Source organism: Oryza sativa, chromosome 1 (assembly GCF_034140825.1).
Source record: "Oryza sativa Japonica Group chromosome 1, ASM3414082v1".
Taxonomy (NCBI): Eukaryota; Viridiplantae; Streptophyta; class Magnoliopsida; order Poales; family Poaceae; genus Oryza; species Oryza sativa.
The window spans coordinates 4965328-5035252 of NC_089035.1; the positions used below are offsets into that span (position 1 = coordinate 4965328).

General features: G+C 42.8%; 8 protein-coding genes and 1 non-coding gene across 10 annotated transcripts in view; 3 read left to right on the forward strand and 6 right to left on the reverse strand.

The window, feature by feature from the left end:
• Positions 1–16976: 16976 nt before the first annotated feature.
• On the reverse strand, positions 16977–19067 carry LOC4327305 (transcription factor MYBS3-like). Its single transcript, XM_015770351.3, has 3 exons — positions 18379–19067; positions 17697–17893; positions 16977–17565 (listed from the first exon to the last, which is right to left on the reverse strand). Exons 1-3 carry the CDS (start codon positions 18743–18745, stop codon positions 17197–17199), a joined length of 933 nt encoding a protein of 310 aa, XP_015625837.1. The 5' UTR covers positions 18746–19067; the 3' UTR covers positions 16977–17196.
• Positions 19068–24370: 5303 nt separating this feature from the next.
• On the reverse strand, positions 24371–25756 carry LOC107276840 (heavy metal-associated isoprenylated plant protein 35). The gene is made up of 2 exons (XM_015779262.3): positions 25351–25756; positions 24371–25193 (listed from the first exon to the last, which is right to left on the reverse strand). Exons 1-2 carry the CDS (start codon positions 25538–25540, stop codon positions 24610–24612), a joined length of 774 nt encoding a protein of 257 aa, XP_015634748.1. The 5' UTR covers positions 25541–25756; the 3' UTR covers positions 24371–24609.
• An 874-nt stretch (positions 25757–26630) lies between these two features.
• On the forward strand, positions 26631–26753 carry LOC112937718 (small nucleolar RNA snoR83). Its single transcript, XR_003240378.1, has one exon. It is a non-coding gene; the product is annotated as a small nucleolar RNA snoR83 (small nucleolar RNA).
• Positions 26754–27660: 907 nt separating this feature from the next.
• LOC4327306 (protein NDL2) lies at positions 27661–30633 on the reverse strand. Its single transcript, XM_015767514.3, has 11 exons — positions 30495–30633; positions 29754–29853; positions 29560–29657; positions 29374–29462; positions 29219–29279; positions 29045–29131; positions 28885–28962; positions 28740–28796; positions 28578–28633; positions 28353–28488; positions 27661–28250 (listed from the first exon to the last, which is right to left on the reverse strand). Exons 1-11 carry the CDS (start codon positions 30552–30554, stop codon positions 28029–28031), a joined length of 1044 nt encoding a protein of 347 aa, XP_015623000.1. The 5' UTR covers positions 30555–30633; the 3' UTR covers positions 27661–28028.
• A 16996-nt stretch (positions 30634–47629) lies between these two features.
• On the reverse strand, positions 47630–49752 carry LOC4327307 (1-aminocyclopropane-1-carboxylate synthase 7). Its single transcript, NM_001409069.1, has 3 exons — positions 49291–49752; positions 49005–49165; positions 47630–48904 (listed from the first exon to the last, which is right to left on the reverse strand). Exons 1-3 carry the CDS (start codon positions 49615–49617, stop codon positions 48007–48009), a joined length of 1386 nt encoding a protein of 461 aa, NP_001395998.1. The 5' UTR covers positions 49618–49752; the 3' UTR covers positions 47630–48006.
• A 9967-nt stretch (positions 49753–59719) lies between these two features.
• LOC107281590 (dof zinc finger protein DOF3.1) lies at positions 59720–61083 on the forward strand. The gene is made up of 2 exons (XM_066312752.1): positions 59720–59962; positions 60127–61083. The coding sequence occupies exons 1-2, from the start codon at positions 59954–59956 to the stop codon at positions 60766–60768; spliced, it is 651 nt and encodes a 216-aa protein (XP_066168849.1). The 5' UTR covers positions 59720–59953; the 3' UTR covers positions 60769–61083.
• A 673-nt stretch (positions 61084–61756) lies between these two features.
• On the forward strand, positions 61757–63352 carry LOC4327309 (uncharacterized). The gene is made up of 3 exons (XM_015770095.3): positions 61757–61837; positions 61938–62779; positions 62864–63352. The coding sequence occupies exons 2-3, from the start codon at positions 61947–61949 to the stop codon at positions 63150–63152; spliced, it is 1122 nt and encodes a 373-aa protein (XP_015625581.3). The 5' UTR covers positions 61757–61837; positions 61938–61946; the 3' UTR covers positions 63153–63352.
• Positions 63353–63407: 55 nt separating this feature from the next.
• LOC4327310 (F-box/LRR-repeat protein At4g29420) lies at positions 63408–65640 on the reverse strand. Its single transcript, XM_015770078.3, has 2 exons — positions 65084–65640; positions 63408–64578 (listed from the first exon to the last, which is right to left on the reverse strand). The coding sequence occupies exons 1-2, from the start codon at positions 65595–65597 to the stop codon at positions 63731–63733; spliced, it is 1362 nt and encodes a 453-aa protein (XP_015625564.1). The 5' UTR covers positions 65598–65640; the 3' UTR covers positions 63408–63730.
• Positions 65641–66528: 888 nt separating this feature from the next.
• The window catches only part of LOC4327311 (uncharacterized), a 4722-nt gene continuing 1325 nt past the window's right edge, over positions 66529–69925 (reverse strand). Inside the window, exons 3-10 of one of the 2 annotated variants that reach the window (XM_015770128.3) lie at positions 69665–69774; positions 69082–69190; positions 68738–68893; positions 68462–68577; positions 68131–68297; positions 67876–68006; positions 67595–67778; positions 66529–67126 (exon numbers count right to left, since the gene is read on the reverse strand). In XM_015770128.3, the coding sequence (XP_015625614.1) occupies positions 67671–67778; positions 67876–68006; positions 68131–68297; positions 68462–68577; positions 68738–68893; positions 69082–69190; positions 69665–69774 (897 nt within the window). In that variant the 3' untranslated portion in view covers positions 66529–67126; positions 67595–67670. Of the gene's footprint in view, positions 67135–67594; positions 67779–67875; positions 68007–68130; positions 68298–68461; positions 68578–68737; positions 68894–69081; positions 69191–69664; positions 69775–69925 lie in introns of both variants that reach the window. The other variant, XM_015770120.3, reaches the window with a different exon arrangement.

Below are 69925 nucleotides of genomic sequence, written 5' to 3' on the forward strand. Positions count from 1 at the left end.
TGTTTCAATTCGGCGCGATCCAGGCGTGACGGTTTCTTTAATTAAAAATTTCTGCTCTTGGACGAAACGGACGCTGCAGAAATAACGCAGCGGGTCGCAATTAATCGGGGCGTGAGGTCAGCCAAAGTGGACGTGCAACCGCGCGGGGGCCAAAATGGCACGTATCTGGCCCGGAAATGGGAGACACCGCTCGCACACGCCTCCAAATTTTGGTAACGGCCAAGCGGATGCCCATAGCGCAGCGCGCAGTACTACTGATTGCGTGCACCGATGGCGACGTTGCACAGCGAGAGCGGCCAAATTAACACAGCTGCAAGATAAAGATTTTTTTTTTCGCGGGGAAATAAACGATCACGGTGAGATTATTATGCTGAAAATCTTTACTCCTACTTTATTGTGCTATATTTGTTGCTGTAAATGGAACGGGGGTGGGAGGCTGAGATTATGGAGGGGCACTGTTACACGTGTACGCTATCTTATCCTGATTCACAGTGATAACGTACGGCGTGCGATTGAGATCTGGGAGGAGAGACGAGGGAAAAGGAGGGTGGAATAATAGCAGCAGCGGATGGGAAGGAATCGTGGTTTGGGTGGAGAGGGTGGGAGGTGGTACGACGGAGCTCCACGCGGCGTCCGGGGGCTTTGGCTAATCACGAGATGGGGCGCGCGCGCGTACGGCTCGCGTACCGCCGGCCGGGGCGGGGGCCCCCGACGCCCACGCCGACGCCGCGCGCTGCGCATCATCACTGCGTCTACAGCGCCGCCCGGTCCACATCGATCGATCCGATGGCTAAAAAAGTCCAACTCACTCCGTGTCTCCGTCGAATAAAATTTAAATATAATTTCATTCTATTTTTTTCTCATAAATATTCAGGATGCAAACTTTTTTTTTTACAATAATATACCGTCGGTTTGTGCGGAAATGGCGTAGAATGACATCGCGGTCGGCATCGCGCGGTGAAAATGCTAGACTGCGCGGACTCGCACAGCAACATCGCGAGACCGCACGGTCCCACGGGATGTAAAAGCGAAGCCGAACGGTCTCGGTCAAGCAATTAGCGATACCGGTGCCATGCCGATTTAATTAGTTATTAATTAAATGCTAATTAGGATAATTAATCACTAATTATTATTATTATTTAATTGTTAATGAAGTAATTAACCACAAATCAAATGGAAACCGTTGGATAATGTCGTTGTTTGATTTGGTGAGACCGATGGTCTCGCTCTTCCATTCAGCGAGACCGCGCGGTCTCGCACTTTTACTGCGCGATACCGCCCACGACATCACGTGTATGTTATTTTCGCGCAACGGTTGTGCAAGATCGATGGTATATTTTCGTAAAAATTTTGCATCCCGAATATTCATTTTAAAAAATTGAGTGAACAATATATTTTCAAATTTAATTCTATCTCCACCTCATTTAAAATTGATTTTTTTCAACATTTGACCGCCGTTATATTAAAAAAAATTATAAAGAAGTAAAACAAATAAATCATCGTATAAAGTACTAACTATAAAAAATTAAAATAAAATGGACGATCAAACATTAGACATAACAAGATAGAATAAAGAGCTCCTACTCACTTCCTTCCCAAATATATATAAAGTTTTGGTTAAATAAAACACATTATAATACTACGAATTTAGATAAAAGGTTTATTCAGATTCATACTATTAAGATATATTTCATCAATCTAAAACTTCTTATATTTTAAAGACGGGGAAATAGTATATTTGTGGCAGCTACACTAGTCGACATGGTCGTACGTGCTGCCATCTTTGTCACTGCACAGTAGCACAGCGGCTGTAGTAGCGCCGCGCCATCTTTGCCCATTCCATGCGTGCTTGACCCGATCGATCGAGCGCGAGGCCATTCAACAGGCTAGGCGAGATATCAGACGAATCAATGCTTTCAATGGGCACATCGTGCTAGCTGCTGCCATAAGCCGGGCCGTTCAAGATAAGTGTGGGTCGCTGGGGAGCAGCACGCATGCATGGCCATCACGCACGCTAAGACACCACACCATGCTTGATGAACGAGCTTGCTTGCTTGTTCGATGGGTCTCTCCACCGTCTCCCGGTGTGGCGCGCCATCTCGCACGCGCGAGTCACGTGACAATGTGACATGAAGAACCCTGGCGTTCCTGTAGGCCGCTAGAGGATTTGTCCAAAGCTGCTGCCTTTGGCTTTTCCAAGCGGTCTCGAGAATGGCCAACAGCACAAGCAAGAGCAAGGGATGATGCACATAGCCTTTGCTTTTTGCTTGGTTTGGGTTGGGTTGGGTTGGATGGCTTTGCTCCCTGCCTAGGTTGTTCCCTCATTCCCTACCTAGTGTGCACCCATCATTGCAGCACATCTGTGGCTCTGATCTCTCCTCCATCTCCTTTGCATCTATCCCCCTCCCCCTGCTCTATCTTTAACTGCACAAATGCAGATCCTCTTGCATGCCTGCTGTCCCTGTAGCTTCAGACCCAAGGTTGGCCAGGCTAGCGAGCTGCGTGGTGACTGACATGCATGTTCCCGTGCAGGAGAACGCCTAGTTTCGGGCATCTCAGCTGTAGCGGGTGGTGTGTGCGTAGTTTGGATAGTTGCTTGCTCAGTTGCTCCGATCTGGAATTCCAGAATCTTCTTTGTTTTCCCGGACGTTTCTGGAAGCACAAAACTTTGTTTAGCCTTCATATCAATCTTGCGTACAGTATGAATTTTCGAGAATGAACGTACTACCAGTATGCTTTATTTCTAAGAAAAACAGTGTTTTAAGGTGGTGTTTAGAAACGAGGGACTAAACTTTAGCCTCTCTCTCCCAAACACCCCCTAAATTTTTTTGTTTAGCATATGCAATTCAAAGCAAGTACTCATTGTTGTTGACTGCTGAGTTATGGCGAGACATGCCGCATCAGTCAAAACAAGCGTCGATCGACGCCGACCCACGGCTGGCTCGGTGGCCTGCCTGCCGGGTTGATGGTGATCGACCACATCCACACAGAAAAAATTGCATATATACCATCGCAAAAGATTGGATTCGCTGGAATGACATCACTTAAACGGGCTTCGCTAGAATACCACTCCTAACCAAATCGTGTACGCTGAAATGCCATCATGGACCAATCTGCCCTTGGGCTTCATCTTCCTCACTCCAACTCCTCAACTTTCTCGTCACTGCTGGCTATGGTTGCGGCGAGGAGAGCCGAGGGAGCGAGCTCGCCGGCCGGCGGCGGTCGTCGCGTGCGGCCAACAGGAGCAGTGGTGGCAGAGGCATCCTTGGGTAGCCGTGCGAAGTGCTTGGGGCAGAGCAGGCGGAGCGCGGTGGGGTTGGTGAGGACAGCGGAGGTGGACGTGCTCTAATCGACCGCGCGCGACGACCGCCGTCGAGAGCCACCGCGTGCATCGATCTCCACTGCCCACGCACTCCTGCCATAGCGTGTGACGACCTCCGCCACCGATGGCGCTCCCGTCACCTGCACTCCCGCCGTCGCCCATGTGCTCCCGCAATCGCGTGCAACGACCGCCGCCACCCACACGCTCCCACCGCCAGTCGCCGAGCTCGCTCCCTAAGTTCTCCTCGCCGCAGCCGACCACTGAGCTCCCTTGGTTTTCCTCGCCGCCGTCGGCCGGCGAGCTCGTTCCGTCAGTTCTCCTCGCCGCCACCATGGCCATCGGTGACGACGAAGACGAGGAGTTGGATGGAGGAAGAAGAAACCCGAGGGTAAATCTGTCCAGGATGGTATTTCAGCGTACACGATTTGGTTAGGAGTGGTATTATAGCGAAGCCCGTTTAAGCAATGGTATTTCAGCGAATCCAATCTTTTGCGATGGTACCTATGCAATTTTCTCATCCACATGATGAGGGACGCGTGAACCGTGCGATCGAGCCACACCGCGTGACCCCACCCAGGCACCCACCCATCCCGTCCGTCCGTCCACCATCAAACCGGTAGGCGCCCACGCGACCACGCGGCGCCCCGCCTGCCCTGCCTCCTCCACCCGGGGCGCGCGCGACACCGGCACAGCTCGTCCGGATAAGCGCGACACCGCGTTTTCGCGTAGAGTACCTGGGAATCGAAGGGATCGGACGGTGTGCGCGGCTGGACCACGCACCGGATCCATCCATCATCCGTCCACCGCTCATCGCTGCAGCCTATCGATCCGTGCTCGTGCACGTACAGTGTTCCTCTGTGCCTCTGCACAGTACCAATTACTGCTTTACTTAAAAGCGACGGAGTTGGCTATAATTGGGACGAAAGCCAATGTGCACGACTCCTCCCTGGTCTGGTCTCCCGGTTTGGGTTGGGAGATGCTTTATTTTGCCAGGTTTGTTCGTGGTTATCTGCTGCATTGGCTTGGCTGCGTGCGCTCTGTACGACCCGGCCTAGAGTACGTACGTACGGCGTACTGTTTTTGTTTTTAATGCAGCGAGTAAACTCTCAAATCCGTAGATGGCGTACACCACGTTTGACAGGATGGGGACTTGGCTGCTGCCCATGCTGTCCATCGATCCCTCTCTAAGCTAGCGCACGGCGTGTTGCCTGCCGGGGGGTGCATGGCAAGCTCGATCGGTTTGACGCCGTGTAAGCATCATGTAGCCAAGATGGGAGGCCATGGGGGCTAGCATGGTACGCTACTATACCTATACGTAGGAACTGCCTGTGGTGTCAAAGGCTCTAGGAGTATATGATTGGTGGACCTAAGGCCCGTCGTCGACTTTGAACGGCTGGTGTTTGAATCCTCTAGATATGTAGATAAAAATTACTACCTCTGTCCCAATATATATAAGTATAGTCATGGATATCCGTGTCCAGCGTTTGACCGTTCGTCTTATTTAAAAAATTTGTGAAAAATTTGAAAATATTTAGTCACATATATAGTACTATTCATGTTTTATCATCTAATAGCAATAAAAATACTAATCATAAAGAAATTTCAAATAAGACGAACGGTCAAACGTTGAACGTTAACAGTTTAAAAGTGCACTTATTTTGGGACGAAGGGAATAAGTGTTTCACGTAAAATAAAGTGGTAATAACGTGTGATTAATTGAGTTTTAATTATTACAAACTTAAAAAATAGATTAATATGATATTTTAGAACAACTTTCATATAGAAAGTTTTTGCACGAAACACACCGTTTAGCAGTTTGGAAAGCGTGTCACGAGTATCCAAAATTTATCCTCTCCCTACAGAAGAAACAGATGGGGGTCTAAACACTACTCCCTTCGTTTCAAAACAAACTAACTTAGAAGGGAATGTGACCATTCCTACCAATCTGGATGTCACTTTTCTAGATTTGTGGTATAAGGAGGGGTCACATCCGTTTTTAGGTTAGGTTTTTTTTATAGAGAGGGTAGTAAATAGTGGAGCATTTGATATTTAATTATGGTCTTGTTACTAGTTATTTAAAAATTCTATAATTAAACCTTTTATATCTGTTGCTAACACATAAATAATAGGCAAATATCGTGATAACTGACTTGTCAAGATAGGTGATGAACAATATGTTTACAAATTACTATAGTAAATAGTAGGATGCTAGAGAAAACGGTTGTCACGCATAGGCTAAAGAAAACCTTGAACCTGTGGACCAAAGTAAACTCCTTATATGGTGTTTTTACGTAAAACGAAGTGTTATTAACATATAATTGATTGAGTTTTAATTATTATAAATTTGAAAAATATATTAATTTGATATTTTAGAAAAACTTTAATATAGATAGTTTTCACAATAAACACACCGTTTAGCAGTTTGAAAAGTGTGCCACGAAAATCTTAATCTTCATCCAACTCTGGTTGGAGAAAAGAATGGGTAGTCTTACAACCGCGCACAAGACGACTAATCTTCTGGAGATTGAAAACTGTGCTAATAGTAACTCAGTAGGGATCAATCCAATATGGCTTGCATCAAGTCGAATCTATTGCTCTACTGTACTCTAAATTAAGTTGTTTTATATAAACCCACGTTCTCACCAAGCCCTTCTTCTCAAATTGAAATGCGTTATGCCTATGTAACCATATACCTTTTACTCTATCCGTTTTATATTGTAAGACTTTTTGTCTTATCTAGATTAATCTATTGATCAATTTATATGTTTTCCATACGTCTAAATCCATTAGCATTTATGTGAATTTGGGTAATACTAGAAATTCTTACATTTGGAGAATGGAGGAAGTATTATATATTAAGATATACGTAGCAACCTAATACTCAAAATGAAGTGGTACTAGTCTAATTAATCAATTTTGAGTATTACGTAGGTGGCTACATTTTTGCACATGGAGAGCAGAGAAAAATGACTTCTCCTTTTACTGTTTGAAAGTTATTTTTAGCCTCAGCGTTTCGCTTATTCATATGTTTATCCACACCGCTTATTAGAAAAAGAAATATGGTAATACTTTTACATACACGTCTTTAGCGATTTAAAATATCTAAAAGTAAGTGATGTAAAATTAACTACGATAACACTACAAAACTAGCTTCAAAATTAATCTTTAAAATTTAAAATTTTGACTAAGCATCAGTGAAACAATGAGACCCTTTATATGGTTATCATATCTCTTTTAAGGTTGTGTTCAGATTAAGACTTCGCACGGATGTTTTTCAAACGGTTAAACATTTTATAGAAAGATATACATAGAAGTTACTTTTAAAAATTCATGTTAATTTATTTTATTTTTTAAAATTATAATAATTAAATATAACATCAACCATACTAATGATTCACCTAAATTTAGGTATTTTTTTAATTTTCTTTTTCCTTCTCTCGAACGCATCCAGACTCTACTACTGCTCTTCGATACAGGGATAGATGTCCTAAAAGGTAAGCATAGGAGAGGAGGTGGTGGATTATTTTAGGAGGTCTGACATGGTGCTTAGAGCCTAAGGTTTGACCGGTTCCTTCCTTCACCTTCAGTTCCTTCCCTCCCCGTATGCGATAAAGATCAGTCTTCTCCTGACCAAGCGCCTTTATCCTCTTTGTCCTTTGGGTTTGTTGCCCTCACATGGCCATGCTTATTCCACAACCGCATTCATCTCTGCTTAAACACACCCAACAAAGCAACCTCAGCACTATCACACCAGCTAAATACCCTAGTATTAGTAGTTTTTTTCTAAATCGTGTACTACTAAATTAATTAACCATTCGTCTCGGTCGCCTGGAGTGGTGGTGGTTTGCTTTCCACTTCGAGATCCTGGGCGTGTCCTGCACGTGTGGCTTTGGCATGTGAGCTTTGCCTAGCTTATTTTAGCTTTACCTTAGCTACCTTAATTATTTGTATCTGTCTGGGCGTAGCACCCTGCAGATTCTTCCTTATCCTCCTGTAGTATGGTCTAACTATATGATGGTCATAGCTAACCCATAATCATCAAAATAAACAACACCAGGTTAGTACAGTTGCTGTCGATCTCCTCTTTGATTAATTCTTGGATGGTACGATAAACTATAGTACTCCTATGTAGGAGTAGCCTGGTATCTCTCTCTAGCTTTTCTTTGTGGGCTAAGCTAATTAAAGCAATATTCAAATGTCCACCCAATTAACAAACCCGACCAAGTCGTTAATCTCCCCAGACTCAACCGCATAAAATACTGTTCTTTAGGCTTGCAAGTTGCAACATCTTTCCACCCAGAAGTACTGCACAGGGATAAAAAATTTTGCGTCGCGATCAGGTTAAGCAAAGCCCGTAATTTGGGGGCCGCTGTATATACACATATATATGGCTCACGGTTTGGGGCAAAGTTAGTAACTCCCCGTCTCTAAATATTTGACGTCGTTGACTTTTTAAAACATATCTGATTGTTCGTCTTATTAAAAAAATTAAAAAATTATTAATTCTTTTCACATCATTTGATTTATTATTAAATATACTTTTATGTATATAGATAGTTTTATATATTTTATAAAATTTATTGAATAAGACAAACAGTCAAATATATTTAGAAAAGTCAACGACACTAAATATAAATATTAAGGGACGGAGTGAGTAATTAATCGGCAGCCGTGGTGACAAATCGACGCATCCGAAACGAAGTCCAAGTTCGTGCCCAATGGGTGGCTGGCCCTGTTTGTGGGCGCAATTATATGAGCCGAGCGCATGCAAAATTTTCCTGCGGAATCGCGCTTTTTCAGCTGCACGGGGAGGAGGTGAGGTGATGGGGGAGGAGGACCCCTGTGTGTTGTTAATTGTGGAGCACGTAACAGCGACGTGCTGATGTGGCCGGTTTGGTGGTCGCATTATCCTCCCCCCTGATCTAGCAACCGCGACATGATCAATAATTAATTAGTCTATGTGCTCACAAATTAAGTAGAATCTTGTGTGTGTGGAGCAAGCAGACAAACGTACATGACGTTAACTTCGTACTAGTACACTGCAAAAACACGATCATTTGCTAGCCGCTTACAAGATGGGACAGCTACGGAGTGAGTGTGGTTTAAATGACTATTTTCTTCTAAAAAGATTAGAAATAATCCACCTAAATTTAAACTCTAGACTTAACACGGTTGTATTTCAATGATAAGTGACGTATTCGTGATAACTTTATCAATATTATAAGATATACTAGTCCAATCTTTCGAAGATGCTTGTAGAGATAAGATTTGCGTGCATACGTTTATAGGAGATGCATGTGCATGCTGAACGTCTTTCTATATGTAAAAAAGATGAGATTGCTAAATGAACGATCAATCAGTTCATGGCCGTTGATTGCAGAGTGGAACACCCTCTGCATCGATCGATCTCGCCATCTTTGTCGTCCTTGATAGAATGACACGATAACCAGTCGAACGATCGTACGTAGCAATCGTAACGAACCAACTGCTTGACGTTTCCCTGTTTTGGGCCTATATATACAGAAATATCCTCGTCAGCCTCCTGATCGCCAAAAGACCGGCCCTAGCTAGCTCACCGGCTTTTGTTGGTGGCGACGGCGTGCCTGCCGGTTGACCATCGCCGGCCAGCAAGCCAATCCGGCCGTCGGCGTCCGACAAGTCAATCCTACCTAAAAATGAACCGATGCGAGTAAGAACGGCCCGACCGGCCGACGTGGCACGGCAACGACGGCGTCACAATCCGGATAAGATCAGTTCCCATCCACGGCGTGGTTATATGTGGTGGTCGGAACATGAAGCTAGCTAGTTGTAATAAAAAAAATTTAGTTAGGGCAGATAATTAATTAAGACGCTATAAAAGCGTCATTATGGCCGCATTATGGATTGCAACCCAAGCAAAGTATATACAGTTAAGACAAAAGGTTAAGGCCAGTAAAGGTTACTCCAGGATTACATCTGGTTAACTAATAATCGGAGTAATTAAATTAAACAGAAAGCAGGGGAGCTTGATGGCGACGTGGCGGTCTGGTGGACAGATGCATGGATAAGAAAGTGTGATCGATCGAACCGGCTGGCTTAATTTGGCTAATGCACGGCTGCAGGTTAAGCTAGTGGACAAGGTGCGGATGGAATGTTTGGATTTCTTTTGTCTCAAGGCTATAGCTTTTTTTGATCGATCGATGCTTTTTTAGTTGTGTGGCTGAGACGAAAGGCTAACATGTGCCCAACTCGATGCCGGTCTTGCCACGTACGTACAAGGAGGGTAGATTGTATATAGACAGATGCTAAACAAAAAAAAGGGCTGATCGATGAGTGTGCGTTTGACTGTTTGAGCCGTGCCCCTCCTGCCGGTCAATTGGGAGTTGGTAGGGGACAGTTTGGGTTTTTCTTTTAGAGATGACTGATGAGGGAGAGGCAGCGAGGGCGTTTGGTTAGTTGGTTGGTGCGCGAGAAGATTGGATGATCCGAGAGTCGAGGAGGTAGTTAGTTAGTAGTAACACGTAATGCGGTTGAGTCATCGACGGATCAGATGGAGGGTGGGACACCGGTACGCACCCCTACGTGGTGCGGCGCGGCGATCTCCCACATGCGACGGCATGTGCGCCCGCGACGCGGCGCATGCAGGCGAGACCCCCCCCACACGTCGCTGACCCTCCCTCTCCAAGGCGCGCGTCGCGCGGGGGGCGTTTGCACGTGAAACGCGAGTACGTGGAGGTGGAGAGAGCGGAAGACGATGGGATCGTGGATGGCGTGCGGCGCGCCCGGGACACGTACGCCGCGCGCGCGGGGGACCAGCATATGCCGGCGTGGTACTGAGTCGAGACCGACACGATCACACGAGTGTCCGCCGCATGCACGCAGTTACTAGTGCCACCCAACCCAACCCAACCCAACCCACTGGGTGTACGTCATGGCCCAGGGGTTGGTTAGGCCGTTTCCTCGGCCCAGCAAATCTCATTGCTCACAATTGTGGGCCGTCCACGCATGGGAGCATATGCTAACGGGCCGACTTGGTGCTAAGATTTTTTTTTTTGTGCGATTGAGCATAATAAAATTTGATGCTGTCAAATTGTTGAAGGATAACAGATTAAACATTGCTTTACGAATGACATCATATCAAAATTTGGTAGTTTCGAAACACTACCAAATTTTAATTTGAAGGTATCAAACTAAATACATCCACTCTATCAAAAATTTGGCATCACCAAAACTTACCAAAATTTGATAAATTGACAACAAAGGGCATGTTCAGATTGTAGCTAAAATAAACCTAAACAAGTTTTGCCAATGCCAAAATTTTGGTAAGATGGTAATATTGCCAAAATTTTGGCAGAATTTCTTATGTATTGACCAAATTTGGCAACAAACTAAACATAGACATTTTTTTTGGCAACTTTGCTAAAAAAATGATAGGTTTACAATACTATTTTTGAAAACTAAACTACCACAAAGCCTATATATTTAAAATGAATGTACCATAAAACCATGGATTAAGTAATAGAGTTATCATTTTTCGCTAACACGCAAAATGATTGCACATCAATATATCAGAAGAAAAGAGTTATACTTACACAACGCAATCAGCCAGACCGACTTATGCCAGGGGAAGGGAGAAAAGCAAAATAAAAAACTGAAGCTTAAAAAACTACTGCGGCGGCTAAACCTAAACTCCAAGCAGCGGGAAGGGCCGAGCCACGCTACACTCCCAACAAATCCCAAAAAACGGCAACGCCGACTAAAGAACACATATAGTTAATAGAGTTATCATAAAACTACATGTTTAAACGCCAATTTTTAATCACAAAAATACAATATTTGTAACTCAACATCACAATAGTATTAGCAATTTGACCTTTAAAATTCTAGTTTTATGATAGGTTTATCAAAATAAATAAAATATTTATAGTTTTGTAGATTTTACTCTAAGACTTTTCTTTTTAGCTGCCATCTAGTAATGCTGATGTCATTGCTACCGTCAAGCAATTTTTTTCCCCGAGACATGTCATTGATTATGTCACTGTAATGGTCACACATTGTAGTATACTCCTATATGCTGTACTCCCATGAAAAGTCATGAGACGGCCTGTGATTGGATCTTTCATTATACTTTGTCAAATAGGCGAGAGGAAATTCAATCCTTTCTTCTTCGGACAATCTACATTGGATATACATGTTCATATCCGTACATTCGAAATTCAGGGCCAATTTGGATTGCTACCCTACTAAAATTTGCAGTAGTAAACCAAACACCTCTACTAAAACTCTACCTATGCCATAAATTTGGCTTGGCCTATAAACTTGTCTCTTATGGGCAAATTTTGGCTTCAATCCAAATAAACATTTTCAACTCTACCCTACCAAAATTTTGGTAGTACCAAAACTTGCCCAAGATTTGGTACTACCAAAATTTTGGTAGGGCATCAATCCAAACATGCCCTCATTTTGTACTTTGCATCTAGATGTCTCATCTCAGGAGTAGAAGATTCCAAGTTTCACAGATAAGAATGTCGTTGTGAACTGCTGAAGCATCCATGACTATACTGTATATGCAATAACTGTGTCACAATAATTTGATAGTAATCTGTATATTGATATCTGGTTGTAAAATATTCCAAGTTGCAACGATAGATGCTGTCACTTCCTGCTGCCAATTCTTGAGGCATAGATGACTGTGCATGGTTACTGTGTCACAATTATTTGACAATAATCTGCATGAAAGCGCATTACAGCCACAGAATATATCCTGTGTTAACTCTGACGAACCAATCTTCTTTTGTGCAACCTACACTATGCGTCCTACCTTTTGCTATTCAACAACGATCACTTATGAAACAACATGCAGTAGTGTGTCTCAATCTTTGAAAATTCTCCATGTTTAGTGCAGAATCAAACTATTTACTGATATATTGATCCTAAAAAGATGGGGGTGTTTGCTGAACTGTCGCCGTCAAATTTCTTGTCTCCACAGAAGTCTTCACTGATTTATCATCTTCCTTTATCCAAAAAAAGAGGAGCCATCTTTTCTTCTCTTTCGTGGCATCACTTTGCAATAATTTGGGCTCCCTGTTTAGATAGATAGATAGTATACTGTAGTGCTACGCAAACTAGCGAAAATTGATCACGAAAGAGACACGAATGGTTGCCCTATACGTTTCTTCTATTGGAGCACATACTTGAGCTTCAGTTATGTCAACCATTTTCAAGGTTGCGTTCTATCCATCTCATCTGAATTAACTTTAGGGTCAACCTAATTTTTTTTTGGGTTATCTGTACCAACATATGATGAACAAAAAAAGGGAGAAAGATAACACAAGTTGGGGTTCACCAAAGTCAAAACCTGACTCCAATTGTAGACGCAACTAACACATGATTTCCCTGAACAACAAGTACAGAGAGGATAAACAAGAAGCATATATATGAACTTGTAGGCATCTTTTTTTTTTCTCCTTTTTTCGGCAGAAGATTGAGATTGCTTCACGAACAAAAGAAAGGGCACAATCATCGTACACACAGGACAATGTGAATTGTAGCTTAGGTCTCTGAGAACACACGTCTCGCATAGTTTCTTCAACGAAAACGTCGAAATTAATGGGCCAGTATTCCTTGCTGCTGCTGATGGCACAGCTTCAGAACAAAAAGAAGAAGAAGAAGAAGAAGAAGAAGAAGAAGAAGAAGAAGAATAAGAAGAAATGGATCTCATCGTCTCGCCGCCTCTGATGGCTCCATCACGGCACAAGACTTTGCTCGCCCAGAATTAGGTTTCCGATCACATCTCCAGTCGAGACCATCCATGCATCCATCATCATCAATTCATCATACAGCAGCAGCAGCAGCGAAGTCTTGCAGACCATACATACGATATCCATGGCCAGAGAAAGCGATGTATCAAGAGCTAAGTAGCCCTAATTATTCGATCTCTTGGTAGTACTTTTTACCAGCAATTCAGATTCAGCCATCGTTTTGTATGTGATAAGTGTGCACGTTACGAGAGGATCGATGTATCTGAATAATTGGACCAGATATAATCTTTGTCCATTTAATTTGGTTTCAGTCGTACATCGTCTGGTACGTGTGTGCCACGTGTGCAGGGGAGATTGAAGGCGACAAATGGGGAACTGACAGGTGCCATGCATCATGGCCTCGACCCTTCGCCTTCGGTGGCCGGCTTGATTGATTTCATGTCGTTGCATACGTACGTGTTTGGCCGGTGTTCGTCCACTTCACCCGTCGTTGATTTGCAGCTGATTTTACGGCGGTGAAGGCTGAGCGTACGTGTTGGTCCAAAAAGTGTCAACTAATATGATATACCGATTCACAGAATTAAATTTTTTAATACACAAATTAAAGTACATACTCGTATCTTTTAATAAGATTAGAAAGGGTAGATGCTCTACACAGTTACAACAAACTACACACAACGACTCTAGACCCATCTTGCACACAGGTTGGTGCCCATCATATGAAGATTGAGGACCCCCAAGGCTGCCAAACCCGTTAGTGTGCAGACTCGCGACCAAACTAAGCAGACCTTGCGATTCAAGGCATTATGATAATGGTGTGAACGAATGAATCAAACATTAGAAAGTTGATAAGTCGATCTAAAGAAGTTTAGTAAGAAATACCGATGAGGAAAAAGTTTTTATAAATATCATGTGCCGTTTAGTAATTTAAGAGAAGTGTCAATGATAATTTACACTCTACTCATAATTTATAATCTGTTAGCTAGAACTAGGCATAAACACACTTGTAGGCCGGACCGCTGCACCATGGACCAAGTATATAAGGTATTGTCGTCTCTATTATGTGATATCCCATAATCTAATGGGAGAAATAACCGAAGTGTGTCTCTGTCAATCTCCTTATAAAAATGTTAGTTTCACAAGTGTTCTCTATTTCAAACGTGTTTCCCCACCATCAATAATCGCTATGGGGTCAGTCCAATAATTTCAACAAGATAGAATTAGCTTTGATCTGCAAAGATAAAGAAAAAAAAAAGACCCGAAGAAAAGCTCATTATCCTTACCCAACCCTCCCTGAACTAAAATAATCAAAGATAAGATCACAGAACACCAACTTTATCTAAATTTTCTTTTGATCTCTTCTTCTCCCATCACTTTATATCTCCAACCATTTGAGTTGTTAATTAATCAACACAAGTACTCTTTCAGCATGTGCAGGGGGCCTACGTGCGACTCCAGTTCCAATCCTGTGGTTTGCAATCTTAGCCTTTGCCTTCACTCTATATATCTTCAGTTCTTTACACAACACCATATCCTAATCTTTGATTCTTTCCTTTCATTATATTCTCTCTTTGCTAGTACCTTTCTAGCTAGCTATCACCCTCCTAAATAGAGCAATTGTTTACTCCCAAATTGGCAAGTAAGTGTGTGCTTTTGTTAGGTACAGCGCTCTTATCGTTGCAAAAAAGATATGATGAATTACTGTGCCTGAGTGAACAGAAAACAATCAATATACATCTCATAGTTTTAATATATATTGAATTGATTTGTTTGTGCCTTGAGCTAAGTTAACATGCATCCATCAGGGAAAGCGATGCATGTCGCAGATCCAACCACCGTTGCAGTCGTGCGACTTTGGGCAACGAACTCGAGACCGCCACCTGGCATGTTTGAGCGGCTTATCAGATATTTGTTCGTCAGGATTCATGATCCTATGATCCTATCTAATCTTGGGTGAGATTGACCTGAATGATTGATAACTCGATTCATTGAATCCATCGTTTCAGGGGCGAAGAACTTGTCGATTCCGAACTGAATTCATATATTGTGAGAAAAGAGTTGTCCTTTTCTTTTCAGAAATATACTATTGTGGTAAGATTTGAATATAAGTTGTGATAGTAATTTACTTCAAAAATATGTTACTGTTGCGTTTGTGACCCAAATTCCTTTACGAAGGTAAGGTGGTTTAATTTAATACAGTACATTGGATAAAGAAATCTCAGCTCCAAAGCAAAGACCTCTCCCTGCGATATTAAAATTAAGGAGAGAATGAGAGTTACCCCATATACTTAAATCAGTTAATAACCTTTTTAATGCTTCTATATATCCTATACACGAGTGTTTGCTCTCCATAGGGTGATTCTTAACCCATATTCTTGGGAAACCAATGAATGCCTTTTTCTGTGCGAGACTAAGGCTCTGTTTAGTTTGCGAGACGAAAAATTTTGGCGTGACACGTTAGATATATAGACATACATTTGAAGTACTCCCTCCGTTTCAGTTTATAAGACGTTTTGATTTTAGTCAAAGTCAATCCGCTTTAAGTTTAAATAAGTTTGTAGAAAAAAGTAGTAACATTTTTAATCAAAACAAATTTATTTAAAAATATATTCATCAATTATTGATTTGATGAAACTAGTTTAGTATTATAAATAGTACTATATTTGTCTATAAACTTAGTCAAACTTGAAATAGTTTAACTTTTACCAAAGCCAAAACGTTTTATAACCTGAAGCGGAGGGAGTATTAAACGTAGACTAATAAAAAAACAAATTACATTCCGCATGTAAACTGCGAGACAAATTTATTAAGCCTAATTAATCCATCATTAGTAAATATTTACTGTAGCACCATATTGTCAAATCATGGAACAATTAGGTTTAAAATATTCGTCTCGCAATTTACACGCAAACTGTGTAATTATTATTTTTTTAATATTTAATACTCCGTACATGTGTTCAAACATTCGATGTGATAGGGTGAAAAGTTTTTATTTGGGAACTAAATAGGGCCTAGGATAAACTCTGATCGGTAGTTTTCTGGCATTTATCACCATATGCTACAAGCACGTTTGCTAATACGTAGTAGTACTACACACAAAGTAAATACTATATGTTAGTACTTTATGTGTGTTATCCGATGGGCGATGCAAACATTATTATTCTCGAAGAAGGATATTACCTCACTTTTTTTTTTCTTACCTCATGCATGAATCAAAGAGCCAATGTAAGGTTGCATAATCTGACAGATTTCCTTAAGAACATCCGTTGAAAGAAAAATAGTAATTCTGGACATTTAAACCTTGGTCGGTAGCTTTCTGGTATTTATCATCATGCTACAAGCACGTTTTTATTATGTAGTATTGCAAGCAAAGTAAATTCTATGCTAGCACGTAAATATATGTTATCCAATGGGCAGAGTAAACAGAATAGTAAGAGTTTTTTTTGCGGTCCTAAGAGAAGGATAGTATCTCACGGTATCTCTTCATGGCTATAAAATCTAAAAAAACATCGTACAATATTGTACAGTAATACGAAGAATAAAGAAAAGTGGTAGTACTATCTACAAAATATATATTCTTCGTATTTGGTGGGTAGCAGCCTAGCAGGGACGCTGTGAGATCCATTCAAAATTTAATCTAACAAAATTGAGCAACTGAATCCATACGTACATACCAAACTGGTGCAAGAAAAGGCAAAAGAATAATAATAATAAAATGGATTTGCGCACTAGCCAGTGATTTGCCTGTCCTTCTCAGTGTCCACTGCAAACTGAATAAGTGAATATGGTGATCTCATCTTTCACCTTCTCCTCCCCATAAAACAAACACAAACCAAACCAAAAACCAACTCTTTTTGAATCTCCTTTGTGTCAACATAAAGAAGCCAATCAAGGTGATGGCTAGAGGGAGCATGTAGCAGCCGTTCCTTTTATTATTTGCAAGACTAGATTAGTCCAGTAAAAGCTTCACTTCCTAATAGCCTTATAAAAATGATACATGGTGGAAGATGGCATTGTGTTTTTGCCAAGGGGACACACACATACACCACTAGCAAAAGCTTCTCCTTTTAGGCACAAATAATTCAGTAATCTCTAAGATAATTCCTTTTCTTCTTCTTCTCTCTCTCTTTAAGTTCAAGTGACCCTGATTGTCCCCAAAAAAGGCGTCCTCGGCGACGAACTGGGCTGATCGTTCTGACGGACAGTCGAGATCTTGAGCTCCAGATCAGGTGGCTGGAGTTGCAGTTGCACCTGAGGCTTTGCCACCATCAGAGAAGGATGGATTGTTCTTGGTTGTTCGCTGCTGCTGCTGCTCACTGCTGGTGATGAACAGCTTGGCGTCAGGGTTAAGGATGGAGGAGGCAGCAGCATGGCTTCTGGCTGTGCCATGCTGCTGATACCCAGTGACAGTGCAGGGAATCCCATTTCAGCAGGCACAGAGGCTGTCTCGTGTCTCAGTTTCAGACGTTCATTCACACTCGGAGCCTTTTCTGCATCCTCAATCTGAAAGAAAAGAAAAAAAACATCAAATTTTCAGACATGTTAGGTTACTGTAACTCACTCATATAAATACATGATTCTTGCTGTCTGAAACTGTCTGTGTAGATATTGTTGCAAAGATGTTTGAAGTTTACCACGTCAAAGAGGCTGGATCTTCTCTTCTTCTGCGTGAGGCTGCTCTGCCTGAGGAAATACTTCTGGGCATGGCTGGCCACCTGCGTCGGTGTTCTTGTCGTGACGAAGTGCCGGGAAATGCCGCGCCAGTCGCCTTTCCCGAGCTTCTCGAGCCCTACCAGGAATTTCCTGTGCTCCTCTTCAGTCCATGGAACACCTGATGACAGTTAACTGATGAGTTTGACATGTTCAGAATTTCAGGTGTAGAAAACACAGCAATTTAGAGGATTTTTTTTTATCTGTTGATATCTGCAAAAACAATCTAGTGTTTGGAGTTCAAGAATCTAGATGCAAATGATTAGGACGAGACAACTAGGATAAATCAGGTCTTTGTTTGTGATAAGGATGAGAGTTTCAGGTTGCAACTTGAGAGACAGAAATCTGATTCTTAGGAAATTTATGTCAGTCATGCATATATTCCTGTACCAAGTTGGAAGCATAAAAATGGGCTTGTATGGCAGACAGCAACTGGTGGCAAAAATTGGAGAAGGGGACATAACAAAAGAAGTCAAATAACTTCTCATCAACAAAAATAAATTCAGTCTTAATGATGATTAGATCACTGTCAGGTGGCTGTAATTAGTGCTAAACCACAACAAATTAGTGAAGCATGCACAAACCATATGTCTCTCAAGAACTCACCCTTCTTCCTCTCCTGAGCTCTCGCCATGAGGCCATCGGAGAGGTACCCGTTGGCCATCTTCTCGCCGGCCTCCTCCACCGACACCAGCGACGACGACGACGACACGGTCGGCGACGAGTTGGAGGCGGCGGCGGCGACCGCGGCGTAGTACGCCGGCGACGGCGACGGCGACGGCGACGATAGGCACTCCATGCTGAAGCACTTCTTCAGAGGCGCACCGCCGACGTGCAACTGCACCCCGAACAACCTCACGCCACCGGCGCCACCGCCGCCATAACCGCCGCCACTCTCCTGCAGGCTCCTTTGGCCGGTGCAAGTCCTGGAGTTGTGGCCATTGTTCCCGCAGCTGGAGCATTTCCTGGCCATGCTCGCCGCCGATGGCAGGCCAAGAACCACAAGAACAGCAAGAACAACAAGAAGAAGAAGTTGGAGGGAAGCAAGAAGAACAAGAAGAAGAGGAGTGGGAATTCTAAGGAGTTGAGATAAGATGGTGCATGTGGAGATGTAGCAATAGCAGCATCTAGTAGCTTAATAAGGGAGGAGAAAGAAAGATGTGGTGTGGGACAAGCAACTAGCTGAGGAGCTAACACCTGGTGCCAATGGAAGGGGACACACACATTGGCATCATCTCCTTTTATGGTATTGACAATTCAATCCAAATGCTGGGGCACCATGATACATTGATTCTACTATAGATGCTGCTGCTGCTGCCCTATTTAACTGCACCTGGAATCCACAGGAATCTGAAAGAGAGTCTCTCCTCTTTGGATGCTATTAGTGATATTTAATATTATCTATGTCAACATCATGTTGCATATGAAAATCATGTTTGTATGGTTCATATCAGGAATCTTATACCTTTGCTTGTGCATTTTTGCCACTGCACCTGCCTTTTTATCCTGGCAAGGTCAACTGATTGGAAAAGAGAATTTGTTTTCTTCATGGCCTGAAATTGTTTTTAAAAATAGACAGAGAGTGAGTTTTTTTTTAATGTTGTGCTGAACGTGTATGCCATGCCACAAAAGAAATTGGGTAAAAAAAATGTTTTTTGTTTGATCTAGAAGCAAAATGATGGCATCGATATTATCGAAATTGTTTCGAGATTAGATTGGATTGAGTAGCTATTAATTGCTTTCTTAGTTTGGACCAGAACAATTTATAGAGAAACTTTCATTTTGTGATGTGAAACTAAGACCTCAGTGTCCGAGGTGTATGCTGACGTCATCGTTAAGAAAAGCATACTTTGGTCCATACATGTCCTTTCATAACGTCCGGAATAATATTATGTTATTTTGTTTGTTGCCACACAAAAAAAAATTCTAGAAACGTAATGAGAGCGATTTGAAGTGGAAAGTCTATTTTGTCAGCTCGTCTAGATCAAATAATAAATCGATAAGAAACACACTGCAACCTCAGCTAACCTCCCAAGATTAAAAAAAGAAAATTCAAGATTCATTTGAGATACTAGTTTGCTCTGCTTTGACTAAGAATATTCAGATTGAAACAGTATAAAATTGAGGATGAGATTTTAATGTGACTGGATGTGACAAAAAAAGAGGGAGAATATGAAGTAGTTGGTTAAGGTGAAGATTTCTTGTGTTGTTCTTCAATTTGTCCCATGTCAAGAATAAAGGGCATTGGCCAAATAACAAGAAAATAAACACAGAGCAGAGAAGCCCTTATTAATGCAAGCAAGCATACTTATCAAGGTTAGGTGCCAAGATCCAGGATTGGACGAAATTAGGAAAAGGTCTCGCTATAACAACCACAAAAGGGAGAGATTCCGGTACTTTGGACCTTATGAACCTGCATAGCATTAGAAACTATGTGCTATTTTTTTTGAGTTTCATGAAATAAAAAAATCAGGCAACTGTTCTATTTGTTCTTCTCCTTGTATATAAATCCAACTGGATGAGTTACAGTCTGAAATTGGTGGATTATTAATTTACTAGAAACATCTGTACTTTGTGCACCCAACTTAGGTATGGGAAATTCTTAGTTTTTGATGAACTCATCTTTCTCCTTATCAACAGCAAGGTCTCTCTTTAGCCTTTTAAATTCCATGACTAGATTTGGACAACCACCACATTAGAGTTAGTTGTAATCCACACCAAACGAAAGTAAATAAAACAAAGTTGCGAAATGAAGGGGGGCACATCCAAATTATCACTTCAATTGCATTTTAAAATTTTTTGTTAGTATATACAAATGGGCAATATCCCAGCTTAACTTTACTAGTCAATTAAGCACAGCGCAATTGTGCTTTCCTGGCAAAGCCCTTATTTCCGTGTTCTTGGAGGCTTATGTTGTGAAACACATGGAAAAAATCCTACCACTTCTGAATTCTTTATTTATATTGTAAAAAAAAAAAAGCTTCTCAATGGCATCATGCAAATGCTACAATACCCTACTGAACCAATGATTTGAAGTGGCACAAGAGACACTCCTTCAAAGGAACTTATTATAGCTGTGTTAGGTGCTAGAGGATCTACTGTAGTGAACAAAACATTTCCTGTTGAAGTGTTGATCATCTGTGCCTGTTCATGATAGATGAGATGCCATTTGGATTTCAATGCATTATTATTATTGTTATTATTGGATTCTACTGGTTTAATAGGTCTACGTGATAATGATATGCTTAATTGATGCATTGCAAAGTGCTTCTAGCTCCTTGGAATAAAATGATATTGCACAACTGAGAATGAAAAAGAAACTTCAACGGCATGTCCTCTTGTACAGTAGATTCATCATCTTAAAGTGAAGAGCAATGATACTCTGTGCAATGATCCATCCATCAATCCATCACAGAAGCACCATTGCACCAACCTTGTTTCTTGCAAAGTTAGAGCATCTCCAACAGCCTCTCCAAATCGAACTCTCCAAACACCCATATAGCCAACTCTCCATCTGATTTAACTAGTCAAACTAGGCACTCACTCCAACAGACTCTCTATTAATCCTCTCCAAAATAAAATCGGACCCACATGTCAGCCCCTCTCCCCTCTTCTTCCTCTCTCCCTCCCCTTCTTTCTCTTTTCTTCTACTCCCCTTCCTTCCCGTCGAGGCGGCCGACGTATGGCGCGGTGGTGCGGCGGCGCTGGGAGGCGGGAGGTGGAAGGCGGCGCGGGGAGGCGGCCGGGAAGCGGCGGGAGGCGGCGCGGGGAGGCGGGAGGCGCGGGGAGGTGGGAGGCGGCGGTCGACGACCCCGACGACGACCTCGACGATGGCGCCCCCAACGACGACGACGGTGGCCTCGGCAGTGGGGCGGAGGTGCGGCGCTGGAGGAGGTTGGGCACCGACGCGGCGGAGGCCGGAGGGGCGGCATGGGGAGGCGGCTGGGAAGCGGCGGGAGGCGGCGGGGAAAGGCGGGAGACAGCGGGAGGCGCGGGGAGGTGGGAGGCGGATGAGGTGGGAGGCGGCGCTTGACGACCCCGACGACGACCTTGACGACCCCGACGACGACCTCGACGACGACCTTGACGACGATGATGGCGGCCCTGACGACCTCGACGACGACGACCCCGACAACGGCGACCTCGGCGACGACGACGATGGCGCCCCCGACGACGACGACGGTGGCCTCGGCACTGGCCACTGGGGGCGGAGGGTTGCGCTGGCGGAGGGTGGGGAAAACGCGTGGGGCCCACGATTGGAGAGGCGCTTTTGGCTGGCCAAAGTTGGCCAGCGTGGGGAGAAGTTTGGCCAGCCAGTTAGCTAGGCTGTTGGAGTGTGTTTTTGATCCAAAATTGCTAAAATTTAACTTGAAGAGTGGGATAAGGAGGCTGTTGGAGATGCTCTTACTGCTGTCTTTCTTTCTCCAGTGATTCTGCCCCTTGTGAGTGACAAATCCAGGCATGAAAAGGAAGCTGTGACAAGGTAGGAGGGGTATCTATATCCAAAGCAGATGTTGAGTGGGGGATGCTATTCTTGGTGAATTAATTGCAAAGGAACCAAAACCAGTACAGTTTCAGATAGATATCCAGCACCAGAATCCTGCATCTTGTCTGGTTCTCCTGCAAGAAGTTGTACTGAAGAATTCCTTTCCCTTCTATCCAACTCTTTTTTCGGAGAAGAATCCAATCCGTTGGGAAAATCCATCTCTTTTTCTGGAGAAGAATCCAATCCGTTTGGAAATCATTAAGGAATATCAATTTGGATAGCAAAACACTACGGAGCATGTCCATTTCAGCCGCACTTTATGTCTTCTAAATTATTCCCATATTTCCTTTTTGGCTGAAACACTTTACTGAATGTCTGAAACATATAAACACAATACAAAAAATGCAGTACTTCATTTTAAGCTCGAGATCCATTAATTGATAGAGAACTGCATCCGGTCGCGTCCAAATTAACGTTTGTGTCACCAACTCGCCATCCTTAATAATTCTCCTACTCCTCAATGTTTTTTTGTTGGAATGTGATGTTTGATCTGCCAAGAACGGCGCAAAAGTCATCACATGCACCATCATCAATTTATTAAACCGCAGTTTGCCCAACACAGGACTCATCACCCATCAAAGACATAATGTTAAGATCTCAACTCCCCCAAAAAAATCTTAACTCCCTCGTTAAGATCGCCCCATGAAAATTGAATCTCCGGTCTCCAAATTAAATAGTTGAATACTACTCCGTTCCAGAATATAAGAGGTTTTAGTTTTGTCATAAGTCAAAGTTATCTAGCTTTGAAAAAAATTTGCACCGACATGTACATCATAAAATTAGTTTTATTAGATATTGTAGATATTAATATATTTTTCTACAAATTTAGTCAAAACTAGATAAGTTTGATTTAGGAGACAAAACTAAGCCTCTCGCATTCTGTAACGGAGGCAGCATTATCTTACACCAAACGTGTCTCCTTGTTTTTCTACATTTTTTCTCTTCTAAATATTGTCACGAAGAAAATGTGAGGTCAAATGACCTGGTAAAACCAAGTACCTGGTTAGTAACTACGACAACACTGTTCATATCATTCAGTCTAGAAGAAGGCCATAGGTGAGAGGTGACAAAAACACATGTATGGCATGCATCCAAGGACCAGCTGTGAAATCTACAGGCACCAAACATGCACGGCAGGGTTCACAATCACATCACAAAAAATTCCTTTGCCATGAAAACAACTGAACAGGTTTTATGAAAGTTTTCAAACTCGATCGAGCTCAGCTAGTTCACAATGGTCAATGGATGCAAACCATCAGGCTCGTCGCTTCTCTACGCGTTTCTTTCGATACACCTGGACTTGCCGGGCAGCAGCCACTGTTTGACAGCTGAATTGACTGTCTCTGAAACCTGACCAAACATTCCAAAAAACATTCAGAGTTTCAGAGAGTTTATGGCCTGAGAGATCATCATACTACCAAGTTACCAACCGTGTGTTTCAGAGTTTCAGTATGAAAGAGGCAGGTTTGATCTGAAGACACAGAGCATTTCAACAGTCGGTGGCAGAACTGAAGACAGTCTTTTTTTTTTTTTTTGATGGCGAACTGAAGACAGTCAAGAGCAGAGGAAGCAGATGAAGAAATGGTTTTCAGTTCAATTGAATGGATGAGTGGATAGAGCGAGACCATGGGCCGGTATGCGGCGCCATACATGGGCTGAATCTCCGGCCCACACAGCACAGCCCACAAGTCACAGCGAACTCTCCGACCGTTGGGGGTCGGAAAAGAATTCTCCGAGCCCCTACTGGGTCCAAGACAACCGTTGGATGGAGGCGTACGTGCGGCTAGGATCAAAAGCTTGTAATGTAGGCCCATTAGAATTGCTGCCCGGCACGGCCCAACCCAACGCCGCGCATAGGAATAAGTTCACTTTGTGACCCTCAAAAGTAGTCGAAATCTAATCTATAATCCTAAACCACAAAACAAGATTTCTCGACCCCCAACTCTCAAAACCGGTGCAATTTGACTCCCTCAGCGGTTTTACTGATGTGGTGCCTACGTGGCAATATTGACTCGGTCTTCTTTTCACGTGGCGCTTAGGTGGCATTAGAAATAAAAAAAAATAAATGTGGGACCCATTTATCATTCACCAAAAGTATGGGTGGGACCCACTGACCTGTGGGGCCCACATAAATCATCCTCTCTTCATCCTCCCCTTCTCTCTCTTTCTCTTCATCAACCTTCGGGCGAGCGGCAGCCGTGGGACGAGGGCCAGCGGCGGACGGGGGCCAGCGACGGGCAGGAGCCGGCGGCGGTGTTGTCCTCGTCGAAGCGTGACGGCTGTGGCCGGAGCTAAGAAGGGTGACGGAGCACCGACATCGGCGGCGGCATCGGGTAGTAGCCTCCGGCGTAGTACGGCGTCGCATTCGCTGCGAAGTACGGGAGGTGAACCGGCACCACCATGGCCGGCTCCGCCCAGTTGTAGTGGTGGTGGTACTGGTACTCCACTGCCACCGCCGCTGGTTCAGATTTGTCGCCGTCGCCGCTGCTCTTGGTGGTGGCGTCTTTGGACGATGCCGTCTTCCCACCGGCGCGGCCAGCCTCGTCGGCGCGTGTGGCGGCTTCCTTCCTGGCCGTGCACTTGCTGCATTCCTGCTTGCACGCCGCCGCCGTCGCTGGCGACTTGTTGCCTTTGCCGTCCTTGCCTTCGTCTTTGCGCGCGCTCTTCTCGTCCGCCGGCGAGGTCGGCTTCTCGCCGCCATTGCTGTTGCTCTTCTTGCCTTCTTCCGAAGGCGCAGCCGGTGACGGCGGCGGCGGCGCCATCACCTCGGCGATCTTGCCGACCTTCGAGAGCTTCTGGACGAGCACCCTGCTGTCCACGTCACCGACGACGGTCACCTTGTCGAGCGACGGGTTGATCTCAGTCCTCAGCACGCCTGCAAAATCCATGCACACAAACACAAAATTCAGCATCTCTGACGAAGCACAAGATTCATGCACACAAACACAAATTCAGCATCTCTGACGAAACAACAAATTTTCAGCGTCTCAGATGAATAACAAGAACACAGGAGAAGTGAATGATCTCGATACCTTTCAGGCTTATGGCTTTCATCACCTTCCTCCCGCAAGCATGAGCAAGGAGACGGGGAGTAAGGGGAGGAGACCGCTGGTGAGAAGACGGAGGCGAGAGAGAGGGGATTGGAATCGGTGAGCTCGAGCTTGCCATCCTGCCCTCCATCTTCCTCCCTTGATGCCTGCTTGCTCCCCACCATCGGCTCATGGTGGCGTCACCGGAGCAGCGTCTTCCCCGGGAGTGAGGTCCGCCGCCGGCTCCCGCTCGCAGCCGTTCCCCTCGTCCTCCCACTAGGGGATCCGGCCCCTCGCCTGCCCGCCCTCCCGTCGCCACCGTCGGCTCCCACCCGCTGCCGCCGCCGCCGCCGCTGGCCCCTGTCCCATGGCCACCGCTTGCTGAACGGAAGAGAGAGAGAGAGGGGGGAGGGGGGGGGGGGGAGGATGAAGAGAGGATGATTTATGTGGGCCCCACATGTCAGTGGGTCCCACCCATACAATGACAAATGGGTCCCACACATATTTTTTTATTTCTAATGCCACCTAGGTGCCACGTCAACGCCACTTGAAAAGAAGACCGACTCAATATTGCCACGTAGGCGCCACATCAGCAAAACCGCCCTCCAAAACCACCGAGGGAGTAAAATTGCACCGGTTTTGAGAGTTGGGGGTCGGGATATCCGGTTTGGTGGTTTAGGGTTATGGATTAGATTTCGATCACTTTTCAGGGTCACAAAGTGAACTTATCCCCGCGCATATCATCCTACGGCTGACGGCCCACGGATCACGGCCCATGGGCCCGGCTGCCCCGCCGCGCCCTATATGAAGCGCTCGAGAGCGCCGGTTCACCTCGTCCCCATCCGCCTCCTCCGCCGCCGCCGCGTACATGAAACCCTAGCGGATCTCCTCTCCGTCGTGGCCATGGCGGAGCAGGGGTGGTTGTTCTGTTCCTGCCTCTAGTTTCTCCTATCTTCATCTACTTGATTCTCTCGCATCTTAGTGATTTTGGTGATTTTGATTTTCTAGTTTTTGAATTTGTGATTTTGGTGGTGTGTTCTTGATCGCCTTTGAGAGAACCGGGTGGATTTATTGCTGGTGCCGCGTCGGTTCCGTTGCGGGCGTAGATGAATCCTTGTGCTTCAGATTCATCCGACGAGCTCCATCCATGTCGTCTCCTCGTGATGCTGGGTGGCAGGGTGATTTTGGAACATTTTCTTTTTTTTTACTTCTCTCCCGCGAGATCTATGTTTGTTTGTTTGCGTTTGTGCAATGGTGTTTTTGCTGGGTTGATGGCCTTCATAATCCCGGATTAACTCGCTTAGCTGTTCTTCTGATTCATGGGAGGCCGAGATCGATGCTGGCAGTTTCGCTGATAGCCCCTTCCTCTTACTGGAGGTGCTTCATTAGTAACTGGCCACACAATACACAAATGATTTCAAAACTTGTTTTCTCCGTTTGTTTTTTTGTTTTGTTTTTGCGAAAAGTTTCGCTTGGGATGCGTTGCGCAGAACGAACAAACCATCTTCTGAAATCCACCGAGATCAATAGACAGGGTGATGTTTATATTGGTAGAAATACAAGTAATCATAAAAGCAGTAAATTTGGATATGCCAAATTTAACAGAGGCATCGAACGATTGAACATATAAGAATATCATCCAAAGATGTTCAACTGTTACCGCAAGAACACGGCAATAACCTTCTTTTTAGTGTTGTGCGGAAATATGTTGAACGGTTAATTGACAAGCAAGGATTAACCTTACTTATAGGCCTGTTAATTTGCCATTATGAAACGTGATAAAGACCTAGTAAACCAAAGAGAATTACCCCTACATTACGAACTTACGATTGGTGGCGTGCGTATGACTCGAAATGGTCGAGCAGCTTTTGTTGGAGCTCTGAAACAAAGGCAGGACAACTTGTGGATAGTACACGTCAAAATTGGAAGTTTGGTTGAAATTGAAATTGGAATGAATTGGAAGTTTGGTTGAAATTGAAATTGGAATGATGTGATGTAAAAGTTGGAAGTTTGTATGTGTGTGGAAAGTTTTGATATGATGGAAAAGTTGAAAGTTTGAAGAAAAAATTTGAAATTAAACAAGGGCCTGATGAGAGGTCTGCTTAGCTCATGCCTGCGTCAGTGGACCATCCCTGACGACCTTCCAATCTTCGCCACTACTCGCTCCATGGTGCAGATCAAGGTGACAAGAAACCAGAAACAAAAACAGTGGTAGGAATCTGCGAGTCTTGTGCCAATGGTTCACATTATCAATGTACACCGACAGCAGCGCACACAGCCTCAAGTTTAAGAATGGCAGCGTGTTTAAACAGATGTAAAAATAATAATTTCTTTATGAAACTTTTTCACAACAAAATTCTGCTTCTATCATTTTCTCTCTTCTTTTTCTCGTATGGAACGATGTGATGAGATATACATGTGTTTCTGACTACAAACATATGAACAAACAGACCCACCCTTCTCCCCTACAAACTCACTCCCACCTCTGCCTAATAACACATCGATACAGATTATATCAGTTAACCACAATGAAAAGAAAAAAAAAACTGCCATTAGCTGCATCACTGGAGGTACCAAAACTTGCTGGCAGTGACCATCTGAATTCAGACTAGCCCATGCAGTGTTCCACCTTCATGAGCTTGTATTGTCAGGCCATCAAGGATTCATTCATTTGCCAATTGCTAAACTTTGAGCGAGATCCGAGTCTTGATGGGCTTCAGCTTCACTCCCATGCTCTCCGGTGACAGAAGTTCAGGCGATATACAGAATGGGTTCAGTGTGCTCCGGGGGCTGCTATCCAGCTGGGAAGGTCTGTAGAGCCCATATCCCATGAGGAAGTACTCCATGGGGATCAACATCGCGTGCGGTTGCTCCTCGGTGACGAGTGACCCGCATGCCTGAACCTGCGATTTAGAGGCGAAATGCACATTCAGAACTTGCCTTACTCTGCGTATGGATCATCAATTTGCTATGTCAGCTGTTAAATTGTGATATGGTCTTTATACCTCGACTAGGGCGCAATATCTCCGGTCTAGCTTTGTGGTCATATGGACTGCGTCGTCGTGGAACTGTGAGTTCTCTCCCACAAAAATCAGTGTCCGACACTGAAGCTTCTTCAACGCTTCCGTCAGGTCATGTCTCCTGATGGATGGAAAAATTCACTTGAGTATGTTCAAATCCTGTTTCTTTGCATGTTCAGGCAATGCACAGAAGATAATTTGTCCACTTACTCGTTTATCGCCTGAAGGAATCGCCATACATTAGATCCCTGTCGCTCATGAAGTAACTGCATAAAAGGAAACCTATTGCTTCAGACTAACTTTCTATAAGTAGACAGCTACCAATCTTGTCAAAATCATATCAGAAAGCTGACGAGGAGATGAACTACTTACACTTCTACAGGCTTGCACAATCTCTGATTCAGGGTCTTGTCCATTCCCACGAACTTCCTGCACATAGCATCAGAAAACTGTTGAGCGAAGCTGATATACATAAAAGGATGCAAATAAAAAGCAGCTAACAGAAGACCAAGTATACCGTGCTAAAATACCGCTGAAGCAAGCATTCCTTGACTAGCCCACGACTCCCATAATAGTAAAGCAAGTTTAATAATACCTGGTACATAAGAGTTTGAGGTTAATTCACAGAACACATTACCAATACTGCAGTACCGACAGATTTAAATGTATGTTAGTACCTTATTGTACAACCACTCGCTCCAAGAAGGGGCTTTGCATAGCGGCGAAACTAGCATAAGGCCAATCACTCTATCCCGGTATTTTGTCTGTGACAATGTATACATACATTCTTAAGAAAAAGAAAAAGAAAAGACAAGGCAAGCTTTGAAATAACTGCTCAGAGTAATACTTACTGCAAAGAGGGTGAGAATGTAGGCACCGGCAGTGACACCCAAACACATCACAGATCCTAATCTGTATGAGCAAAGCCAGAAGCACAGCATTAGAGGCGTCGATCAAGCACCAGCCGATTATAAGGCGCAATTTGGCCAGTGTCGTGATACAGTACCCGAAGAAATCAAGAACATCCGCGACTTGATCCACAAGCTCATCAACAGATGGCACGGGCACATCGGATGAAATTGGAGCCGCTCCCAACTGTAGGACAAAATAACACATGTAAGTATCAGAGCAAATACGGGCAAACAGTGAATGCTTACATAATATTGGGTAAGAAAGAGCCATCATGACTGACCTCATGACCTTGAGGAGTGATGTGGTAAATACAAAAATTGTGAAGCAACAGCGACGCGGCCTCTGGGCAGAAGAACAATCCTTGAAAGCAAGACATATCTACCAAACAAAAAAAAATAGCAACATCAGCTACCCTGCCATGGAAAAATTAGCAAGCTTTCACCTACAAACTTGAAAGGTCATCAGAAAACTCACAATTTAGAGCTACATCCGGGTATGTTATGAGCGCCGGCTTGTCTTCATCTCCAAATACAGAAACAGATACAGAGCCATATCTGGTTCGCACTCGGTGTTCCTGGTAAAAAAACACAGGACACAAATTTAGCCCATTGGGATTTGACAATCCTATTTGAAACAATAGTATAATGAATAATCAATCAGAACCAGCAATTAACCAAGAGGTATTGCTTCCCCTCGGTGAAACCTCCACCGACATTGCTTAACAAATAGAAGCAACATAAGAGAGATTCTCGTTGTCATTGCGTTGATAAGCACTAATTGGAAGCTGTAGCGTAGGGGCTTCCGTTCTTAATTAACATTAAAAGCAAACAAAGATGCTACATTTTTGCGTGTATTTTTGTTTTTCCTCTCTTCCTGCTCCTACGGCTCGAGTAACATTGCAACCATAACAAAACGAGGAGCTGCAAGAACTAGCTATTACTGACCAAAATCATAGGCATCTAATCTAATGCTCCTAATTTGTGCAATGTCCCTGAACAAGTGAACAGTAACGAAAAGGAGCTCCATGGCACCCCCAAAAATTTGAAGCATTTGCTGCTCTAATCAAGAACAGCAAGAAACCAAAATCAGGGAGCAGGAATATCCCCGCTCCTACCTTAACCACCATGAAACCAAAACACAAATCCCCACCAAACCAAGCTTGAAGGAGGGGAATCAAGCAAGAAACGGGAGAGACCGAAAGCAGAGCGCACGGACCTTGCCGCCGAAGGAGATCCGCTCCACGTCGATGGACACCGACCGGCTCGAGTCCCCCATGCCGCCCCGCTCCCCTTCTAGAAGCTTCTCCTCCTCCTCCTCCTCCTCCTCCTCTGCCACCAACCTCTCCTCTTCTCTCTCTCTCTCTCTCCTCGCTGCCTAAATTCCTCGCATATATTTGCTCGCGTATATATACAACCGCGAGAGGAGAGAGAGAGAGAGAGGAGAGGGTGGCTTGGCTTGGCTTGCCCAGAATGAGCGCAAACCACCGACGGCGGTGAGCTCACCGGAGGTGACCAGAATATGGCGGGAGAGAGAGGAGAGGAGAGGGAGGGTGGATTGCCTGTTTCATGGGATCCACCCGTTGAAGGTGGGCCCCACCTGTCAATGACCTTCCTCCTCACGCGTTTGACCGGTGGTGTGTGGGGTTAGCGTTTTCGCGCTTGTGACAGCTTGGGCCGATCGTCGCTTGCTACGGGCACCAAACGGGTTGACCCCCCGTGGAAGGCATTAAACATTTTTTCCCCTTCTTTTTCATGCCAATTTTGACGTATTTGTCGTTCAAGCTAAATCTTTTATTTAGATAATCGTTCAAGCTAAATCTAGCACACGAGATATTTGTGGCCATTATGAATAAAAAGTCGTTTTTCGAAACTGTTTTTCATACCATCATTTTTGGGGTTTTATTTGGAATCATTTTGGTAGACATTATATATATTTATTCTGTGAGGAGCCTACGTGCACCTTCCATATAAGAATAAGTTCATTTTTTGTTCCTCCTATTTATCTCGAAATAAGTTTATTTTATTAATCATATCAGAGTTTGTGCAAGTAGACTACAAATGCATTTGAGTAGACTAGCAAACTACTCATGCTTTATATGGGTAAAAGAATATACTAGTATATTATAATATGTTATAGACAAAATACATTTTTTATCACAAATGTTAGTATCACTTGTTTGCTTATTAAAATATATGATATTCACTTGTTTGAAACAAATATTGGACTCTATTCCATAATATCAAAAAATATCAATGGCTAATTTGAACTACAAAAGAAATGGTGGGATAGCGGTGACAGATTCACTGCCAGCACCACTAATGTTTTTTAAATGAGTATAGATAAAAGAGAAAAATAATTATATTGAGGTTTGATAAAATAGGGTAGTATAGTCTCTTTTTTAATGTATTGGCATATGTGGTTTGGTTTGAAAGTTGTATTTATTTTCGAATGAAGGGATTATAGTTTTGTAAAGTGTGACTGTGTGAATTGTTTGAGGGACCTAAGGAATGGATATATATATATATATATAATGAAATTTAGAAAAATCATTTTTATTTGAAATTGGACACGGGAAGGCAGACACTATGAGTTCGTGTAGTAAAACAGGGTGTGCCTTTTGTGTGCGCCAGCTCAGGCTGGTGGCGGCCCATCAGATGCTGAGCTGGATGGGGGCCCACACATCAGTCTAACAAAAGGTGCGGACGTGGTACACTCGAGCGCGTCATGGGTTTCTCCTGATTGGCCGCGTCCGGTGGGGGCCACCTGTCAGTGGTAAGTAATGCGCCCCCATGATTTGCCTCGTGAGTCGCGACAAAATTAATAACACTCCTACTAGTACAATCTGATTAATTACTACTAATAGATTTTTGGAGATACATATACCGATTGTTTTGGGATTTTTGAATATAAATCACTTTTCTACCCAAATGGTTTTTGCACTACTTTTATTCTGTTTGTTTTTTATGTGAGTCAATTAAACCAGCGAGGAAATCTAAACGGTTAGAAAATGTATGTTATTTCTTAAAACTTGTTTTTTTATGCAATTTCAACACGTTGACCCGGAGAAGTATTTTTAGCCGGCAAAATAATATATTCCAATATTATTTCCGAAAACAAAAATAAGAAAAATATTAGATCCTTTAATTGTCAAGTTAGTATTGTTTTAGAGCCTAACAGGTGGTCGGTTTGGTTGACTTGCCAGCTGAACAACGTTTCTCATACTTCTTTTTTTTTTCTCCCTGCCCTAATTTTTAAACGCCTCCCCTTTCACACACAAACAAAGCAAGCTTAATTAGATTCTTAATCTTTAGCTTTCTTTCAGTTTGTTTGGTCGTCTTTGTCAAACCTTTTGGATGGATGGTAAAGGGGAGCTCAAGCTAAACCAGGACACCCTAATTTCATTTTCGGCCAATGCTTTTTCATTGCTACGAAAGGTGGTCAATATTTTTTTTTAAAAATGTTTTTTTATCAACTTCTAATCACATATGCATGTGGAGATGATCTCACAATGCCATACTATAATAAAAGATCTTAATTTTTTTATTCCGAATGTGAGATCATAAGATGGAAGCTAGCTAGGGTGCGTTCGGACGTAGGTTTCAACTTCTATTCCCTTGTTTTCCACGTGTACGTTTTTTAAACAGTTAAATGATGAGTTTTTTTTTAAAAAAAAACATTAGTTTTAAAATCATATTAATTTATTTAAAATATTTTTATAGCTAACACTTAACTAATAACGCGTTAATAAGCCACCGTGTTTTACATGTATAGGAGAGAAGTTCACAATCTTCTCTTCCGAGGGCATCCTAAGGCCCCGTTTGGTAGAGCTCCTAACTCCAACTCCCAACTCCAAACTCCAACTCCAGTGAGAGCTAGCTCCTCTAGGAGCTGAGGTAGGTAAAAAAGTGTTTGGCTAGATTACTCAGCTCCATATTTCTACATCCTTTGTCGCCATTTCATCGAACACCTTCTAGGCGTCGCCTTGACGTTGCCGCCGTAGCCAGTCAGCCCACGAGCCACCGCCGCCGAGAAGCCCACGCATCTCCGCCGCCTCCCAAGCCGCTGCGCAAGCGCCGCCGCACAGGCCGCCGCCGTCGCCCAGGCTGCCTCCTGCCGACGCCCCCGCACGCGAGTCGCCTGCCGACGCCGCCGCCGCGTGCTGCCCGTCGTGGCCACCGCAACACCGCCCGCAGCCGCCGCCGCCGCCTGCCGCCGCCGATGCGCCGCGGCCTGCTGCCCCCGTATGCTGCCAACGCAGACGCCGCCACAACCGGTTGTGGCCGTCGTCGGAGGATGGGGAAGAAGATGGGCCGCCGCCACCTGCTGGCCCCGCCGCCGCGCCGCCCGTCCTCGTCCCCCAACAGCCGCTCTCCGCCGCTGCCGCAGCCCCCCGCCGCCAGCCTCCGGCCGCGCGTGCGTGCCGCCCGTCGTCATCCCGCAGCCGCCGCCGCCCGCCGCTGTCGCTGCCCGTCGCCGTCAACGCTGCCGCAGCCCGCCGATGCCGCCGCACTAGCTCGGGATTGAGAGGAAGATTGGGGGAGGAGAGAGAACGGGAGGAAAGAAGGGGTGAAAGGGTAGTTGAGTGGCATTTTCGTGTAAATACACTAAAATATTAGAAGGTAGTGGGTCTTTTGGGGTGGAGTGGAGCTGTGGAGCAGCAAAAACCCAGCTCCACCCCCGTAGTTCATTTTCTAGGAGTAGCTCTGCCAACTCCACTCCAAAAAAAGGTGAATCTGGACCGTTTGGCACAGCTCCCGCTCCAGGTAAGTTGGAGTTGGGAGCTAGAGTTGTGCCAAACGGGGCCTAAGACAGTGATGAGCTCCTCCTAGTAATTAGCAAGTGCCCATAAGCCGGTCATAAATGTGATCCACGTGAAACAACCTACAGATGCCACAGATCTCACCACCGCACGCTCCATTGAATCATTTGCAAGGTCGCAATTAATCATCGCAGATGCATCTGAAGCTGAGAGGCAGCAGCTAGCTAGCAGCTGGGACCTGCAGGTGATGGATTCAGGATTCGCATATCGATCGTGAATGAATGAATGATTCCCTAATTAACCCAAAGTGTTAGTGTCAGTGTCAGTGTTTAATTTGTTGCTCCGAAGAAAAGCTAGCTCAGCCTTTTGGGAGCTCAATTCGACTTGCTAGCTACTAATGACGGATTACTGTTGATTAATTAATCTTCAACTGCAGTAATGCTTGCTAGCTAGCTAGTAGTAGTACTGTACTCAACTGGTAAATTAATTAACTGGTTACACTTTGTAGGCTTGTGGATGGATCTGACGAGGTTGATTAATTAGTAATTTTTCTGCAGAAATTGCAAAGCTAGATCGATCGATTGATCGATCTATCGAGCACGAGTGGCACAGGGGATCAGTCGGTCGGTCCAAGGTCGCCATCAGAGTTCGTCGGTTGGTCTAATTACCCAACTGACCTAGTAGCAAAATACTACTCCCTATCATTTTTTAATAGACGACGCCGTTAACTTCTTACATGTTTGACCATTCGTCTTATTCAAAAAATTTACATAATTATAATTTGTTTTGTTATGAGTTGTTTTATTACTCATAGTACTTTAAGTGTGATTTATATCTTATACATTTGCATAATTTTTTTAATAAGACGAATGGTTAAACATGTGAGAAAAAGTCGACGGCGTCATCTATTTAAAAAACGGAGATAGTACTAATCTATAGTTATTTGATTTTAATTGCAGCTGAGATCGATCGAGTGGTGCTCCATGTCTCCTCCGTGAGAGATCGAAAGCTTCTTCTTTATTAATCCTTAATTCTGCTCGGCCATCACGTCGTGCGTGTGTGTACGTGCAGTAATGGCCGGCGATCGATCTCCCTGTCCATGGGTGGATTAATTACTCTCTTTAATCTTCTTCTTCCTCCTCACGTCGTTGCTCAGATGATAATAATTCGTGGATACTACGATAGGAAGGCTTAGAAATTAGCTTGAATTTTTATCTTTAGAAAGTTAGCTTAATTTTCACTGTTGCGATTCAGACGATCAGTGATATGATATGATGCAGGTGTTGTGCCGCAGTAAGCGGTAACCAGCAATTGGTTAGTTATCAGTTGACTTGCAATTAAGTAGGCAGACACCGGTTAAACTTTTTCGTGTCAGGATTATTGTTAGGTCCAATGCCAACAAAATACTACTCCGTTAGTTTTGTCCATATACATCATTTCGATCTCGCATGCTGTTTATTCGGTCAAACCTGTCAAAATTTTGCCTAAACATCGCGACAATGAAGCCAATCAAATCGAGCAATAGTCGCCTTGATTGGCTCTTCTGTCAATGGACAGATGGAGAGAGAGAGAGAGAGAGAGAGAGAGTTTCAGTACGTGACAGATGCAGATCGAATTCGATCACTTTCATGGAAAAAGTTTTTGCTGTGAATCAAACAGATCATGCAGGAACCAAAGGATCTGGAAAGAAAAAGGATATTTGAGCACAAGGAACAGCGACCCCAACCTTATAGCACAAATAAAGAAAGATGCAAGAACATGGATAATGGCAGGCGCAAGGCGACTTGAAGAATTCCTTCTAAGTTAACCACAACGTTTATGTAATTTTGTATAGCTCTTTTTTGCCTCTAGGAGATGTATTTTTTTACGCCTATATCTAATGAAATAGCACAATCTCGTGCTGATTCCTTAAAAAAAAACAGATCATGCAGATTAATCTTGAGAGTTGAGAGCTACTCTTACTGTTCATGCATGCACGGATGCATACATGGACAAAATAAAAGGGACTGACGATGCAAATCTACACCACTCAATCAATTCTAATCCGAGATCTACCAAATGTGCATATGCAGAACAATTTGCCATCGAGAAACCTTGAATAATTACAGCGAAACAGTTTATTCAGGAAGGACGCCCAAAATGCATGGCAAAACACAAGTAGTTCTGATGTTTTTTTTCATACATTATCTATGACACTAACATATCATCTGTAAATAAAGCAGAATGAGATTATAGTCATGCGTGTAATGTGTATGTGCATACCTGTGTATGACAGGCTGACAGCATATACCTTCTGAATTACGTACACTGCTGAATTTCTTCTTTGATTAATCTATTGCCTTAGAGTCCAGATTTTGTTCTTTTTTGTATTATCTGTTGGCTTCGGCCTGTTAGTTATCAATTGACTACACTTCATTGGTCATTTGGAAAAGGAATTACAATAAACAATCATCAATTAAGCTGGCTGCTAGCTGCATGACAGGCCAGCAGTTGCAGGTAGTTCCAGAAGTAGTGGCACACAGACGAGTAGGGACCATATACCGTTTAGTTTCAGCAACATTTTGTCTATAATCAATCGGAACAAGCAACCTGATTAAAATAAGTGCAGGGCTACACAACCAATTAAAACAACAAGAAGACATGAGACTTTGGCCATCTCTTTGAACCCACAAATTACACGTGAAACAATTCAGTAGATTCAGTTCATAAAACTGGATAAGTTACAAGCAAGTTTCTGACACTTTGACCTGAAACTTGTTAGCTGGGCAAGTTCAGAACCTCTCAAAAATTACAGTACTAAACTGATCCACGTGATAAACATTATCACCAAGAACTCCTTTAAATAATCTCCTTGGGCTGTCGGTGAGCAAGGTTAGCATCAGCAGCATGGCACTGATCTTCATCGTCCACACAAGCATATCATGGCCCATTATTCAGTACAGTACTCGGCACTGTGCCAGTGGCTTCATCGTCCATTGATGGAGCAATGCAGGTGAACGATGGTGATGATGTTCAATCGCTGTACCGGCCTGTGCATGCATGCGAATCATTGAAGGCGAAAGAACCCATCGGTAAGTAGATTGCCTGTCCATTCTTGACGACCAGTAGTAAATAGCAGCCGTGCGATCCTGCAAATAATTCAAGCAAGAGCACTGGTGAGTTGCAGAGATCGGAACAGGAGGCGCCCACGCGGCTCTCGTCAGAGGAAGAATCTGGAGGAGAGGAGACATGGCGCTAATTAGGAGTCCAGTAGCAGTGATGGTACTGCGAGATTAGGGTTCTAATTAGGGTCTGGTTAGGCCATTGTTGCAGCAAGTTAAGGTACTAGTTTGTAGTTTGCAGAGATAGTAGCTTGAATGCATGAAGGATTGGGTTTTTCAGAACTTGAAACTGTGCAGACAAGTTAGAAAACGTGTGAGATGTTTGGAACTGAATATGGCCCGAGAGATTTTTGTCTGAAATTCTTCTAGGGTGGTTTGGTTTGACGAAGTTTGTGGAACTAGCAGCTTCAATGCATGAAGAATTGGTTTTTCAGAACTTGGACAAGTTTGAAAAATCATGTGAGATGTTTGGAGCTTGAATACGGCCTAACATTATTTGTCCGAAATCCTTCCAAAGTGTCTGAAAATTTTTCCAAGATACAGCCTAGGTTGTACGTAGATTCTTCCTATGTGTGGATGGTTGCGACCTTCAAATTATCAACAGCAGCGGCGTGTAGCGTACTATTGGTTGCAAGCTACCGGGCGTTGCAACAGTCTTAACCTATGATTGATTGGCACATGGAAGAACAATCTTGGGATCTCATATCTGAGTATATATATATTACTGCAAATTAGTTAACCCATTACTAATCCATGGCTAGAATTGGGCTATATGTTCTTCTCGGACTCTCCCGACAAACCGATTCAGGCTCCGCGTTGAAATGATTAGACACAACCAGCTTAGCTAGCTCCTAATTTTAGTATTTAAAATGAAGATGAATTCTGCATGCGGCTACCTTTGCTGCTTAATCATTTGATAGGCTGTTTGTCAATCTGTTCTGCACTTCTGCCTCTTCTTTTTCTGGCAGCTCCATTATTTGCATGTTGTCTTATCAACCGCATTCAGAATTTAAATTTTAGAATTTAATTTTAAGTTGATTTTTATGTTTTTTTCATCGTAGTTTGTTTTATAATATTGGCTTTTCAATTGGTAAAAAACACCGATATGAAAGTTTTATTTATAAATTATTTATATTACTACTAGTAATATTTTTTTTTCTATGGCTTATCAACTATAGAGCAAACTATATTCTTTGTGGGGGAGAAAATAAGAAGCAGCCAAGACTGGTTGTTGATTAGCAAGGGCCGAACGTAAGGGCACAAAAAGATTAAGCCCATGAATGCAAGATGAGCTAATATTGTCGGGTTAAATATATTTGGGCCTTTTCTAGAAAAAGAAAAGGTATATGTGGACCTCAACGCGCAGGCACATTGAATAGTGGGCCAAAGATAATTGGACCGAAAGGCCCATGGGCTTCCCTTAGGCAAAAGGTAATTGGAGCTGACGATTGCCTTGATTGTCCTTTAGCCATATTTATGTGGTTTTACTTTTATATAAGTTAACCACCTCCAAAAAATTTTCTAGATAGAAAACATCAATTTTAACCGTCAACAGATATCTACATCACAAGTATCACAAAATACTATTACATCATAGGGGTAGAATGTACGTGTGTGTTTACATAGATAAGTGTGTGGATGTTATGAGCGTATGTGTTTCTACGTGTTTCTTAAAAAAAAAAGAAGAAGAAAAAAGCTTGCATCATGGGTGCATGTTGGTGAGCCAACAGCCAAGTAGCACAACTGCAAAAGATTCCCCTTTTAGATGGACAAATGACAAACATCAACAGGTTGAATGAAGTTCAGTGGATATGATTTCATTTTCGTCTCAACCTTCAACCAAAGTTATATTGTCCATACATCCATGAGCCGTCTGTTGCAGCGTCGAAAAGGCATAAAAATCGGAGCATCATATCGCTGAAATGAAAGAAAATGACTCCAGTGGTCAATCTCCACACAACCATTGCCAAATATGTTATGTTCCTTGAAGAAAACAAATAATATGCATGTTTAAGCAGGTTAAGAAAGTCATCTATGTAAGGTAATGTATATATTATACTCCTATATAATTTGACTTGCATGAATGAACAGCCGTCGCCGATTTTCCTCGCCGGAAACGAACCAAAACTGGAGCAGAAGCCCACAGAATGTCACTCAAAACTGCCCAGAATACAGGAGATGAAGTCACCAAAAGCAGGTTTTATCATAGTCTCATCTGATGAGACTGACATAACTGCGTAAACAAAACGCTGATCGAATTAGTCAAACAAACAAAATCAGTGCTTTACCAGTGTAGTGTCAATTCTAAAACTGCAAAGTCAAAACCTTTCAATTATATTTCGACCAGAGAAAGGAGGACACATGAAGCTGCAAGTGAGATCGATGCAATTTTTTTTGAAAAAAATCTCAAGATTGACTTAAGAAGATGGCCATCTCAAGATTGGGCTAAAATAACATATAGCCCAATTCGGTCGTCTGCATTATAGGAGTATTATCTGTGCCAATGTCAATGCACCTCTTGTCAAAAACACTAATTTTCTTATCCCAAAAAGATTGTCAAAAGCATTACGTATACATGGAGTGATAATGACACCATGGTAATAAACTAGTTTACTTGTGGAGTGTTGATTTGCATGTATACTATATACTCCCTCCATCTCAAAATGTTTGACGCCGTTGACTTTTTTAAAAAATATTTGATCGTTTGTCTTATTTAGAAAATTTAAGTAATTATTAATTCTTTTCCTATCATTTGATTTATTGTTAAATATACTTATATATATAATACATATAGTTTTACATATTTCATAAAAGTTTTTAATAAAACGAATGGTCAAACATATTTTAAATAGTCAACGCCGTTAAACATTTAGAGAAAGAGGGAGTAATATAATTGCACACAAGAGAGATACTCTTGCATGCATGCGTACAAGGAGATCAGGAGATCCCATTGGAAGATCGATACTCCTCGTTATTTCTAATTTGACTGGTTCCAATGCATCATCATCGATTCATCGATCCAATATTGTGGCGTCATTTAGCTAGCAAGGGGATCGATGTATTTAATTAGTAGTCAATGAGCAAGATATAATTAGTACTCTACTATTATTTTGTCTCCTAAACTTTGGGGTTAAGTGCATTTTGCATCTTTGAACTCTTCAACGATATATTCCAGGAAGATTTTTCTTATAAAATATGCTTTGTTTATAAGCAAATCGATCATCAGCATATTCGAGTCGCTAGAAGCTAGCATTTGCAGAATTGCAGGACTGCATATATTTACACTGCTGCCCCGTATGTTTCTGCAGGATAAAGGTCATTTTGGTCTTCCAAACTATTTTGCCAGAGCACTTAACCCCTGAACATTTTTCCAGTTTATTTAATTTACACCTCGAATTATTGAAAACGGTTCACCTTACTTTATAATGCTATTTCTTTTTTTTTTCTCTCTGTATAAGTCACCATTTGCACAATATTTTGTTAGGACTGATAGAGACGCATTTTAACTTACCTTTAAACATTTTTAGATTTTTTTTTCACTTTTACATATGTAGGAAACAAGAAGACGGGTGTAAACATCGAGGTTTTAAATTTTAAGCAAATAATTATAAAAAAATTGAAATTATTTCCAAATTTTGATGATGGCATCATCTATGGATCTAAAAAGTTTTAGCTTAAAATATGACTTGTATAAAAAAATAGAAGAAAAATGCTATTGAACAGTAAAGTAAAACAATTATAATAGTTTAGAGGATAAAATAAGCCAAAAATAGTTTAGAGTGGTAAGTACTCCAATAAAATAGCCCACGGGAGTAAAATGTACTTTTTTTTATTATTAGTTTGTGTAAACAACTAAACACGATTAAGCTTCTCTACTACTCCCTCTATACTCATAAAGGAAGTCGTTTAGGACAATGTTTAAGTCAAATCTTGGGAATATAAATCATTAATAATTCTCAAGTTGTTGAGTTTGAAAATGTAAAAATTATATGAATAGATTTGTCTTGAAAAATACTTTCATAAAAGTATACATATATCATTTTTCAATAAATATTTTTATAGAAAAAAGAAGTCAAAGTTATGTTTTGGAGACCGTGTCGCTGTCCAAAACGATTTCCATTACGAGTACGGAGGGAGTACCTCTTAATTAGAAAAATACACTACCTCCAACTTTCCAAGTCTCTGAAAGTGTGCAAGTAATGTGCATAGACTCTTGCCTGTAGAAAGAAAAAATGCCTAGTGGCAGCTGGTGTTGAACTGTTGCAATTAATTGCCACAATGGATGGACCTTATGCTGTTGCGAAGAGTCCTCGTCAACCAGATTACCAGCGCTTTGCACAATCATGGTCAGCACTAGCCAAGTTGCTGTTGTTTTGATCATTCTTGTTAAGATAGCCAAACATTTTTTCTAGTGGCAAGTTGCCCTTTCAGATATGTTGTCTGTTGTTCGCACACGGCGACCTCGCATTCCTTCCCAATCTCTTGCAGAAGAACACATTAAACTAGTAACCAACTTGTAATTGCACTGCAGATCCAATGCATGCAGAATGAAAAAACAATGCACAACTGTACACCCTATGCAGCTAGCTGTGCATTCTCAAGATATATCATGTATATGTATATATATAGCAGATATAAATCTGTAAGCTTCAGCCAAGCATGGAATTATGGAGTAGTACTGTAAGAAAATGACTTAGTGATGAGTCCATTATTTCAGTAATTTAAGTATTGGTTCTTATCCATTATCTAAAAAAAAAGTATTGGTTCTTATGCCATACACTTATACTACAGAGAAGAAAAATCTTCTCACTTTGAAATACAGCTCAGCGTGCACCATGACTTATATTGAATACAGATATGTTCATTAAGCTCCCTCCATCTCAATTTCTCATTGTTTTAGCATTTAAATTTTTTATCAAAATACTTGCCATTATCACATTTAAAAGCATTTTTAGAAATGTCTGTCCCATCCTACCCTTCATTATCTATGCAGTCATACGTACGTACTAGTTCTCCTCACAAAAAAATAATTGTTAATATGGAAAAGATGATTATGATGTAATTAATGAGGATAGCAACGTAATTTGTCGCACCTCTTAGTTTAATATGAGATTCCCTAAAACGATAAGTAGATGGAAATAGATGGAATAGGATTTACCTTGTTATATGTTTCATAGCTTATTTCTCACTGATATATGAATCTTACGGGAGAGATGATCTGAAAAAAATGTCCTAACTTCGAAGTAAGTCGGTAACAAATTCCCAGACGATGCCTATATGGTATGAAAGGAATGGTCGGCTAACATCCAAGCTAGTCACTAACTTCGTCAACTAGCTTAATGTGAGCATGACAAATCAGAGGCTAGGAAACAAAAGGTTATCTCAGATGATCAAGAACCAATTGGCTGGTCAAGTCATCCTATCTTTTCCATGATATTGTACACATCTGGTTAATGCGTATTGAATTCATGACTTGAAGGAATAGGAGCTATTTGTGCAAATCTAGCTACCTGCCATTTGTTTAACATGTGTTTTTGTTGATTTGAACATGATAAGAAATAATTATATATGGAGATAATCCAAAATATACCATTGACAAGAGTCTAATTAATTTCACGTTTTACCCTCGACTATTGCAAGTTTCTGGGAATACGACCATACAAACGTCATTAAACGTCATTGTTTAAGGAGTGCTATTGTCGTCACTGTTCCATTCATGGGCTTTCGTTAGCCACAGTGGAAAGACCCGTTTGTCCTTGTGAAGGCTGTACACAATGTATTGTCCTACTTATTTTGATACCGTTAAAATTATCTTTCAGAGTTCCTCTCCACGCAGGCAACCCCTACGTGTGTGCCGTCACCGTGACTTTCAAGCGGGTTGTATGCCGCGCCAACACCCGTCGGCCACTCCGCCAGACAGCACCACTGCTGCCGGGGGAAGGAAAGATCTACTTTTCTTTGGCCCACCAAAGTCTTTCCCAAATTTGCTTTGGTAAGGTTTGTGACCTTGGTCTATGACAATGAGGGCAATTTGGTTATTAATTTGGATAAAATTAACATTTGCTAACAGAAACCCATGAACGGAAGGGTGACGGTGATGACATTTCTTATATAAAGATACCTGTACTACCGTATTTTCTTATACTTACACTCGCTGATGGCAAAACGTAAAAGAGAATCCCTTATATGCCACTAGAATTTGACCAGTTCCCTTATATGCCACTTAAAATTGGCTTCTCTCTTATATGCCACTAGTTCAATTTTTTTCACACTTTTATGCCACTCCCACCACTATAGTTTTAGTTGACTGTTAGTCAAATGTTAGTTTTTTTTCTTAAATGACCAATATACCCTCTCAACTAAAAAATGTGTAAACTTCAAAAAATCATAACTAATTTATTTTAAATCCTTTTTGAGTAAACAAAATTTTGTTAGAACTAGTGAAAAATGCTATTTATATTAAAAATATTATTGGAAAACTGCATATTTCATGCTTATATTGAAAATTTATTTGTGATGGTAATGGCTAAAATTGCATGTGATGCAGAAAAAATCAATTTTCATATGTTGTATCAAGAAGCTATATTAGTACTAAAATACATATTATTGGTTGTATACTAATTCTCAAGGGCAAATGTGTCCTTTTACAATAAAGTTAACGGTCAACTGGCGGTGGATTGACGGGAATGGCATAAAAGGGAGGAGAAACTTGAATCGGTGGCATAAAAGGGAGAAGCCAAGTTGAAGTGGCATATACGGGAGCTGGTTAATTTGGAGTGGCATATAAGGGATTCTCTCAAACGTAAAATCAGATGCATGTCGATGGCATTTCTTGGATTTTCTATTATGCATGACTCTTGTTCTTCGTATCCTCTTGTATTAGACTAGCACACTAGCATAAAGCCGTCAGAGTTGAGTTCCTAAGCATAAACCATTTGGGATGACCACAATTCTCACCATAGGTTCCGTTGTTTTGAGCTAATGGACGAGAAACGCCCAGGGGTCTTCCGGCTAGCTCCACAAGGTGGTGGACTAGACGATCTAGGTTCGAAGCCTCACCCCTTTTAATTATTTGATATTAGGTCTTTCCCTAATATTCGCGTTTTTGTTTTGAGCTAATGGACGTAAAAACTATATACATTACTATTTCTTAGACAACCATTTCTAATTTATTTGTTAACTTTATACTCCCTCATTCCCTAAATGTTTGACGCCGTTGACTTTTTTAAACATGTTTGACCGTTCGTCGTCTTATTCAAAAACTTTTGTGAAATATGTAAAACTATATATATACATAAAAGTATATTTAACAATGAATCAAATGATAGGAAAAGAATTAATAATTACTTAAATTTTTTGAATAAGACAAACGGTCAAACATATTTAAAAAGTCAACGACATTAAACATTTAGAGATGGAAGGAGTAATATATTTTATCAGCTAGACAGCTTATTCGAATAGACCTTAAGCAAAACCTTTTTTGACGTGACTACTTTTGTGGAAAAGTTAGACAAAAACTTCAGACCATTGAAATGTTTTGCATCCCCATCATCTTAGCTTTTGGATGCACAACCAGTAACCTAAATTCTAGAGACAGAGGTTGACAACTGTATTGTTATTGGAGATGTGAGCCCGTGATTAAGACAGTACAAAAATCCTCTCCGGCCGCCGCAAAAAGCCCCTGAAACTTGCAGATTCTCCAGTCAATAATGTCTTGTCTGCACATCGGCCGGGTCAGATCGATCGATCGAAAAGTCTCTCAGCAAATTCTCCAAGAACATATGCTCGATCGAAGTGTCGAACACCTGTGCGCTCGATCGAATTATTATTCCTTCACACGCGGAGAAGACGAAGCAATGGAGGAGTACAACGTCGTGGAATCGATCGATCGATCGACGGCGACCTGACCTGTCCTGCGCATCGATCGATCGATCGCTGCACGCGGCTCGCGATCAGCCAAGTGGACTTACGCCGTCAGTTCGTCTCCAATGCCAAATTGCCAATCAAAATGCAGTTGGATCGATCGATCAGTTCGTAACTCAAAGCATTCCAGTTAATGGGGCATAATAAGCCAACCAATCATCAATCAATCAATCATGCATATGCCGTGCTGACGCTTTACACGACCGTGCATAATCGATGATTAGTGTACGGTTAAGTACTCAAGGGAGCAGCCATCTCTACTTAATTGGTTAATTATAGTTAGCAGCAGCTGAAGCTGCGCTGTACTGAAGTTTCCCTTGCCGATGTTTCTCCCAACAAGATCTCCCAATGCGATCAGACACAGGTAATTAAGCTAGCCATGCACGCATGGGTAGATGTGTGATACGCAATGCAACAAATTAAACTCGAGATCTGCTGCTACTGATCGGTGAGGTTTGCAGTGGTTGGGGAGGAACAGCAAATATCAGGCCAACCTGGCAATTCATATTCAGGCAAATTGGCGAGACGAGACAGGGGAATATATTTGCCGGGTTCCTGCGTTGCCTGGGTGTGCCTACGTGTAACTAACGTGTTGGTGCTAGTGTGGTTGCTGCTTGCTGCTGACTGGTCGGGCGAGAGATCTCTTTTGGTTCCCGTGCTATTCTTGTCGCGCCATGGTAGGCTGGCATGGGAAATTCTGTCGTCTCGCTGCTGCAAGCTAGGCCGTGTCAGCAGAGGTTGAGCCGGAACAGATCCAAACATACTGGAGAAACACAAGTGGTGTGGTGTGGTGGTGGAGTTATGGTGCATATGACTTCACCCATCAAAGTTTAAATCATGGTGTCCACAGATATTACGTGCATATAATATGTACGTGTGCGTCTGTACTCTATCGTATAATTTTGTTTAAAAAAATTCAAACATACTCCCCGTCCAAAATAAAAAGGCTTATCTCTTAAAAAAAATTAGTAAGAAAGAAAGAAAGTGTCCAGTATTAATAAGAAATTAAGTAGAGTATCGATGGGTACTAAGTAGATAACATATACTCCTATTAAATAGACAAAACTTATCCATTTATATGTTTCTTCTATCCAAAAGTATTAGGCATATTTTTAGTTTTTAGTTTTTCTAAAAGAGATGATTATATTTATAGACTATAGTTTCTATATGCTAGATCATAACCTAAGGAATCATCTGGCAATATTCATTTGTTGTATGCATGTATAAAGTTCTTTGATTTTGTTACATGAGGTTGAGTTAATTCCTCCTTGATTTTGGTGACAAAGAATATATGTCTTGCATTTTTGTCGGGAGTACTAATTATGATTAAGAGTGTAATCAACCTGTTTTGAGATAAATTTTGAACTCTAAAAATTAATTTATTTTACGAAAAAGAGAGTAGAGCGGAACTACCATATTCATTAGGCTAAACTCCAAAATTTACATATAATTTCCTACTAGCAATTGACATCGGAAGTGAAGTGTTAAGTGGGTTTATTCGGTTGAATACGGAATACCCATGTTTTAGAAAATAGCTCTCTATTTAAACTTAAAACTAGCGAGATATATCTTATTTTCATCACTGATATATTATAGTATAAAGTTTGAATAGCCACCATCAAAATCTACCACACGCCTCTAGCCAAGCCGCCAAGGTAAGGATGGACTCAACATTCAGGGGTTCATAAATACAGCCACGCAAGTCACCGGAGATGGGAGGGGAGATGCCATGGCAGAAACATTGTTGGGTAATAGGTGCTCAAATTTGTCCCTTTTTAGTGTGTAGATCAAGTTTGAACTTGAGTTTTTGTGGAGTGAAGAATATCACTCTGCATTGTCAAATTTATTTTTGAAAATTTTCACAGCCATTCATTCATATTTAATTTAAGAAAAAAGAGGTATATGAGGGACATGCACTCAAGTGACTAAAATCCATTTTATATCCAATAGTAAAATTCATTGACATGGTCATACTGATTTAATATGATCATTGCCAGGACACTCGGATTTGACGTTGTACATACATGATGCGCTTCCAAAATTAAGTTACATCGAAATGATGATCTCAACCAAATAATTTTTCTTATCCTAACATGGGTGGTTCCTTATAGAAGTGCTATTTATTCGACGAGGGTGACCGATTAACGTAGGGTTGGGTTGACATTTATATTTGGGGCTTTATTTTCCATTCAACCATGGACCTTTCTGGAAAGGATTCAGAATTGATTGTAGTTTTGATAATTACAGTTCAACCATACGGTATATAAATGAAAAGAAGTCAAAGCAAAACTGAACCACAAAAGTCAATCAACTAAAAAAATGTCCAGAGTGATATGCAGTTAGGATATCACTTGAACAACCAGATGGGGAGCATGGCAAGTTTGTTTTTTCTTTTTCGAGGGAATGGCAGTTTGTTGCTGCAAAATATTTTTCAATTTAGAAATACTGAACCCCTGTTGGATCCTAGTCCTTACTGTTACTGTAACAGTAATATTTTAGAGTTTTAAATTTTTTTAAAGCAATAATAAAAGTACCAAGTGTACTCATGCGTAGGGAAAAAAATCACAGCAAGAAAAAGTATCCATTATTAACAAAGGAGTTATGTAATTTTTTTGTAGGAATTTTACATGAATTCCCTAGGAGCTGAGAGACGATTTGATCTCATGATCATCTAACTGGAGCATAAGGAGAGAATTAACCTTGAATGAGCTAGACCAGTCTTATCTGTATTAATTTGTCGTCTCTCCAACATGTGAGAGAGACAAATTTGGTTACAAAACTAATGGTACAATAGATAAATGAAACAAGTGTATGTCACCACTTAATCCCCATAATATAACTACCTTTGCAACTGATAAATATGTTTTTTTTAATAATTTACCAAAAAAATTACTTATACTTCCTTTAATCAATTAACTAACTAATTAACCAAATTAACTAAAAATTATTGCTGTTCTTGCTGCTGGCAGCTAGCTTGTTGCTTTGTTCCATTCCACGTGTCCATGAAGCGGCTTATCCTGTGGAGTGCAAGATCCAGCGTGTCCAAGCTCATGTTGGCGAAGCACACCCTGAACCAGCCGGCCTCCGAGCAATGGCACGACGACCCCGGCGAGATGTTCAGCTTCGCCTGGCGCAGCAGCTTCTCCCACAGCCTCAGCTCGCCGCCGACGCCGCCGCCGCCGAGCAGCAGCCGCCGCATGTCCATCCACACGAACAGCCCAGCATTGCCGCGCAGGCACGGCACGCCGGCGCGCGCCAGCCCGGCCACCACGTGCTCGTGCCGCTCCCGGAGCCGGCGGCGGTTGGTGCGGATGTACTCCCCGGCGAACGCCTCGTCGGACAGCATCGCCGCCAGCGTCTTCTGCGTCTGCGACGACACCAGCGTGAAGCTCGACATCCGCCGCGCCGCCGTCACGACGGCGTCGTTGTAGGAGTAGACCACGCCGACGCGGAACCCCGGGAGGCCCAGGTCCTTGGAGAGGCTGTAGACGATGTGGACGCGGCCGGCGATGCCGTCGCCGCCGCGCGCCTCGACGAGCTCCGCCACGCTGACGAGGTCCGGCGCGGCGAAGACGGAGCCGGAGTAGATCTCGTCGGAGATGAGGTGGATGTCGTTGCGCGACACGAAGTCGAGGATGTCGTCGAGCATCTTGCGCCTGACCGTGGTGCCGAGCGGGTTGGAGGGGTTGGTGATCAGGACGGCGCGGGCGCGCATCCCCACCGCGGCGGCCTCGTCGTACGCCGCCTGGAGCGCGGCGACCGTGACCTGGAACCCGTTCGCGCTGTCGCACCGCACCGGCACGATGTTCACCCCCGTCCTCCACCTCAAGTCCCTGTCAAACCTGCACGCCATGGATGTCAGCTCAGCCTGCCACTCTGCTCGATCGATCCCAAGCTAGCTAGATGCATGGCAATGGCAATGGCAATGGAACAGTGGCTTACCCGGGGTAGTAAGGGGTAGGGATGAGCAGGGCGTCGCCGGGGTTGGCGAGGATGAAGGTGAGGAGCTCGTTGGCGGCGGTGGCGCCGGCGGTGAGCACGATGTGGTCGGGGTCAAACCTCGCCTTGCCGCCGCGTATCTTCCCCATGAAGCTCGCCATCGCCTGCAAGCAACAATGGTGGCCAAGCAAGCCGCCGCCATCTCGATCAGTCCACCATGCATGGCGTTCGAGCCAAGCAAAGCAAGAATTGCAAACTCTCTCTCTCTCTCTCTCTCTCTCTCACGTACCTTCCTGAAGCTCTTGAGGCCATGGTAATCCTGGAACAGCGCGTTGTCCCTGAAGCTACCGGCGCCGGCGCCGCCGGTGCTCCAGCCGGCGGCCTCCGGGTGGTCACGGAGGTAGGCCTCGAGGAGGTCGAAGGAGACCTGGTTCTCGGCGAGGCCCATCTGTATGACGCCGTCGGGGTTATCGACGGCGTGGTAGGGGTCCTCGTCGTAGGCCTTCCACCCGGCGAAGTACGGCGAGTCCTCGCCGTGCGCCGCCGACGTTGCCACCTGCGACAGCGGCGGCGCCGACCCGGCGAACGCCGCAGCAGGCAACAGCTTGCCACCCATGATGTTCTCTCTCGTTCTCTCAGACTGAATTAATCTTGCAGTGCAAAATTTATATGCAATGGCAGTGTAGGAAGCAACACTGCAGTACAAGAGGCAATCAAGCAAATTAAGGTTTTTGGGTGTGTGAGATGAGATGATCCAAGGTTCCAAGTGTGGGAGGGGTATATATAGGCAAATGGAAGTATATATACCTATGTGAAAACCACTCATGATCATGTGATTGAGATGTCAGAGGCTGCTCATAGCTGTATGCATATAGGAGGGTTCACTGTTGAGAGATGACCGGACTTTTTTAGCTTTCAGAGGATTAAAGAATTGGAGCTCGAGCTTGACCAACCTATACTAACTACTAAGCTTGATGATTCTTTTTGCCCAATGATTGATTGCTCACTCTCTCTCTCTTTCTCCCTGACTGACCTTTCAGTAAAGGAGGAAGTTAGCAATACAGACAGTGTAGCGTAGTACAGCTGTAATCAGAAATTCAGATCGTCGTCTGCAAATTAAGGCAGCTTCCGTTGTCGCCATTCTCCGGCTGATCGAAGAAATTCAACAGATGCAGCAGCAGCAGCAGCTCAAGCCGTCAAGCCCGTGCGATCGTGTCTACAGGTGTTACGCCTTATCTTCTCCTTTAACCCAACCCTTTGTTTAATCCAGGCTAATGCCCACGTCGTCATCGTCCTCTTCATCGTCTTAACAAAACCAGCTAAGAAAAAAATTTATGACTATAGCTCTGTTACCATATTAAGTTTTAATTTATCGTCTGCAGGTTTGATGGTTATGAATGTCACTCGGAGTAAAGGTAACGAAGGCATTTAAATATTTTATAATGTGTTTGACCTCCAAATGCCAGCGATTAAACAAGGTTATTCAACCCTGTAACCATGGACGACTTGTCTAGCTAGCTATCTCGAGCTGTACGCGGGGCTAAGGATTGCACTGAAATTAATCTCATATTTAAACAAACCGATCAGCAATACTCTGTTGAGATGCCAATCAACCATCTCTCCCTCGAATTAAGAATCAACATATATAAGGATGGCCTCTGCTCACCGATTACGAGACCAGCCATTTGATTATGCACCTCATGATCCACGAAAGTACTATGATAGTACATCCGTTGCCGAATCATTGCATGTTGCACCGCGATATATATTCACAATCTTTTTTCAGTCCAAAATCCTGTTTGCTATATATATTTTGAATTATTTAGGACCATTATTAGTTATGTATTACAAGGTGTTTTAGTTTTATCGTAAGTTAAACTTCTTCAACTTTATCATAGGTCAAGTAATATCGACAACACTAAATTAATTTATTTAAAACCAATCATCAACTATATCTTGATGATGTATTTATTTGGATTATCAATGTCCTGGGTAAACCTTCCATTCATAAATATAACGTGGTTTACACATAATGTCAATAACCAAATTTTAACTTAAACATCAGATACTTATGACTGAAAGAAAAGAAAAAAAATCTCTTTAATAAAATTTATGTCTCGTGCAGAATACAATACGATTTCATCTTTCGTTTCATCAGAAAAAATCTGGGACGGAAGGATTCGAACCTCCGAGTAACGGGACCAAAACCCGCTGCCTTACCAATTGGCCACGCCCCATTTCGGGTTTTATGCGACACTAATAAACAGTATTATGTTTATTTCTTATTCGTCAATCCTACTTCAATTACATAAAAATGGGGGGTATTCTCTTGGTAGGATTCTAGACATGCGAATAATATAGAATCCAAAAAATACATTGATCATTACATGGAATTCTATTAAGATATTATATGAAAGTCGAATTTCTTCCACTCTCATTTGAGAGTACGAATACAAGGAGGTATTTTGTGTTTGGGAAAGTCCGTTTGAGAACTCTATCCATAGAGTAGTATAGGCCATACTTTCTTTCTTCCTATTTTGATTCTCGTGAAGTGTCCTTTCTTCCTACAGCTGATAGGGTAAAATCGTTGTTTTGACGATCCCTATGTAGAAAGCACCCTTTTCTAGTAAATATTAGAAAATTTGATCCTTTCTTATTTTTCTTTCTATAGTGGAGATAGTCGCACGTAATGACAGATCACGGCCATATTATTAAAAGCTTGTGGTAAGAAGGGGTTTCGTTCTAGTGCCCGGAAATAATATTCCAAAGCCTTTGTGTGCTCTCCATTGTTTGTGTGTATAAGGCCTATGTTATAGAGTATATAACTTCGATCATAGGGATCAATTTCTAGTCGCGTAGCTTCATAATAATTTTGCAAAGCTTCCGCATAATTTCCTTCGGATTGAGCCAACACAGAGTAAAATCTACTAAAAGTACCACAAAAAAATGGAATTTCATCAACATCTGAATTTTTGTATATATATTATTTATTTTATTGTTTTGTATCTAGCAAAATTGTAGGGTAGAACGACATAATAGATCCTGGCTTCTCCATTTAATTCAGAGAAAAAGAGGTATTTTTGTTCATGGAATATTGATAGAGAAAAAAGCCGACTATCGGATTTGAACCGATGACCCTCGCATTACATTTATAGTGTAATGTGATGCCTCCGGTACTACTTGAACCGTAAAATTTCTCAACATTGAAATATTGTTTGCATGCTTGGAAAATGCAGCGTATAACTACTCCCTCCATTTCAAATTGCTTGTCATTATAGCTTTATTAGTTTATCGAAATTCCTATAGTTTAATATCATAAAATTCATGTTTTTAGATTCACTAAAAGAAATATATTTCATGTTGTTAACTATACGAATTTATAATAATTGGTCAAAGATATATCGTTTGACTTAGGATAAAATTAAAATGATAATTAATTTAAAATCGATGGAGTAGCTTACTTGGACCAAACCTGTCATTAAGGAGTACGAAACTTTATTACAACACTGAACCTAATTGAAAACCAGAAAAGCTTCAAAACCTAGCAGCTGGAATTGGCACAAGAATGGAAACACCGCGGTGGTTTTGCAAATCAGCTTTGGCAGAAGAAAAGAGAAAACCACGGAACCTCTTCGACGGTTTTGGGAAATTGACATGTTGTATATTTAAATATTCCGCCGTGCCTGATTGAAAAGCAACAGCAAATAATCGACAAAAATTAAGTGGCTAACCCCACGTCAGCAACATAAGCATCACCGGCGTTGGTAGCACTAGAAAATGGATGGCAGATTTCGGCAATGTTTGATGTCTCCTTGTTGCCATATATGGTTGCACTTTTGGGGGGGTAATTAAACATAACAAATTGTAGTTAGGTGCTCTGGTTAGTTTAATTCATGTTGCCGTTTAAAATGTCCATATGCAACATGCATGGTTTCCTTAGTTAGACTTTGAGAAAAAAAATTCTTGAGCATTATATTAATTAGCAAAATTATTGTTTTCTTAAGTAAGCTAAATTTTGTGCATGCGTGTGGCCCTTGAAAATGTAAAGGTAATCTTAATCGTCCTTGAAGATCTTGTTTATTTAAAGACAAAAAAAACTCTTTTTTTGCAGTGTTTTTGGTGGGCTCTGAAGGGAGAAATGTGGATTAGTCTAATGTCAGACAACAATTCTTCAATTAATCCCTGCAGGGAGCATTTCCTACCTTATAAGCAGAATCAAATCAAACATGACATCTCTGTTAGGTGAGTTTCCAGCTGATCCCTGCTAATTCCCTATGGATCCAATTGCTAGCTTGCAGAATCAGATCATGATAAAAAGTTTCTTGATTACAATCTCATCTTCTTGGCATTACCTAAGATACATTACAGATTGTCAGTTAGGTGCCGGAGGAGTCTACGCATAATTTTAAGCAAGAAATGCATTATTATTGTACATTATGTCATGAAGAGATTGGCTCAAACACAAGCTGTGATGTACTAACAAAGCTGAGTCTTGGAGACACTTGGCAGAGTGCATATACGTACGAAATACGTATGTAAAGAAACCATCGTATAAACATATATACGTCGTACGTTTTGAGTTCCAGTCAATGTGCAAAGATGTCCATCAGATCTCTGCATGTCCATTAAATTGGAGCTTTGACATGTACACTTATTTAGCTTGATGCCATGCTAATTAATCTACAGATAGATAACATTAGGTTTAAGATAATGCCATAAGCATCATCCTCTCTCTGATTGATCAGACCAGTGTATACTCCAACAGAATTGTATATGTGCTCATGTGCACCACTTTTGAGAACACTAGCTAGCTGTCTGGTGTGCCGTGTGCTACCCAAAAGGCAACTACGACAGAGAACCAGCTATGCTACAACTTTATGTATGCATAATGAAATTTGACAATTAATTAGCACACGTTGGTGGAGTAGTTGTTTACATTTGATTGTGTGATTCAGCTGGATCTTACACACTACAGTACAAGTGCAGCACACCACTTCAGAGTCCAGCAGGCATATGATGTTCCTGCAAAAGGAGAGACAACCAACAAACAGAGATGATCTCCTATAGTAATTAACAAGACAATTATACATTATTGTGCTACTGTCGGCAACTCGGTTAATTTGTTTACGTATCAGACAATATGCAGTTCATGAACTTGGTCACTTCCCCTTTGCTTGGTTAAATGGAAGTATTCGAGGCGTTAACAAGTGAACAAGAAGACGAGCACCAAGTGCCAACTGATCCTATAACTTGAAACCTGAATCGGCGAGAACTTCTGCAAATTGCATCCTCAGCTGCAGTAAACATCGTAATAATATTTACTGTAATTTTTTATTTATAGATAACGGAATGGAACCTACCGTGAAAGCAGACGGTCAAAAAAGAAAACCAGAGAGAAACGTGTCACAATACAAACAGTATCAGGGTCTCATCGGATGGTTTGTTTGGCTGAGGCTTGGGCTTAGGCTTTTCAGCCAACACAGAGGGGCCCGCATGGAAGTTGGATCATATGTGGTGGCTAATTCTAGGAACTCTCTAGTGGCTGTACATGGAAAATAAAAATGCCAATACCACAAACTAGGAGCTACAAGCACCGGACATAAAAGATCCCTCATCCAACCAATTAACCAATTAACCCAACCGATGAAATGGCTTTGCCTGAATTGAAAAGGGCTTATTTGGCTGATCAGCCTAAGAATACAACTTACCGATGAGGACACACGGTGTCCTTGTGCAATGTCTATACGTCGCACTCCATCTTTACCGTGATTTCAGCACGAAGTTTTTCCCCCACCTTCTGCAGAAATGGCACATCCATCCTAGGTGTTGTTTATTTCACTGAAGAGGTAGATAAAGTTAGGCCATGTAAACAAGAAAATTATTAGCGTATAATTAATTGATTTTTAATTATTCAAATTTAAAAAATAAATTTATGTAATATTTCAAAATGACTTCTATATAAAAGTTTTTGCATACAATGCACCATTTTACAGTTAAAATACGTGCTAATAAAAATCGAGGTAAAATCTGTGTTTTAATCAGAACAACTCACTAGACTAAAAACAGCTATAGAGAGGAGGAAAAAGAAAAAAAAAAGAAGAAATCTATCCACCACAAAAGCATCACAAGTTGTCTCCTGTCTTTGTACAAGAGGGGTTTGCGATATATTTCGCGGGACAAAGAGACATTGGAGACTTTATGTTCTCTTTCCCCAACTTGGCCAAGTGGGGTTCAACATGTCGGCGTAGGATAGGAAATGCGATGTAGTCCTGTGTGGCGACTCTCCCCGGAGACGGTGATCGATGGATGGATACAGCGATGAAAGCTGAGTAGTTTTGGAGACAGATCGAGAGGCTGATTCCCGTACATTGGACCGTGGCAGTGCAAGGCAGAGCAGATACATGAATCTGATTACGATTTACGAGTTGCCGATTTCGTAGCTCTAATTTGCAGCCAGCCACTACAGTGAAATATAGAGAGGACCAATAGATGATAGCAGCTGCAGCCTGCAGGCTCAACTCCTCCAATTGGTCAGATAATTATCTCGACAGAATGAACATGGCCAGATTCAACCTGACCCTCTCCCGCGACACCGCGAGGCCACAAACCGATCGAATTGGAGGGATATTGGGAGGTAAGGTGGAGCGAGATTCATTCATCGCCGGTGACCTCCTAGAGGGCCTTGAGGAGGAATAGGCATTAGGGCGTGGAGGTGGATGGACGTACATTACCATTACCACTGTCGATCGACAACAAGGCCAAGATTAGCTTCATGTATGAAACTTGATGATTCATAGATGAGGGACGTTAAATGTACTCTTTCCATCTTTCGATGAGTGTGGGATGGGTGGGCCGTGATGGGCTTTTAGGTCAATCTGCTAGCAAATTACTACGGTTTCAGCCCAATACATATAAATGACTTAGGGCTGGTTTTGTTTGAAGCTAAAACTTATCACACCAAAATATTGGTATTTTTAACGGTAATTTTGGCAATGTTTGGTTTGCTGCCAATACTACACAAAATGTTGTCAAAATGGTGATGCTAGCAAAAACTTGTCTATGTTTTGTATTGCCAATATTTTAGCATGGTTATAACCAAGCAAGCCTTTGTAGATTTTGAGCTCCTCGGATCGTATTGTATGTGCTAGTAGCCCACCACCACCACTACTACTACCACTTATACAGTAGTCATAAGAGTATGTAGGCCCCATTTGTTTCTGATTATGATGCACATTTTAGCTCGGTTTTTATTAGCATATTTTTTAAACCGCTAAACTTTACATTTCATATGAAAATGTTCTAATTGCTATAAAATACCAAATAAGTCATTTTTTAATTTTTATAACAATTAAAACTTAATTAATTATACGCTCTTACGTTACCCTACTTAATTCTCATCTTCGTCTGTTTTATCAATTTAGCCATAGTGCAATACTCAGTACTCAATCATTTCTATTATAATTGTAGTTGTGAGTTTATGTAGTTCACTCCTAGTACTCTCCGTCCTAAAAAAACAAACCATGGGTTTTCGTGTCCAACGTTTGACTGTCCGTATTATATGAATTTTTTTATAATTAGTATTTTTATTTTTGTTAGATGATAAATCATAATTAATACTTTATGTGTGACTTGTCTTTTTAAATTTTTTTTCATGATTTTTTAAAATAAAACGGACGGTTAAACGTTGGACACGGAAACTCACTTTTTTTTTTCGACGGAGGGAGTACTCTCTAAGCCGAGTCCATGTGCGCGTTCGCTGACACACGTCTCCAACGCAAAAAATGGAGTACTCCTACCGGTAGAAATGTACAGTACTCGCAGCTACTCCTGCGATACTGCGAGGTAGCGAAACGCCATCGTACGCACGCGCCGGTCGGGCGGCCGATCAGGAGGAGGCGCGACAGGATGGGACGCGACGCGACGCTCGCGCACCTCGGCACCTGTATATCCGGTGGTCGGCCCGTGCAGCCACCGCGAGCGTCCTGGGAATTCTTAAACGTTGCCACGTCTCTCGGACAAGATGGGAATAAAATTTTTTTAGTCTCTATCATATTCAGAATATTTCGACACTAATTATAAATATTAAACGTAAACTATTAATAAAACATATTCTATATCTTGAACTAATTCGCGAGACGAATCTATTAAGCCTAATTAATCCATGAGTAGCCTATGTAGTGCTACAGTAAACATGCGCTAATTATAGATTAACTAGGCTTAAAAAAATTTGTCACGTGAATTAGCTCTCGTTTATGTAATTAGTTTTATAAGTAGTACTTCCTCCATTCCTAAATGTTTGACGTCGTTGACTTTTTTAAATATGTTTGATCGTTCGTCTTATTCAAAAAATTTAAGTAATTATTAATTCTTTTTCTATCATTTAATTTATTGTTAAATATACTTTTATGTATACATATAGTTTTACATATTTCACAAAAGTTTTTCAATAAGACGAATGGTCAAACATATTTTAAAAAGTTAACGGCTTCAAACATTTAGGGAATGAGGGAGTATATGTTTAATACTCTAAATTCATCCGATATGACATGGGACTAAAATTTAGTCCCTGATTTAAACAACATCTCATTGCAACGATGTTACTACTACTCCTGCTGTAGGAGTACTCGGCATGGCATATGCAGTTTGCTCTTTGTCTTGCAAACCTGGATGGCCTCCTCCATCGTTGTGCAATCGGTGCTGCACACAACTCACTCTGCCGCGTCCTGCTCCTGCATGAGGTCTGGGAGTGGGAGGGAGAGGCTGCTGCTGCCGCTGCTGCTGCAGAGGCTGCAGCTGAAGACCGGGCACTCAGGGGAATCTGGGCGGTTGGCCTCCTCTGCCGGTGGCAGCCACAGCCACAGGAGTGCAGCCGCAAACTGACAATTTCCTGCACTCCACTCCACTGATCCACAGCATCAGCCAGCCGTTGCCCAGTCCAACCCCTGCACTTTGCACTGCATCTGCATCTCCATCTGCATGCCACGCCACGACGTGCCTGCTGCTTGGCTTGGCTTGGCTTCTGTTGCCGTTTCTCTCTGCTGCTGCGACTTGCCAAACCCAAACCCCAGAGACAGAGAGAGAGAAGAGAGAGCTGTGAGATTGGTTGTATCGGACTTTGTCAGTTGGGCAGGAGCATATCTGTACGAGTTGATGCCTCTCCTTCCTTGTGTTTCATGGCGTGCCCTGCGACTCCAGACTAGCTCTACAGTAGTAGTACTGCCCTCCCTCTTGTCTGTCTCCCGGCCCAGCACGTTCAGATCATTTCAGTTACCACTCGAGTAAGAGCAAGTTTAATAGTATCCAGCCACATGCTCTAAATCATCTATAGTTAATTTAATAGCTAATAAATACAATAGTTACCTATAACATATAGTACACAATTAATACATAGTTTTTCTTATCATACGCACATGTATCTTGGAGCCCATGCTACAGCTGGCTATAAATCTATAGCCCGCTGCTCTTCTCTCTCTTCTTTTATCTTTTTAAAATATATTTATAACTGGTTTGTAGTCTGCTATTAATTGTACCTGCTCTAATAATCATAGATCAACGTTCCTTCTATACGCCGCTTTTAACAATACACAGCGTACACTACAGGAGTATTACTCATGTACTCCAGTTCACCATTCTGCATTTGTCTTCTCCTGCTCTGGTGCCCGGTTAACTGGCCTAATGTATTCCTATGGAAACTAAACGACATGCACTGCTAAATCAATCGTGGCATATCTAATGGAGTTCAATTACTTCCACGGACTAAGGCCATAATATTTTCTGATTGAGACGTAGATTTCATCTTGATATTTTAGCATATGTTTTTTAGACTCCTATATATACAATGAGTTTTAGTAAAAACATTCTATATAAAAGATGGAATAAAAAATTTTAAAGTCTAATCATACATTAATAAGTTATCTCGTTTTAGTCACGCTAAAATTCTACTATTATCTTTATCGAAACGTACGCTTGCGGAGTACGCGCGGGATGAATGTGGGCAAAACACGCGATTCACGGTACACGTAATAGCCACTCCTCATGGTTGATGTATGTCTATTCGATCACTTTGAGTACTGACCCCTGATCACTACTTCGATTCTGACCCGGCACCCCTTCCAATCGCATACTACACCCTACCCACCGTGTACTAATCGCGGTTGCTCTATTAATTCAAAACGAGTTTTACACGGTGCTCTGCAATATTTCCCATGTGATTATATATATAGCATTTTGGCAAGTGAATAAAATTGTTCTCTTCTCAAACACGTAAAAGGTTTGTACGTCAATTCATTACCAATAGTAAAAAGCACCATCAGACCCATCATTTCGGCGTACTTGTAAACGGAAAATAATTTGTGAATAAAACTTTTATATACGTGTCTTAGCGATCTAAAAGCAAAAACTGAAAATAAATTTCGATGAAAAAAACCCCGAAATCAACTCTGGATTTAACGATCAAATATTCAAATTTTAGCTGATAAATATAAGCATAAGCAAAAAGATAAACCCACAATTCTATAGAAAGAGTAGTAGGAGACTAAAAATAATGTGGTATTACTTGTAATACACCCATCATGTTGTTGTGATGGGCTTAGTTAGCACTAAACTAATGACATTGATTGCATTGGCAATCAGGCACTGACACAAGGATCCGTATCCTTTGTCCTATAGTGCAGTACTCCTAGAGAGGTGAAGGAGAGAAGAGAATCAAACACTGATCAGCCATAGCTGCCGCAACATTCTGCAGCAACCCAACCAACAAACCCACCCTCCGCTTTGACTGGCGGTTTCATTTCAGCAACCCTGCAAGCCGCAACGCTTTTTGTCGCCTTCCCAAGAATAGAAGTCCGGACCATTCAAACCCAGTCCAGTCTCCCTCTCTGCCACCTGCCCCCACCTGTCCCTGCTGCCACACTGCGCCGCGACGCCATCGGAGAGCAGCTCGGAGCTCAGAGATGCTTCTTGTACATGTCCTCTCGCTCCATCTCTTCCACTTCCACCCACCTTGTCTTCTTCCTCCACCTCCTACTACTTATTTGCCTCATCACCGAGAACGCCAGTGCCAAGCTTCTTTGTCTTGTTGCGTTTCTTGAATCTTCATCTCTTCTTTTCTTTTCTGGTAATGGAGGTGGCGGAGGGGAGGACGGTGGCGGCGGCGGCGGCAGGTGGTGGAGGATTGGGAGGAGGGGCGAGGACGGAGGCGGAGGGGTTGGCGTGCCCGAGGTGCGAGTCCACCAACACCAAGTTCTGCTACTACAACAACTACAACCTGGCGCAGCCGCGCCACTTCTGCAAGGCGTGCCGCCGCTACTGGACGCGCGGCGGCGCGCTCCGCAACGTCCCCGTCGGCGGCGGCACCCGCAACAAGGTCGCCCCGGCGCCGTGCACCGGCCGCCGCAAGCGCGCCGCCCACGCCGCGCACGCCGCGGCGCCGCCGCCGACGACGACGGCGTCGTCCGCGCCGCTGCCGCTCATGCCGCCGGCGGTGGCGTACGAGCTGCCGTTCCTGCCGCCGCCGCCGCCGCTGCCGCTGGCGGCCGTGGACCCCGACCGCCGCCTGCTCGACCTCGGCGGCAGCTTCACCTCGCTGCTCGCGCCGGCCCAGCTGCACAACGGCCACTTCACCACCGGCTTCCTGCTGGGCACCATGTCGTCGGCGCCGCCGCCGCCGCCGCCGCCGGCCACTTCTACACCGTCTCCCGCGCCGGCCGCACACCCGCCGGTGTCGGACAGCATCTGGGCCATGGGGTGGCCGCACCTCTCCATCTAGGATCGTCGTCGTCGTCGTCGAGCTCTGATCACCATTGGCAACAACTCGCCACTAATCTAGCCATCACTCCCAAGTTTCATCTGGTGTGTTCGTAGTTGCACCAAAAGTTATCTTTTTTGAGAGGTTTCGGCCCAGTAGAAGAAGTCATTAGCATAGTGTTAATCGCCTAGGTTAAGTAATCAAAGAGGGTTAATTAGGAGGGTTTACTCGAATTAAGATGGTTGATGCATGATAGCCATGTCAATCCGTGTCGTCTCTTGTATCAAAGCTTCAGAGCTTGGGCTATGAACATGATCCATGGTGGTTTTTAATTAATTGCCGTCCCTTTTTTTTTTTTGTCGTGGTTGAGATGATGCATGCAGTTCATTTCGATCTTTGAATCCATGGAATTCCGGTTTACTGCTTGCGTTGAATGCTGATTGCCTCAGGCCTTCGAGCCCATCAGTTGGCCTAATAAGCCAAAGCAAATATCAAAATGATGTCAAAATATTAAAATTTGAATTTTTAACTTGATTTTAAATTTGATTTTAAGATATTTTCAATGTATTTTTTTATTGTTGACTTTTAAATCGCTACGAATAAATATATAAAAGTTTTACCATGAATTAATTTATACTCTCTAATAAAATGGCTTATTAGAAAATATGGACAACCTATACGACTTTTTCAATATTGTTACCACTAGATTATTTTTGGATGATTTTCTTAAGTTTGGGGTTAGACTTGTTTGATGTACAGGGCAAAAACCGCGATTCAAATCTGGGCCGGATCACTAGTATAGATTGCGGCCCAGACTGCATATGGACTAAAAATCCTTCCAAAAAAAAAAAAAACAGCACGAGCTGCGCTATCTTGGTTTGGTTCAAACAGCACGATGATTTTAGTGGCTTTGTTGGCGCGAGTTGGGTGGTTTCCCGCGCTCGTAGCGTGGCAATGTTGCAGCGTGACGAGTCAACCAAAAATAGCTTGGGGGTCTCGAATCGTACCGCACTTTAGCCGCAAACGGCCGACCGACTCGACTCCTCCCTCCATTTCGACTCGGGGCTCCGGCCGGCCTCTTCTTCTTCCGGTGAGCCACCGACAATTCGATTCTTACATTTCGTGATCGATCGATTGATTTCGTGTTGTAATCTTGCGTGATCGATCATGGTGTGTCAATTAATGGCAAGGGCGTGGTCATGGAGCCCCAGCCCGGCTCGCCGGAGACCGCCGAGCTGCCCGCGCCTATGGTGCTAGAGCCGCCGCCGCCGCCGTCAGATGAGGCGGCGGCGGAGGAGGAGGAGGCCGGCGTTAAGCCTGATAGGCAATCATCTTCATCGTCTTCGTCGTCGTCGTCGGAGGAGGAGAAGGAGGTGTCCAAGGACGTCGCGGTAGAGACCAGCGTCGTCGTCCCGTCGGTGGTCGCCGCCTCGCCGGACGATGAGGCCGCCGCCGTCGCTTCCGGTGACGGCGGGGACGTTATCAAACACGACGATGAGGCCGTGGTCAGACCGGACGATTGGGCATCGTGGCCGCAGCAGCCGGCTCAGACCGTCGACGACGTAGCGGCGGCGGCGACGACGACGCCGCAGGCGGCGCCGGAGATCCAGACGATGTCGCTGCAGCCGGCGGCGGTGGCGGGGTTCGATCCGGAGAGGATCCCCAAGTCCATCTTCCAGGCGAAGCCCCCGGGGTCGTCGTCGCAGGCGGAGTGGAGCGTGGCGTCGAACGAGTCGCTGTTCAGCATCCACCACGGCGCCCGGCCGTCCGGCGACCTCTGCGGCTTCTACGCCGGCGAGAGCAGGTCGCATTTCGACTACTTCTACGACGAGGCCATGGCCGGCGCCGCCGGCGACCACACGTCGGACTGGAAGCTGGCCACCGTCGCCGAAGGGTCGCCTGGTGGCAGCGCGCGGTCGGACGCCACCGACGGCGGCGGCGGCGCGGCCAAGCAAAAGGCGGCCATCGACTTCCGCCGCCACGAGAGCGGCTCCGCCGGCAGCTCGAGCAACTTCTCCTTCGCCTTCCCCATGTACGCCGCCGACGACGCCATTGTCGTCCTCTTCATCATCATCATCACGAGAAAGAAAACTAACCCCCCTCATCTCCATTGCAGATTGGCGGAGACGACGACGTCGCCGAGGAAGAGGGACTACGGCGGGATGTACCATCCGCTGAAGAAGGAGGCGGAGCAGCAGCAGGCGGCGTCGCCGGCGTCGGCGTTCGAGGAGATGACGCCGGAGGAGGAGCGGCGGCGGCGGCGGAGCTGGTGGTGCTGCTGCTGCGGCGAGTGCTGCGGCTGCTGCTGGTTCGCCTGCTCGTGGTCGTCGTGCTGCTGCTGCTGCCGGTGGCGGTGGTGCAGCCGCTGCAGCTGCAGCTGCCCAACCTTCTGCCGCCGCAACTAGTGCCTCTCTGCTCCTGACCAAGACATTTTTGGCGGGAAAAGATGAAGGGAAAAAACCGAGACCAACTCGGCTAATCCTGATACAGCCATAGTTAAATTAATTATTGCTACCAGATTAGGCATCACTGCATGAGAGGATCATATCATATGTATGCATGTGCAGATGGGTAAAAAGATGAAGATGATATTGTTCACTGTTGACAAGGAAATGTTATGCTAACCTGCAGATGGGCTGAGGTAACAAACAATATCCTGGTATCCAAGAGAAAAGTACATATTCTAATGTAGGAGTATATAATTCCAACATTAAGTAGGATGTACAAGCACAGAAAACAACCAAAAGTTAGTTATCTTGGCACATTTGCGCACAGTTGCTATGGGCAAACAAAGCCCTATGAGCAAATTGAGCATCCATCTGCTCACCAACATTAATCAGTACTACTAGCAATAGCAAGCCTAACAGAATAACAGCTTGCAATACTTTAGAAGAGGCTACTATGTTAACAAAAGGTGCGAGATGTAGTGTTAGTCCTGTCACATGTGATCCTTTATCTTCATGTTGATGCACATATGCAGGGATTAGTTCCAGGTACCCCACTGCCATCTGATCCCCGGATACCTTAGCGTCCAAACTGATGTCGCGGCTTGGCGGATATCATCGCTGGAGTCGGCATGGAAAAGAATGGTCACCTCGCAAGATGGAGCACAGTTATTAAACAAGGGTGCAAGATGAGGAACATCCTTCAATGGCGGTAGATGAAACAGGAGTCTCCTCAAACAGCTTCTAAACTGGTTGCTGGTGCATAACATCAGGCAATGCGTCATTTCACATGAAAACCGAGGGGCCAACTTGACTTCGCTGATGCCGGCAAACAGCTGAAGAAGATACTCGGGCTTCACTGCTTCAAAAAGTTCATATTTGTTTGTAGAAGTGGGCAGCTCAAGCTCTAATGTAGTGATATCATGATTCTCTGCAAATACTTGCAAGAGGGACTTTAGATCCAATGACTCTATCCGCAGATTTTTCAAACTCACAAGGCCATCGGCTTGGACATTTGGTCCAAGTTTATCAACTGTTAACTTCAGAGTAAACATGGATGGGGTATCCAAAATGAGCATATCTGGTCGAACACATTTCAGCTCAAGACGAACCAAGTTAGGCGCACGGATTGTTAATGACCGTGGAACATTTGATACCTCCCAGTGGCAAGTCTTTAGTTGATGAAGGTGAATCTTAGGGTCCTTGAGCCCTCCAACTCCAATAAGATTGAGGATCTGAAGGCAAGGGAAGCACTCATTCAATTTGTTGAGATCCTCATCATCTAATCTAATGAACTCAAGTGTCAGATGAGTCAGATTAGGCATTATCTTTAGCCCGTCAACGGATAGCCATGCGTTCTTCAGACGCAATTTCAAAAGACTATGACCTGCATGTATAGCCGAAGTTTCAATCTGAGACCATACCAAGGTGGACCAAATTGACTGTTGAAATATCAAGAACTGGATGACATATAAAGTGTATGCACATTTACTATGCATTCCAGCATCAGGTAAGCAAGATCAAGTTTTCACATGATAATGTTATGAGTACAATAGATTCTACTACTTGTTTCTCATCGTTCATGGCCATCTTTTTATTCAAACTTCCAAAGTGGGCTGGTGATTGGCGAGCAGCAAGAATAAGCTAAATTTTCGGAGGATAATAAGCCACACTTTCTTAAGCATTATGCACAAGTGAAATACAATTGCACACACAAACTAAAATCTAATATAAGAGCAACAGGTTTAACCATAAATTTCCTTTGTGCAAGCATTTGCTTATGTGAGAAGCTAACTCTACCACGAGATTTTCAAACAAACAGAGCAATGATATCATCACAACAAGGAACATGAAACAAGCAGTAAAAAAATGCAGAGATAAGAGAGAATTACAGAAGTGGGAGATGACAGGAAGCGCCTCCGCCTTCCGCCAGCACGACTGCGGCCAGTAGTCGGCGACGTCCACCTCCCGGAGAGCGTTGCCGGCGGCGGTGTCCGCCCACGCCACCACGGCCTCCCGGGCCGTGAGGTGGAGGTCGCCGCCCTCGTCGAACTCCCCCTCCTCCACCCACGTCGCGTCGTCCGGGTGGCCCCACCCCTCGGACGCGTCGAGCTCGAGGGAGCGGAGGTGCGGCCCGAGGAGGGACGCGGCGTTCCCGGCGGCCGCTCGGATGGCGGAGCCGCCGGGGGGCCCGCCCCCGCCCCCTCCGGCGAGGGCGACGGAGCGGCGCCGTGCGAGCGCGGCGGCGCGGAGGTGGACACGGGAGCAGGCGTAGGAGGCGGCGAGGAAGGCCCGCGAGGCGAGGCAGTACGCCGCGATGTCGGCCCCGTCGGCGACGCGGCCGAGGACGTCGGCGGCGATCGCCGCCGGTAGAGAATCGAAGGGGTCGCCGCCGTCTGCTGACATGTGTAGCCCGCTTTGCCTTCTCAGTTTCTCATATGTTCGGCTCACGGAGAAAACGAATTCCCCCCGTTTTTAAATATACGTTATTATTAATTTTTTATATGACTTTTATTGATTGTCCTATTTAAAATTTAATAAAAATACAACATAAGAAATGATATATATACAGGGTTCAATTTTTCGTTTTCAGCGTTTCTATTGGAAGGTGCCGATACACCTTTCGGAAGTTTTGGTCCGAAATTTTAAACAAAATTTAGTCAAATTTAATCAAAATATTACCACATTCACAGTAAATGAAAAAAAATTAAAAATATTGACCGAAATTATATCATATGGGGAGGGGGGGGTGGGGTTTCGAATAGAACCTTTCCAGAATTTTGAACATGTACATATAGTCTTTTAATAAGATGAAGGGGCATGAATGGTCAATTGTCATATCCAAAAGAGCTGGTAAATACTACATATGTCTCAAAAAATAGAAATATTTGGTAATGAATATGGATAAATTCTTGTCCAGATAAAAGTTGGTGTATTTTGGAATGGAAACATCCGTTTGTTAATATTTTTATGTGCATATGTTCACTCTTTTTATGTCCTCTTATGGATTGTAGAGTTTTGAACAGGTATGCAAAATATATACATAATCGCATCTCTAATTTTTTTCTAGTTATTTCCGTATAGAACTGTTATCCAACACTATATGGACTCAAGATTGAATACGAGAAAATATATAGTATCCAAATCTCCTTTTCTTTTTTAGTTCATATATTCAGTTATTCACACTTCAGGAAGAAAAAGGTTTGCGATAAAACGTACATCTATTAAACTTGTTACTTTTACTCAGTAAATAGTCTACTACACCAATTTACTCCGTACCAACAATTAAATTATAAAATCATCCATATAGTGATAAAAGGATACTCTGACATAGAAATTTATCATATTGAGCGGTGCTAGCATTACTTCCTCAAACAAAAAAAACAATCCTGAGTACTTTCGTAGTATCAATCAATTTATCAATGACACAGTGATTCGTGTATCTTCTGTATAATGAGTTTGTACCTTAAAGCTTCACTAATTTATCAATCTGGAAATTTAGGGGATTCGACAAAAAAAAAATGCATACTTTCTCAAACTATCCTGCATTTTGCTTCTAATTTTGCTCCCTACAAAAGTTTCAAAAACTCTTCGGTATAGCCATCAGTGATAGTTTGAGAATTTAGCATTAGCTACAAATTTTCACACAAGAAAAGATCTGACAACATTTCATTGACGCATGGGTAGCTCCAATCACAATTGAGGATGAGGAACTACATCAACTTTGGTAGTTTGGTTGCCTCTTCCCATCTGCTTGTTCTTTAAGAGAACCTCTCTTCTCTTCCGCATGAGATATGTCAATTGAAGAACTCATTCAGCTAAGCTGCGTCCTCCACAACTATAAAACCCAATGTGGGAGTTTCAGTAAATGAATACTCTATATCTTGTAAAAACACCAACAACATGGCTTTGCAGACTGCGATCCAATTTCCGACCTGCAAGTCTACCATAAAAGAGAAATAAAAACAGGTTTCTCAATCAGGTGTGCATCACGCAAGTGTTCATCATCTATACTACTATTAAAAGAAAGTAGTGGTGGTGCTGAGTCTTCAACCATCACTGACATGTGGGACAAGATATTGGGATTTGGGTGAGTATAGTCGAACTGCAGCTCTTTAATTTTCTAAGCATAGCATTTTTGTTTGTTCTTTAAGATGAAAGGTCTTGTTTCAACCAATTAAAAATATTTTCAACAAGGACTTAATTTTGCTATTTTTAATAATCCGTTGCGATCAAAGGGCATTTGGCTAGTATTGGAAATGCCAGAACAAATACATCAGTATGCAACTTCGTGCTTTATATCACAAAGGTGAAAAGAATGTTCTTTTCCAGTATATGAAAATCTCTGCAATCAAAGGACAAAGGACAACAGTAAATATAGAGCAAAAGGCATAAATAATCACCTAGTTGTCAGGAAATGAGGGCAAGATGAAGCATTTGAAATCCTTGTGGTTTCTTTTGGATGAACAGAACTGACAATCAACACAGCTCCAGCACGCAGATACATTCGATATGAGGAGTGTGGGGGAACATATCTACAGGTATTACAGTCTTCAGCTCGTAGCATCCTTTCAAATCTTTTTCCTCCTGTAGACAAATTAAGTATTTAATTGAAGTGGCTATGCACTAAGAACTAAAATAATATGAAGTAATGGGTATCTTCAATAATAGGACAAAAACATACCACACCATGACATAAGTAATCCAAATCCCGTGCACAGGTAGCTGGATTACATGAAACGTACACTATTCGAGGGGCTTTAACTTCTAGTAGCCACTTGATTAGCTTCATATGCATCCCTGGCCGATTAGGATCTGCAAATTTAATGATGTCTATTAGGATCTAGCAAAGCAGTGAAAGCATTGTAGATTCTACTCATCAGGGATAACTCGAATTGCTACAAAAAATATGTACTAACAGATATGTGCCAAGACAAACCTGATATGATTATGTCAGGTTTCGGAAATTCCTTCCCAAATGTTTCATTGATTTTATTAAGGTCTCCCTGAACAAATGTAGCATTGCTGATACCATTCAGCTTAGCGTTCTTTTTAGCATCTGCAATGGCTTCAGGAACTACTTCATATCCATAGACATGCTTTGCCCTGGTCAAATCAGAAGAACATCTACTAATCATGCTTTTCAATAAATGGGTAACCGAATGACGAATGCTCAAAGTTTTGTGCTAAGACTTGAAACAAATGAAAAAAAATGGCCTCACATAGTAGCAACTGCTCTCCAACAGCATGATAATAGTGAGAAAATTTACCTTCTAGCAAGGGTAAGACCAATGGTTCCGGTTCCACAGAACAAGTCAAGGATAATCTCAGAGCCATCTCCCTTAAGCCCAGCAGATTCCCCAATAAGCTTGTACAGAACATCAGCCTGCAGTACATGCAACCATGCAGGAAAAACTGTTGGAAATGCTCAAGCACTAGACACCAAAATTTTAGCATAACGTGGAAATAACTGATACATGAACTGGAATGTAAGTCACATGACATAGATATGTCAATACTTCGAACCTAACAGAGCATTAACAAACCTGTTTTGTATTAGTCTGGAAAAAGGAGTTGGCAGATATCTGGAATGTAAGTCCTCTCAACATCTCTGTAATGGTTGGTTTCCCATACAAGGTATATTCTTCTTCCCCCACAGATGTATTGCCAACAGACGTATTCACATTATTCATGATACTGACCTACATCAACACTACAGGCATATCAATATTGTAGGAAGAAGTAATTAATTATTTATTTGGCTTAAAACCCAACGGGATTTCTGTACAGTAGAACTCTGAGTGACATAATAGTCAGTACATGAAAAGTATTTTAAACATTACACTGTTCGACATAGTACACTTAAAATGAGAAGGCACCAATTACATACCACTTCTGGTATTTTTGTGATATTGTTAACAAGAGGCTCCAATAGCTCTGGCTTATAACATGATGTGACAAAATTAACCATGACTTCTGGAGCTCCAGTGGTGATATTTCTGGAAAATTAACAAAAAACCAATGTTCAAAAGTGTTCATCATGCAAAAAAAAAAGGTAAGAAAAGAAATGTTCAATTGGTAACAAAAGGTTAAAAATTTATTTGTTTGGGGAGGGAAACAACATGACTTGTTTGGTCATCCCTGTCCTATCAAATAAATTTACTTTTAACTGAACAATTATAGAGAATGTGTTTGTAGACCGAGATATTTGGCAGCAGCTAATGAAGCCAAATGCACTAACTTCAGTAACATGTTTAAATACCAAAATGATGCTGTACCAATGATCGAAAGATTTGCTCTGTTGTAAAAGAAGTTCATCAATATCCTAGTGCTAGAAATATAGTGCCCATGACTGTAAACCGAATAACATCTGCATGCACTATAGTCTTTATAGATATACTGCTACATGGTAAAAATGCAGGAGGGCATCATACATTCATAGGTGGAACTCACAATCAGATAGGACACCATACCTTCCAGTTCTTATCATAAGATGTTTGAGAAATCCAACATGCTTGTGCACATCATAAGGTGTGAGACCAAGAGCTGGATCCAACCATGTTTCTTGAACAATGGCAAGAACCTGTAAAAATTAGCAGATAATAAATTAAACATCAAAAGGAAAGTCCTCAGAACCACTCTGCTCACTAGTTTGACAATTGCTTCCAACTCCAAATAATTAGCACGATGGTCCAGGCAATGTATCTGTGTACGTACTTAAACTGACTCTCAAT

Excerpts from the sequence above, each read along its gene's own strand:
- LOC4327310 (XM_015770078.3), bottom strand. The coding sequence starts at position 65,597 with ATGTCAGCAGACGGCGGCGACCCCTTCGATTCTCTACCGGCGGCGATC. Across the intron at positions 64,579-65,083 it reads TCCTGTCATCTCCCACTTCT|GTCATAGTCTTTTGAAATTG; the intron begins GTAATTCTCTCT and ends CTATACATGCAG.
- LOC107276840 (XM_015779262.3), bottom strand. The coding sequence starts at position 25,540 with ATGAGCCGATGGTGGGGAGCAAGCAGGCATCAAGGGAGGAAGATGGAG. Across the intron at positions 25,194-25,350 it reads GAAAGCCATAAGCCTGAAAG|GCGTGCTGAGGACTGAGATC; the intron begins GTATCGAGATCA and ends TGGATTTTGCAG.
- LOC4327307 (NM_001409069.1), bottom strand. The coding sequence starts at position 49,617 with ATGGGTGGCAAGCTGTTGCCTGCTGCGGCGTTCGCCGGGTCGGCGCCG. Across the intron at positions 49,166-49,290 it reads GCCTCAAGAGCTTCAGGAAG|GCGATGGCGAGCTTCATGGG; the intron begins GTACGTGAGAGA and ends TGTTGCTTGCAG. Across the intron at positions 48,905-49,004 it reads CCTACCCCTTACTACCCCGG|GTTTGACAGGGACTTGAGGT; the intron begins GTAAGCCACTGT and ends CATGGCGTGCAG.
- LOC4327306 (XM_015767514.3), bottom strand. The coding sequence starts at position 30,554 with ATGGGGGACTCGAGCCGGTCGGTGTCCATCGACGTGGAGCGGATCTCC. Across the intron at positions 28,634-28,739 it reads TTGTGCAAGCCTGTAGAAGT|TTACTTCATGAGCGACAGGG; the intron begins GTAAGTAGTTCA and ends CCTTTTATGCAG. Across the intron at positions 28,251-28,352 it reads GATATTGCGCCCTAGTCGAG|GTTCAGGCATGCGGGTCACT; the intron begins GTATAAAGACCA and ends TCTAAATCGCAG.
- LOC4327309 (XM_015770095.3), top strand. The coding sequence starts at position 61,947 with ATGGAGCCCCAGCCCGGCTCGCCGGAGACCGCCGAGCTGCCCGCGCCT. Across the intron at positions 62,780-62,863 it reads TTCTCCTTCGCCTTCCCCAT|ATTGGCGGAGACGACGACGT; the intron begins GTACGCCGCCGA and ends TCTCCATTGCAG.
- LOC4327305 (XM_015770351.3), bottom strand. The coding sequence starts at position 18,745 with ATGGCCAGGAAATGCTCCAGCTGCGGGAACAATGGCCACAACTCCAGG. Across the intron at positions 17,894-18,378 it reads AGCTCAGGAGAGGAAGAAGG|GTGTTCCATGGACTGAAGAG; the intron begins GTGAGTTCTTGA and ends AACTGTCATCAG. Across the intron at positions 17,566-17,696 it reads GATCCAGCCTCTTTGACGTG|ATTGAGGATGCAGAAAAGGC; the intron begins GTAAACTTCAAA and ends CTTTTCTTTCAG.